The sequence below is a fragment of the Dermacentor silvarum genome, chromosome 3 (assembly GCF_013339745.2).
Source record: "Dermacentor silvarum isolate Dsil-2018 chromosome 3, BIME_Dsil_1.4, whole genome shotgun sequence".
Taxonomy (NCBI): domain Eukaryota; kingdom Metazoa; phylum Arthropoda; class Arachnida; order Ixodida; family Ixodidae; genus Dermacentor; species Dermacentor silvarum.
This window is the reverse complement of record NC_051156.1, coordinates 176,019,542-176,091,630: the sequence shown is the minus strand read 5'-3', so window position 1 is coordinate 176,091,630 and position 72,089 is coordinate 176,019,542. Positions and strand designations below refer to the sequence as shown.

Here is a 72,089-nt window from a genome sequence, read left to right as displayed (position 1 = left end):
GGTTGTTAAGCTCGTGTGACCGGGGAAAAGCGAGATCACGAGCTGTTTTTCTCTTTTTGGGCGATGATGGTATGGCAAAGGAAAGTAAAAACTTCGTCTTCGGGAGCTGAGTACTAATGTTCCTAAAGGCTGTTCTTGTATTTTTAAGAACATAGTAACAAAATGACAGTCAGATGAGGGTTTCCTTTCCGTTCCTAGGGGCATTTGTAATCCCGTTTTTTTTCCCTTTAAATGATGTTACCTACAACATTACGAATCCATAGTTTTGATCCCAGGTAATTATGGTGCCACGATATGCTTGTATAAAATATAGCAAAATCATAGATAGCCCCTTTGGTTCGTTTGCTAATAATAGCGTGAACATGAGGCGAGGTGGAGATATTCAGAGCTTCATGTGAATACTATGCGCGGATTGAAAGGTAACCAACTTGCGCTGCACAAACGTTCAAATTCATTTGGAAGCTGCCGGGCAACAATATTTACCCTATAGATAATCGTGGCTAGCGAACGTAGACACGTGAGCTGAATCAAAAGGCAAATATTTATGCACAGCTAAATGAGACGTGTATCATACAGCGCAAGCGTCTGTAGAGGGAGAAAAGGAGACCACAGACGAAGCTTCGACTGCGGTTGGCGACAAAGCGGCGAAAGAAACGCGCCAAATTTAGCGGCTGGCGTGGAGTAGCACCAAGCGTCTCCGTCTGTTAAACAAGAGGCGACACTGCCCCCTCGCTTAAAAATCGGAGAATCGGTGGCTGTGTCGCGCGATGGGGCACGGCTACACGAGTTGAACGTTAACCTTCGGACCAATATCATGGTTCGTCCGTTTCCACGGAATGTGCACCCTGTGCACAATGTAGGGAGGCGGATGGCAAGAGCTAGGGCTTTATTGCGAGAAGCAAAAGATATAGAGGAGGAGTCTGCGTTCGTTGACGCGGCATGGATTAATGGGAAAGATGGTTATTCGGTGGTGGTGGTAGATGGAAAAGGGAGCGTTCGAAATGCCGCTTCCATTTATACAAAGGATCCGGGGTTTGCTGAGCAGGTGGCGATTGCTTTAGCACTACTTGATTCAGGAAGAGTTTCGGTGTTTAGTGACTCGCGATCTGCGATTAAAGCCTTCTCGAGGGGACTTGTTGCGGAACCGGCTTACAGACTGCTGCAGGGTAGGGATATCACTCCGCATACAGTTACTTGGTTTCCGGCGCACATGGGGTCAGTGGAGAGAGCCCCGCGTAACCTCAACGAGGTGGCGCACAGAGAGGCACGAGGATTAGTGTGCCGTGCCCTCCCTGATGGGGCTGTATCTCCCGCTCCTGAGTTCAGGGACCAGATGTTAACCTACAACGAGATCACCAAGCACTATTACTTAGAGCGCAGGGCATTCCCCCTGCCACATTCTAAATTAAATAGGCCACAGGCGGTTACATTGAGGCTTCTGCAGACACGGACGTACCCTAACCCGCTAGTCATGAATAAAATTAATCCTGACTGTGGGGTTTCAGTCTATTGCAGTAAGTGTGGGGGTTTGGTCGATTTAGAACACATGCTCTGGCGCTGCTCGGCATTGGCCGGTGATGGTTCTCAAGGTGAACGGTGGTGGCAGCGCATGCTGCACAGTGAAGTGCTAGCGGACCAACTCGGGGCTGTCCAGAGGGCCCGTTTGGCGGCAGAGAGGCTCGGCCTCTCTGTCCCGAACGTGGGAGCGGCCCGCATCAGTCCCAGACTGATTCCTCAGGACCCAAATAAAGTTCTTCATACCATACCATACTGCCCCCTCGCCCCATCAACAAAGGAACACTGTTGTCAGATCACTTAGCTCCGCTGTAAATCTTACTACGGGCCTTCGCGCGCGACAAAGATCTCACACGACAGCACGTGTGCGCATTGTCAGGCGGCGCTACCGCCGGCTATTAGGAAGCGCCATCACACGGCCATTTTAGTATTTGCTAGAGCGTTGCTTCCGAGATCGGGCAGCGCGCAATCTTGGAGGGTCCATCTTTTGCCTGCTTTTTTTCCACCAGTACTCTAATCGTCTCTTGCTGATCTCTACGGCTGATCTGTTTAGGTTTCCTTCCACTTTAAACCCAAGCGCTTCTGGGAGTTGCACGTTACCTACGGTTCTCGCTGGGTGGATCCCGTCGCATTCCATTAGGATGTGCTGAGTGGTCTCTGGATCTTTACTGCAGCATACACATGTCTCATCTAGTTCCGAATATTTGTTCCGATATGTTTTCGTCCTTAGGCAACCGGCTCGAGCCTCAAATAGCAAGGCACTGCCCTTTGTGTTATCGTACAGATTTTCCCTTCTAATTTCTTTCTTCTCATTCTTGTAAATCTCCATTCTCCTTTTCGTTTCCATTCTTTGCATCCAATTCACGGTCTCTATTTCTCTCACTTTCTTTCTGATGACCCCTGGTTGTCTATTTACAGTTTCGATTATCCTGTACTTGGTTGCCAACTTCCTTGACCTCTTCCTCCATTCTGTGTCCACGCTTTTCATGTAGAGATACTTGTGCACTTTAGCCGCCCATTTATTTTCATCCATGTTCCTGAGCCTTTCTTCAAAACTAATTTTGCTTTGTGCTTCTCTGACTTCAAAAGAGGCCCAACCCATGTCTCCATGCACTGCCTCATTTGTCGTATTACCGTGTGCTCCCAAAGCCAACCGGCCTACTGATCTTTGGTTAACTTCTAAATCCGCCAATATATCCGATTTTAAGCATATAATGGCATTTGCGAATGTTAGCGCTGGCACCATTACTCCTTTCCAGATTCCACGCACCACCTCATACTTATTGTGGCCCCACAGTACTCTGTGTTTCATTAATGCTGCATTCCGCTTCCCCTTTATTTTCAGATTATCTTGGTGGTTGCTTGAGTAATTCTTTCCTTCGTTTATGTGTACGCCGAGGTACTTATATTGCTTCACTATGGGTATTACTTGCTGTTGAATTGACATCACGAAGTTACTCGTGTGTTCATTAAAGATCATAATCCCTGATTTCTCTGTGCTAAACTTAAGGCCTAGATTTGTCGCTGCGTTCACACAGATATTCGCAAGTATCTGTAAATCTTTTTTATTGTCCGCTAGTAGCACAATGTCGTCTGCGTACATCAATCCAGGGACCTTCTGTTGCACCATTTGTCCATTACGCATGTAGGATAAATCAAAACCTAATTCGCTGTTTTCCAGTCGTCTTTCTATGCCCTTGACGTAAAGCGTGAACAACAATGGTGACAGAGGGCATCCTTGCTTCAATCCTTGGTGAATTCCCACCATTTCATTTCCTTTTCGGCCTTCCCATGCCACTTGCGATGGTTGGGGGAAAGAGCGCCGCGTGGTGTTGGCGCGGTGTTCGTTATGGCAACAAACTGCGCGCGGTGATCATAACGACAGGATTCCTCATACTGAAAGACTTGGACGTGTTATTTCGCGGCGCTAACTTCAAGAAAGGAAAGCTCAATGTTTACAGCAAGCCACGTGTATGAAGTGGAGGAAGCAGCAGTTGCATACCGTTTCAAAATCACAGTAGGTGCGAGCCATAATAAAAGATCATCATCATATGTTGCTCAAACTATATTCAACAAACCGACGAAGCACATGTTTATTACATAACTCACCTGCAGCAGCATGCACAATGGTTCTGTGTTTTCAGGTCAGCAGGTTTTATTTTTTCAGGTTTTTTTTTTTTTTTTTTTGACACCATCCGATCTATTTACTCACATGTGAGCGCCCGACGCCCTCTGTTGCCTTTGTTGGGTTTTTGGGCTGGTCAAGTTGCCTGCGCGCAACCTTTTATCCAGAACCCCACCATGTAATTCTTTTCATGGGAAATAAATTATTATTACACAAAAACCAAATAATTCGAGCAGGCTCTTGCATCAGCCGCACCGGTGTTCCGGGAAGGTGTAAACACACTCCGGTTAAGCTCATGATAAGAATTTCCAGTGAAAGAATCACTAGGAAAGGAAGCAGGTGGACAAAAAGACGCTTTCTCACAGCGTATTTATGTCCACCTTTACTAGTGCGTTTTTTTTTTGTTTCTTTCGCTAGAAATTCTTATAATGGACGTAACGCAGAACCAAATAGCCCAAATTTCAGCTCTATATAAACAGATTACGGCTGTTGCTGTGCACGCTCACGAGGTAATCTCGCGCTTGTGCACAAGCTAGCGACGTGCTGGAAGTGTTTTGTCGAGGAAAGTACATCAGGCTTTGAAATATTATCGAGGCGAAAGCAGATTTTAATTAAGCTAGAACGACTCGGCGGCTTGCCATGCTTTTTAGGAATACCAGTGTTCACCGTGTCTTCAGGTACTTTAGGGTTTGGAGGATACTGTATGCCCTTGCTCGATGAGCTCCTTGCGGAAACGAAAGACGTTTTGAAACCAACTCGCATCACTTGCCGGCGTATAAGTAGGCGCCTACATGTTACCCTGCATAGGGAAGGGCGTCAGGAACATTAGAAATGTCCGAGGAGGAAGAGGGCGAAAAGGGGGAAAAAAAAGAAGATAACAAAAACAAGAATTATCTGTACTTGAATAAGGAGCTTTCTCTCTCTCACACAACACCTAATTTTGTCGACTATGAGAAATGAGTGTTTTTCAAATGGGAAAAAATACGGCAGTACTCATCTCCTGATGACTGTCGATGGCAATGCGATTAGCATTTCAGCAATTTAACGACACAGTTTTTTTTCCGAAGTCGTGTTTATTTAACATCTATGGTGGTCATCATGAGACTTGCGTTGTTTCGACAATGTGCGACATATTCTGGTAGTAGTAAGTGGTTCTTTTGCTAGGGCACTCACTTGGCGAAGTCACATATGAACCTGGCGGCATGACGACGACTGTATGACGCTGACGCTGTGACGACGATGAAAGGACGAAGAAGGAATAACGTCGATGGAACGGCAAAGGCGGTATGACCCTCGGCAGGACGACATTGATATGTTGAATCTTAAATGATGACGATTGTATAACGACGTCACTGTGATGACGACGACAACATACTGATATTGGAACGATGACAAGTGTTACCGTGATGGCATGACTACAATGGTGTGACAACAAATTCATGATAGCTATTGTCCGACGACGACCGAATGAGCCCAATGGCTTGACAATGGCGCATAACCGTGATTGAATGACGATCCCATGATTAAAATGGAATAACGAAGAAGAAATCAGGTCGATAGATCGGCGAAGGTGGAGACAACTGGATGACATTACTGTACTGATGACGATGATCAAACGACAGAGCGACGACGACGGAATCTCGAGTGTCGGATGACGAAGGAAGGACTGCGATGCCATCACGATCACTTTATGACAACGAATGCATGACGACGCAGTGACGACGATGACATGACAACTGTATCACATGACAAGGGTAACACTAGTGTATAACGACAATGACGTGACAAGGACTGTATCGCGAAGCCGATACGACAACATATATACGGTGGCGTAACGACGACGACATGACGAGAGCCGGATGACAAAGTAGGAGTTACGATGATAGCATGGCCACGACGGCATGACGACGACCGTATGAGAAAACATGCATCATAGCCACTGTCTGACAACGACACAATGACGAGGATGACATGACATCGTTAATGAGGACAAGGGGATCACCAAGAGTGTATGCTGACAACGGCGTGACGACGAAGCTATTTCGAAGCCTGTATGATGACACGTGACGACGACGGCATCATGAGAGTCTGATAACGAAGCTGGAGTGACGACAATGAAATGACCACGAAAGCATCACGACGGCGCTGTGACAACGAATTTGCTTGACGGCTGTATGACGACGATGGTGTGATGATGAAGGCATGACGATAGTCGGATGAGAGAAAGCTGGAACGACGACAATAGAACGACCACGAGAACACACCTGGTGGCCCAAGCTATTAGACAACTGCGGCCACTGGGTCGGCGTAGAGAGCATGAAGAAGAAGGCATGACGTAAGTTAGATCACGAAGTTGAAATGATTACAATGGAACAACGTTGAGGGCATCACGAACGCTGACACATGCCTAGTGCTCTAAGAAGGTAGACAACCTGGGTCACTGGTCGGTGTAAAAAGATAGATAGATAGATAGATAGATAGATAGATAGATAGATAGATAGATAGATAGATAGATAGATAGATAGATAGATAGATAGATAGATAGATAGATAGATAGATAGATAGATAGATAGATAGATAGATAGATAGATAGATAGATTCAAAATGACGGAAGTACCAAATAATGCTAATCGCATTAAAAGACATTGGATGGGGCGCTATCGCCTAAATATATTTAGGGGGCTTAAAGTCTGTTGCCTGTGCGGGCTCATACACAAGCCGGGTGCGCGACGAGTTCGCGTCCTCGCCGGACATCCAATAAAGTTATTTCACTCTCTCTCACTCACTCACCCACGTTGTCCACTAGGCCAGACAGCAGCTAGAATGAGGTTGTCTATTCGATCACATACCCACTGGTCCATGTTGTCTGCTTGGCAAGGCAGCAGCCAGCACATATCATAGTGGCACAAACTACTAGTCAACTTTGTAAGTTAACGATTACGCTGTTTACTCGGTAACGCTCACTGTAATTCAATTACTTTTTTGAGTAACCAATTACATGTAACATGTTACTTTAATGACGTAAGAAGGTGTAACAGGTGACGCAAAGTCTAGAACCTTAATATGGCGAAAGGAACAGTAGAATGCCAGAGATCGTGCCAGGCAGCAGCCTCGCAAACGCGCCTGTTCAGGTAGGCAAGCCCGAAGGCTCGTTATTTGTTTCCTCATTCCTGTTGTTGCTGTTATTTATGGTGCTGTTATTTCTCGATAGCGAAGGCTGCTTGGGACGTTAGTGTCATGAAATCACCTACGGTCATTTTTTTAGCCTTTTCTCCTAGTCATAATGAGCAACCATGACGCGCTGCGCTTCATATAGGACCTAGACTTTGAGTAACCACAATCTTGGCCGCTATATTCGTATATGTTACAATGCCACTCATGCCCTTCAGCGCACACATCGAGCGACTGGCTAACCTCTCTTTCCCTCTATTTTTCTTTTCTCTTCGATCGTGTTTTCATTGTTGCTGCTGATGGTTTCTGAGCAACAATGAGGGGCGATGACCGACAATTTTCTTTTTAACCAATTGTTAGTGCAGATAATTAAGCACTGTAAGAAGAGCTGCAGAGGATGCTCTGAATGGGCCAGGCAAGAACATTCTGTGTACTGTGTCTATGCAATGTTAATAAATGTTCGGACGAAAGTAACGTAGAAGTATTGAATAATTCCTTAAATGCAGTCGTAGGGCCATAAATGGTAACTATGATCAATTAAATTTTTATTGAAGTAAATTTAAGTGTAATTAGTGGCATTTTTTCTGTAACGTGTACAAGTCTGGTCATATCTCTACGACATTCGCTCGCCATCTCTAGAGAACGAGAGAGAGAAAGTGATTTATTAAAATACAGACAATTCGGCCAGAGTACGAGTAAGCGCCTACATGCTACTCTGCGTTGGGAATGGGATCGGTGACTTAAATACTCTAGGAGGAGGAGAGAATGAAATAAAAAAAGACAAGCAAATATTTCATCATGGTATTTACAGGTGAGACAAAGGCGATGGTTTTCATATAAACATATATGCTAGACGATGGACGAATGCGTTGCCCGGGGAAGAGGAGTCTGAAGGGGCTTGAATCTCAGGGTTGAATTCTTTACTTATTCATAAATACCCAAGAATGTGGACATGGGAACTGCGGCCGCCACCATAGCACAATTGGTAGCGGAAATCATGCGTAATTCAGAGGTTGTGGGTTCGGCACCCACCTGTAGAAAGTAGTTTTTTTTTTTCGTCCACTTTATTTTCCTACAGGATTATCATTTCTACGCCACAATAAAAATTTACAAACTACTTCCCGTAGGCCTTTGCTTTCCTTGGCTTCATTATCTGTCGGCTTCATTGGTACCGAGATAAGTCGCATAGAGAAGACCCAATAGACACAAACTCAGATGATGATGAATAAACATTTATTAGGCCCAAAATATATTGGTGGTGCCAACAGGTACCAGACGGGGTGGTTCCCTAGTTACGGGACCCATATGTTCCCAGCAGCTCCTGGCCCCTGTCCGTCAGTGCGAGCTGACGGACAGGGGCCAGGAAATCACAAACACAAACACACACAACTCACAAACTCAGAAATTCCTTTGATATTTCTGTTGATTCATTCACTTGGTTTCATCTAGTGTAACACTCATTGCAAGTTACCTTGACGTAAAAATTTCGACGACAGAGACACAATAGACGCGTAGTGTGCTTGGCTGCAAAAACGACGCACCATCGCATTCTGCTCAATCGGTTCACCACGGGTCTGGAGCGTGCGCCTCAATATTGCACACGCCGTATTGCAAACGCCAGACGCGCGCTCCTGACCCGCCTGTGTGTGCACGAACACAAGCATTCCTGCTCTACGGCTGTGCGCATGCAGTTGTCTGAGCGGAACAGACAGTAAAGTTCAAAACGGTTTCTCTTCGATCTCAGGAGCGACGCCTGCAACGCTTCTGGCGGCACTCCTCACCAGGCCAGCGTCGTGATTAGCTGCCAAGCCGCTGTTCGAAGCAGTTGTCTCCTTTCAGTGCGGTTCAGCACAACGCTTTACCTTGCCATCATTTTGAATGCTTCACCCTTCATTCGAGACAACCCGATTTATATCCTTGCGCGCCGTTCATTTGGAAATGGCTCACAATCAAGAACTTATAATTGCTTGTAATCGCGTGAGCTGCAACCTATTAACTTTCTTCTGCAGATTTGAGCAGCATGAAACCGGAGGCAGGTGAAAAAAAAAAAAAGATGCCTGATGTGTACTAGGCAGACAACCTCGTGGCGTCAATGATAGCTCTACACTATTTCTTCAGTGAAAAGCTCAGGAGCGTTGTATTTTGTGAGCACCAACCTACGGAGGTACACAAGTATTAAGTCAACCAAGAATAGCGACGCGCCATTGGCGTGAATCACCTAGATTGTTGTCTTCAACAGAAAGCTCGCGGTTCATATTGCTACAGGCGTGTTATATTTGGTCGTTTGAACGAGGCGCGCGGGCGCCATCACTCGAGCGAAGAACGAACTGGGCTCGCGCTTTGAATCCAACCGGTCAGCGCTGCAACCGCTGCTGTAAATATAATCTGTAAATTGTTTCTCGTTTAATTGACTCGTCCTTCGCGTAACATTGTGGTGAATGTGCTGGGTAGCGAGAGTAGCAGTATGCATCCTCGTGTTGGCGTACCAACTTGTATGTCAATGTGTAGGTATATTCTTGTAGTCGGAGGGCCCAACGACCGAGACAGCCAGTAAGATCCTTGAGCGACGAAAGCCAATAGAGCGCATGATGATCTGTGATTACTGAGAAGGGCTTGCCATATAGAGGCAGAACTTTGAAACAGCCCAGACGAGGGCAAGACATTCGCGCTCGGTAATCGAATAGTTGCGCTCTGCAGTTGTCAGGAGTGGGCTAGCGTAGGCTAGCGTAGGCAATGCCAACCTGGACACGGTCGTGTTCATGTTTGCATTGCGCTAAGACAGCGCCGATTCCATAAGCACTGGCATCGGTTCAGACATCTGTAGGTGCGGACGGGTCAAAGTGTGCCTAGGATTGCTGAGAATCGTGATAATGCGTGAAAACGCGGCAGCCTGCGAGGAACCCCACGTAAAAAAGGCACCTCTTTCTTCGGAAGTTCAGTGAGCGCGCGAGCGATTGCTGCGAAATCTTGCACGAACCGTCTGAAATAAGAACAGAGCCCCACAAAAATTTGGACGGCTTTGAAAAACGTGAGGTACAGGAAAAGCCGTTACTGCTCCAATCTCTCCGGGCGTGGTTGTACGCCGGAAGCATCGACGAGAAGGCCTAGCACTGTAATCTGTCGGCACCCGCAGTGCTACTTCGATGAGTTTAATTGGAGCCCAGCCTTGCGGAAGACGTCAAGAATACCTGCTACGCGCTCAAGGTGCGTCTCAAATGTATGGGAGAAAACACAAGGACGTTGTCGAGGTAACAAATGCAAGTTGACCATTTGAAACCTTGAAGCATCATCATCCATCATCCGTTCGAACGTGGCGGGGGCATTGCATAGACCGAACGGCATAAACTTGAATTGGTAGAGGCCTTCTGGAGTGACGAAAGCGGTCTTTTCTCGGTCTTGCTCATCTACGGAAAACTGCCAATAACCAGATCAAAGTTTTATGGACAATCAGGAGCATTGTCGATTCGTGGTAAAGGGTAAACGTCCTTTTTAGTGATTTGGTTTAGGTCGCGGTAATCAACACAGAAACGCCCCGTGGCATCTTTCTTTTTAACGTGCCATTTTTTTTCGGCTTCCCAGTCCAGTGATATCGTGCACGTTACATGACTGAAGAAGTATCACCCTCCCAGTGATGACTTTTAGACGCTCCGAGACGTCTCTTCTGCCGCCGGTGGATTATGCTACACGCGTGTTGTATTTGATCGTTTGGACGACGAAGCGCGCGGGCGCCATCACTCGAGCGAAGAGGAGGAAGTAAGAACTGGGCTCGCGCTGTGAGTCCAACCGGTCAGCGCTGTAACCGCTGCTATAAATATAATCTGTAAATAGTTTCTCGTTTAATTGACTCGTCCTTCGCGTAACAATATGGAATATTGTGTCGCAAATATGACAACGTCTCCACACACGCAAGAGGGCGAATCGCAGACCTCGAGATTTATGTTTTGAATGTTTTGGAGTGGCACATACCAATGAAAGAAGAACGAGGAGAACACAAAGTGTGTTGTCCTTTCGCTCCTCGTTTGTCCGTCTTTTCTCGGCTAAGCCAGTTTACAAACCATGCACCCTTTCCAGCTGTGTGTGCTTTCTGTCATAGTGCACTACTAGAGTGAAACGAGCCCTCGGCCTCCCTATCACCACTTCCGCGTATAAACTCCTCGAGCTCGGCGTGCACAACACGCTAGAAGAGATCGCCGAGGCTCAGGAGCGAACGCAGATGATCCGACTCACGACCACCAAGGCGGGCCGCCACATTCTGCGCGAGCCTGGCTTTTTCTCCTCGATGACCAGGGATCCCCCAGATTTGACACCGGTCCCCCGCGAAATCCGAGACCTTATCACGATCGCTCCCATTCCGCGAAATATGCATCCCGACCTAAACCGAGGCAGGCGCCTTGCGCGAGCGACCGCCCTTCTCAGGCGCATAGACATGAAAACGGACGATGTCTCGTTCGTGGACGCCGCTGCCTATCGCAACAACCGAGCCTTCGCCTCGGTCCCGGTCTCATCCTCGCAGCGGATCCTCAACTCCGCCACGATCCTCACTCGAGAGCCTGAAATAGCGGAGCAAGTAGCCATAGCCCTAGCTAGGCTCGACAGCAAACGGAATGTCATCTACAGCGACTCCAGACCAGCCATCAAAGCCTTCGAACACGGTGTCGTCTCGGACCAAGCGTTACGCATCCTCCCCAGCGCGGATCAGAGTACCCTCAAGCACCACACCGTCATCTGGTTCCCCGCCCATCTCGGACGGGTGCCGGGTGCCCCGCCAAATCTCAACGAGATCGCCCACGACGCAGCGCGTGCGCTTACTGACCACGCCGTCCCAGGGCAACCCCACCTCGCCGAGATAGAGACAAACGGGATGCACCCATTACGTATATTGAAATCACCAAACACTTCTACCTTGGACGACGCATCTTTCCGCCCCCAGACCCCAAACTTAACAGACCGCAAGCGCTAACCCTACGCTTATTACAAACAGACACGTACCCAAACCACGCCAAACTCCACGTTCTCTATCCTGACGCGTGCCCCAGCGGCATGTGCCCCTCGTGCGTATACATGGCGACACTCGCACACATGCTCTGGGAGTGTAGAAACGCTCATCCCGACTCTACCTCGGACAAGTGGGAGAAGTCCCTCAGAAGCTCCCTTCTCGTCGACCAGCAATGGGCCGTCCAGCAGGCCCACGAAGCGGCTGCCACGTATTCCCTGTCGGTCCCTACGTGGGAGACGCCCACTACGCCCTAAGCGCGTCCTGAAGGACCCAAATAAAGTTTGTCCAGTCCAGTGCACTACTAGAGCTTAGCGGAGTATTTTCTTTTTCGTTTCCTTGAGCTTACGACGGGGAAAGAACCATGTGACGTTGCGGAAGAAACCAAGCATGTGGCTTACGTTCAGAGGGGACTGACCTAGAAGGCCCATTCGTCTTAGTGTAAACACTTTATGATATCTTTACTGCTTGAATTAACTAAAGGTTTTCAAAATTTTACGCATTTGTATAGTGATATGACGCGATTTGTGTGGATGTTTTGCGTGAGAGTGAGTGCGTGTGCGAGTGAGAAAATTGTCATTTACAAGCTCCACCGGCCCCGTTCCGCTTCATACACGCACAAGGAATTTTCAAACTCAGTGCATTAAATGGCACTACCGTGATTACATACATAACATGCGGAATGGCATGGAAGGGTTGGTACTGCAACGGCGAGTCTTCGGCTCGCGGAATGTTGAAGGAACTCATTGCCTATTCTAGATTGCACTTCTTATATTGAATGTGAGTGCGCTAGAATGCGTCAGTGTCTTCAATGCGAACGAAACTGTGTTGGCGATTTTTCATCGACTAATTAATGCTTTCAAACACTGTTAATATGCGGACCCCGCGTGCATTGTGCTATGTTGGATTTTGCTTCATATCACGAAGAAAGAAAGAAAATATCTTGCTCGATAGAATTCAGGTATTAAGGCATTTATAGGAACCTATAGCCCGTTAGCAGGATGTCCGAGGAGTTTGGGCCGTGAACTGTGAAGGTAATGCCAGTAAAAGGTTCGAAGTCTAAAGAATTGCATGTTTCCATTATTTATTTATTTATTTATTTATTTATTTATTTATTTATTTATTTATTTATTTATTTATTTATTTATTTATTTATTTATTTATTTATTTATTTATTTATTTCAATACTCTCAATGCCACGTGGGGCGTTACAGAGAGGAGTGGGGCTCAATACAATGAGTGGAAATCGTAGTTTTGAAGGATGATGGAATGGGGTTGCTGACAATGGAGGCAGGGAGGCGGTTCCAGATGGTCGATGTCCTTGGAATGAAGGAATAAGCGTGCAGGTTTGTACGCGAACCTCGGGACGTGGACCTTGAAGTTGTGATCGGTGCGTGATGAAATGTAGTGGGGCGCAGCAAAAAGTGCATTCTTGAGGTGATGATTGGTATGATATATTTTGTGGAATAGCCCAAGCCGCACCATTTTACTTCGCTTCATAAGGTCAGGGAGTTCCAGGAGAATTTTCAGTGCAGTAACACTTGCGGTGCGGGAGTAGTTAGAAATGATGAAACGGGCGGCTGGGTTATGAATAGCTTCGAGAGAAGAGGTAAGCAAGGCACAGTGAGGATCCCAGATACAGGCGGCTTATTCGAGTCTCGACCTTACAAGTGTTTTATAAGATAACAGTTTTAAAGAGACAGGAGCCAAAGAAAAGTTTCGGCGACGGAAACCTAACAGGCGGTTAGCATTGTTAGCCACGAAATCTATGCGAGTTTGCCATGTCAAGGTATTAGACATATGAACGCAGAGATATTTATATAAGCTAACAGCCTCTAAGATAGCATTATTGAGAAAGTAGGGATAAAGGGCAGCTGGAGCGTTACTGTTACGATGTACTCGCGTTGCTTTGCATTTATTTACGTTCAGTTTGATTAGCCATTGAGTACACCAGGCTTGGACGCAGTTCAGATCAGCTTGAAGCAGCAGTGCGTCGTCTGGTTTAGTTATCTCCCGGTAAACTACACAATCGTGAGCAAAAAGTCTAATTTGTGAGAAAATGTGGTTAGGAAGATTGTTAACATAAATTAGGAAGAGTAACGATCCGATAATTGGTTCCTTGCGGTACACCAGAGGTTACAGTAGAATTAGGAGAGGTATAGCTGTTTGCCGTGACGTACTGCTTTCGATTTATTAAAAAGCACTCAATCCACTGGAGCACGTTGGGGTCGATGTTAAGGGTTTTCAATTTTAGAAGAAGACGGCGGTGAGAGACGCTGCCAAATGCTTTCTGAAAGTCGAGAAAAATGCAACCTACGAAAGAGTCGCGATCGAAGATGTTAAAGAGGTCCTTAGTAAAAAGAAGCAGCTGGGTTTCACAGGAGTAATGTTTCCTGAAGCCGTGTTGGTGCATACAGAAGAAGTTGTTACTTTCAAGGAAAGTTACCAGATTGGAGTATATTGCATGTTCTAGCAGTCCACAAGGAATGCTGGTTAATGTGATGGGTCTATAGTTTTGGGGGCTGAATAAGTTACCTTGCTTGGGATACCACCCTCCCCGCCTTCCAGTCGTGAGGAAGCTGGGAACACTGAGTAAATATTTGGGCTGAGTAAATATTTGGGACAAGATTATTGATGAATATGTCTTAGTGTGCTTCATAAACACCGCTGTGAATTCGTTGGTACCAGGTGGAGAAGATGGCTTCAGTGCCTGTATTAGTTTGGCTATACCAACCCAGTCAACCAAGATTGAATACATCATAGGAAAATAAGTCACTGCAGGCTTGGGGGCAATGCACGATACATCATTCGAGAAAGAGGCAACAAAGTGGTTTTGAAGAACAATACAGCACTGATTGCTTGGTATGATATCACTTTGCTCATTGCATAGCTGAGCTTCCTGTTTTTTTTTTTTTTTTTTTTTTTTGGCCCAGTCACAATACACAAAAATTTCTGTGGATTGGATTGTAACAAAGATGGAAGTGTACAGATAAAAAAATTGTCTTTGGCTACCTTAAGTGCCTGTTTATACTCTAGCACGGGGTTGTGGTACATTGTCCACCTTTCACTACTATCATAAAGTGACGCACTACGATACAACCTCTCTTTCTTCTTGCGAAGGCGGTTCAGCGTCGACGAATACCAAGGGAAACGGAAAGAACAACGAACACTAGGCCGTGGAACATACTTATCTATTAGTAATAAGAATTGGTCTTTCAAAATAGACCAGTTCTGTTCAACTGAACGCTGTGAAAAGCTGCGTAAGAATTCATAGCAAAAATATTCCAATTCAGCGTTAATTGAATCGAAGCTAGCCTTCTTGTATTCGCAAATTGCCTTAGTAGAATTGGCTTTCCGTACAGATTTAATGTCGCACTTTAACGAGAGCATGCAGTGACCGCTAAGACCGTGCAGATGTGTTAAATTGCAAATATAATCTGGCTCAGTGGTTATAACTAAATCTAACAGATTCGAAGAAGAAGAAGTGGTGCGCGTGGGCCGTTTCACAACCTGCGTTAAATTGAAGTCGTTGCACACGTTTATGAAGCGCGTGCCCTCGGAGGTGAGTGATGTGGAAAGGCCACTGTTTTTATCCAAGGAGATAGCGGGGAAATTGAAATCGCCAAAAGGAATGATAGGAGAGGAAGAGTACCTAACAATAGCATTGTGTAAGGCATCGAGTAGGGCGTCGCAAAAGTTATATGAGGAATTTGGCGGATGGTAAGAAGCACATAAAATAACATTTTTCTCGCCTAAGCGAACACATGCGCACACTAGTTCCAAGGGGCACGTGACTGGGATGATATGGGAGGGCAGGCGCACTGAAACTGCGATTAGAATGCCCCCACCTATTCTTGATTCACGTTCAGACCTGTAGAAATTGAATTCACTTGCGCATTCAAGACTATCCCGCACTTTGCTGGAAAGCCATGTTTCACATAGGGCGACAATATCGGCAGCACAGTCGTCGATAACAGAAGACCGTTCCTCACGTTTGCGCATTACGCTTCGATTGTTAGCGAAAAGAAAACGAACGCTTCTTTTAGTACTGTTATTTCTGCCCACAGATTGCTATGTGCTGTTCCCATTATGAATCTGAGCGGCATCGCGGGAAGTGGTGCATGGTTTCGTACATGAGGATGTACTTTCGCTTAATTCACACAATTCACCGACACTATCAGTTAGAGGGTAATAAACAAAACATTTCTTGTTTACGTACAATTTGTTATACCGCAGTGAATATTGATGGCCTGTTTGTTGCTTTACCATATTCGAGAAGTTTCTTGCGTGAGTTGCGAGTCGTCTTTCAGAAATCTTCGTTGATGCTTACACCTGATGTTCTCAAATTTTTCTTGCTTGCAACAATAGAGTCCTTGAATTTATTAGAAGAAAACTTCACGGTTATTAGTCAGCATTTATTGGCGATGTAACTTCCCAATCTGTGAGTTCTAGAGATGCCTTCATCAGGTATGTTCACGCTAAGGAAAGCCGACAGTATGTCGTGAATTTTTACTTCTGACTGCGACCAGGTTTCACTATAGCGGAGTCAGCCACACCGTAAAATATTAGATTTTCCCGCCTAGACCTGCCCTCCAAATCATCGAGGCGGGCATGCAACTGAGCGTTTCATCGCCAACCACATCGGCTACTGCCTTTCGCACGACCGAGTTTTGTAACTGATCGAAGGTGTTAACGCGGGCTTCAACGGTTGCTAGTCGGGTGTCAAGTTCACATACGGTTAGCTCAAGTTTTTCTTGGCTAGATCTGACATCATCGAGAATTCTTCAGAGCCCGTCGTGGCGGGCTTCAACGTGTGCGGTAATAGCTTTTACAACGTTAGCCAGTTCCTTAGGCAGCAGACTTACATCATCATTAGGACCCGGATTTAGTTATACGTTTGCGCACATAAATAGCAGTCTAAAAACATGAAAACATTCATAGATATTCAACCATAACGCAGTTGGGCATGAGAGAAGCAGCAGAAAAACATCATTCGATTTCTTACATTTGTATGATGGAACTGAACAAACCTGTACAAGAAAGCAGGAGGGATTCATTGGCATCTGCATGCCAGCCGCTCTCTCATGCCCACTGAAGGCGCCGTGGTCAATCCATGCGCTTTTACACTGGTGTGATGGTGGTGCTGGCATCGTTGATGATGATTTAGTGATGAAGATAGGGCTCAGCTGCGGCGAGACGTTTAGGAATGGGGCCGCACACTGCTCGAAGAAATCGGTTCGTGCACAAGTGACATGTGTCGATGCTCCCTGGTGTTGCACTCGTTCAGGTGACGCAGAAATACATGCTAGTGTTTCTGCGCATAGCTGGATGACAGGTGCACTTGCGGACAGATGCCACTCGGGAAGATTCCACGATCCAAGGAAGAAAGTCAGGGCGGCAAAAAAAGTTGTGCAAGAAAGCAGAAGGGATTCATTGGCATCTGCACGCCAGCCGCTATGCCATGCCCACTGAACATTTATCGAAATAGAAGCAAACGCCAACTTTCAGCAAATCCGCAATCAGCTTGGGCACTTTTATGGAGGCCTGCGTTTTCTTCATTGGTCACAAAGAAAGCATTTCGCCATATTTTAGCCGAAACTATCAGCCCACTCACTTTCTATCAATCAAGGCACGATTTGCTTGGCGGAAGAGAGAGACTGAAAGGCAGGAAAGTGGACTGGGACTTAACCCAGTTCAGTACCTTAGAATTAGTGAGGATGAAAAGGAAAGAAATATAAAGGGGTAAGAGAACAGCCTTCGGGTGCGTCGAAGACGCCACTAACTTGCATTGTCCATTGTCGCTGCACATGCAGTCACTCAGGTTGGTTGACTTCAATAAAAACCACAGAAGTACTCTTGCGGCGTTCTGCAGCTGCGTTGTGCAATGCCATGGCCCAAGACCTTCATCTCAGTGAAATAACTTGCATTAAGCTGGCTAAGAGAAAGATGTTTATTTGAAGAAAGGTAGCTGGCTAAGGTTGGCAAGGAGGGCAAGTCATTGACCTTTAAAGGAACGACAGTCGCATTGTATAGCTGTTCCACTTTGTGGAACAGGTAACGTAAAGAGTGGCATCTGCAAGTCACCGCTAGACTAAGCTGGCAGCTAGACTAAGGCAGCTAGACTAAGCTGGCAGCTGGCTAAGGTTCGCAAGGAGGGCAAGTCAATGACATTTAAAGGAACGGCTGTCACATTGTATAGCTCTTCCACTTTATGGAACAGCTATACAATGCCTGCATACATACCTGCCAACTTTGTGGAACAGGTATGTAAAAGTGGCGTCTGCAAGTCCCCGCTAGAAGCGAAAACATAAAGCTGCTCTCAGATAAGCTCGCTGAAATACTGTTATCATGTTCGCGTTCGTCAGGGTCAAGTGTCCCTATTTCGCAGACCTCCGACGGTGAATTATCAGGATTATTGAATACTTCCTGTTGTTAACAAATAAGGCAATACATTGTCTTGCTTATCAGAAATGAAAGGACAATCTAAGAAGCAGTGGTTCGAGTTCAGCCAATGGCGTAACCTGCAGTCCCGTCTCCGGAAGGAGAACAAAATTGTGCGAACTAATTCCGGTCACCTGGTTCCTCCGATTGCTCTGAGAGCAACTGAACGTCCGGCTCGTGCAGACGTTTTCTGGTTGCAATATAAAGAGGGCTAAGTATCACTGTAAGCGCAATCGGAGCGCGGTAAGAACCAGGCGAATGTACCGTTGGTTTTGTTGTGCATTCTGCTAAGGACACTTTCAGGAGAAAATGTTTACTAGAACACCCTTGTAACGTTTAACACATTTTGCGAGTTAAGATTTGAAAGCTATAAAGCCAGTCTCGGGATTCTTGCTTGATAAATGTCGATTTTATACTGCAGTGCTTAATTTAAAGAGGCAAATATGTCCTCGAGAGAGGAAAAGGTTCTTTAGTGATTCGGCATTTTGTTTTTATTATGTAATAATTGTCCACCTCTTCAAGGAAACCACCCTAAAAGGCGGAATATAACACGAAGAGATCAGCCAATATTTCAAAGTACTAAAAAACAAGTTCTGTTGAGCAAATACGGCATCTATGGCTCTCTGAGATCAACGAGTATCCACGTGTAGAGTTTCTTAAAGGCTACATCCATGATCCTGTACTTCAAGCTGTTCAAGCCATCCTTCTTGTAGCGCTGTTGCCATTGGTTAATTAGGCGAAACCTTCAATTGAAGAAATAAGAGGTTACAATTAAGGTTAGAATGTGACTTAATTGATGTATGTTTCACTGAACGTATGTGTATATCATCGTGATGAAGCACTAAATTGCAATGTAGAAACTTTCGCAAGCATTCACTCGAGCTCACAATCTTGCGCAGCTATTTAACCGGCCTCACACTTAGCCCGCAAGCCAAAATCACAGAGACGTTGTATAACTTAGCCAATGCGAAAACAAAAGGCGCTCTAGTTAACCCTAAAATTTTCTCGTTTGAATCGCTTACGATAGCACGTACTATGTATGTACGTGCGTGTGTGTGTGTGTATGTATGTATGTATGTATCTATGCATGCATGCATGTATGTATGTATGTATGTATGTATGTATGTATGTATGTATGTATGTATGTATGTATGTATGTATGTATGTATGTATGTATGTCAGTACGTACGTGTGTACGTATGTATGTTGTCGGGATATGGGAAGATGCCAACGGCGCTCTGCCTCGGCACACCGAGCCCCGCGGTTGGCGCATGCCTGCCCATCAACCGCGGTCTGGTAAAAGTTCGAGGAAACAATGGACGACAACCACTTGTGCACTCGGACAGCATTTATTACGACTGCAACTAGCCCTTCTAGCAGGCCAGCTAGTTATAGTTGATATCCCTGAGGGTTCCCTCGAAAACAATAATACACTAGGTAAAGAAGGCCTTCCGACTAAGCAACTGGGGAATACGGGCGGCGGCGGCGATTGCCACGGCAAGAACGCGGTGGACTCACCACGTCCGGGAATACGGGAGCGGCACGGAGCCTTGCGCTATCGCCGCTTGCTGGTGAGTAAAGACACTCGGGCCATGTCAGAGGGATCTCACGTGACACACCCGGTTGCGCTGATAGCGCTTGCGATTCCCGTGCGCTGCCCGCGAAAGGAAAGTTTCCCCTCTCCCCACCCTCCCTGGCGCGCTTGAGCCCGACGCGACGTTCGCCGCGCGTGCGGCGGTCATGGGACCCGAGGATTCCCACAATGTATGTATGTATGTATGTATGTATGTATGTATGTATGTATGTATGTATGTATGTATGTATGTATGTACGTACGTACGTACGTACGTACGTATGTACGTATGTATGTATGTATGTATGTATGTACGTACGTACGTACGTACGTATGTATGTATGTATGTATGTATGTATGTATGTATGTATGTATGTATGTATGTATGTATGTATGTATGTATGTATGTATGTATGTATGTATCAGTGTGGTACACGTTCCTCAAAAACAGGAGCGAAAGCTCGTTCTTCGTTCCTTACCAATCTTGAAAGGAGTTCCGTTGCAGGTTCCTTTAATGCGAAAGGAACGGGTTCGTGTTACACTTCGAACATTGGAAAGTGTTGTTACATTAACGTTACGTTTGATCTTTTAAATTAAAATATAGTGTCTGATAATACTGAGGCGAAATAAAGTGAGCAATTCAAAACTCACATTGAAGTACGTATATCATACGAATCTGAACATTGCCGACAGCAGATTATCTGGAGATAAAAGAATCCAAGGAAGCGCTCCTAGACGAATTTGTTCAGGGAGCACCGGATGCATACTCCAGGCATGTCCAACTGCAACTTTGGTGCTCGTCTATTACAAGTGCAACACATATGGCACCTTCCACTTCGGTTTTCAAGTGCGCTGTCAGGATACTGCGCTTCAGATGTGCAAATAGAAAGTTACTGACATGCATCAAGATAATTAAATTTCTAGCACAGGAAACGCATCGAAAGGAACAATACATAGGCGTTCAATGATTGCTGATTCAATATTGCAGTATGAGCGGAACAAAAAGGTCCACTATACATATTCGCAACTTAGTAAAGTCCCTTGTTTGAACTCAGCAAGAGTTGCATATCGATGTTGGTGTCCGACAGACGAACCCGTTTGTTTGTCAGCACTTAGTTGGAAATGTTGAAGAGCCGTTCCACCGAAGCGCTTGAGGGTACTGCCGTGCTGTAGTTGAGGAAAAGTTGGTTTAGTCACTCGAAGTTCTTCATCTGTGACAACGGGTAGTCAACTGGTACCAGAAGGCACCTCGACAACTCATCCTGTTCCTCGGCTGGAAGGTTTTGGTGCCCGAACGAGAAGAAATCTTCGGGCGTGGACGAGGTGGCAACATCTGCGCTGGCTGGTTTCGTGACCACAGCCAACTCTGTTTTTATGTTGATGGTCTACAGGAGGGGGCTTCACGTCACAATCTTGAGCCTAGGCATAAAAAATATAACGGAGAACTCATGAAAAAATGCGCCAGAGTCACGTGACAGGCAAGCGGTAGTTCCTTGCGCCTCACGCGGTCGCCCATCCACCCTGCATGATGTGCGTCTGTTCAATGTCGTGGAACGTTTACAGAAGGAACGTCGTTCCCTCTGCCGTTCCTTCGTAAACCTAACGCGTTACCGTTACAGTTCCACCGACCCTTAATGGAACGTTGGCGTTCCTCCGTTCCTCCCAAAGGGAACTAGTTCCAGGAACGCCGTTCTGTACAACACTGGTATGTATGTATGTATGTATGTATGTATGTATGTATGTATGTATGTATGTATGTATGTATGTATGTATGTATGTATGTATGTATGTATGTATGTATGTATGTATGTATGTATGTATTGTGTATGTATGTATGTATGTATGTATGTATGTATGTATGTATCTATGTATGTGAGATGTTTTTGTTGAGTGTAAAAACATAAAAGCCCCATCGCGAACAGGAAGCAAAGCTGTGGTACCAGATGGCGCAGGAACAGAAATCGGGAGGAACACTTGGTATTGAGTTGCTTACCTGACTGGATTTGCTTTACTTTTCCCGTGGCTCAGAGACTTGTACCTCGCAATGTGCTCAGGACGTCTGAGAATAGTCTGGTTGATGTGTTTCAGCCTGCGACAAAAGAGCAGAAAGACGTACACCGACCAAATAAAACTTTAAAAGGCAAGATATTTCGGCTTCCACACGGCCAGATGGGCTTCAAGACGGACTTCTGACGAACTCTCGATTACGTCTCAGGCTGTGTTTGATAATTTTTTTGAAAGGCAATGCGGTATTACGCTACAAAAGTATTAAAGGAGCATTAGGCGCTGACATCTGACGGCAGCTTATAAGGAGCTTTAGCGCAACAGAAAACGAACACAAACAGTAGGGGAGAAGAAGGAGAACGCTTGTCTTCGTCTACCTTTATATTTCTGTGTCGCTTTTGTTGTGTCAATTCCCCTCCTCAGCTATGCAATGTCAACAAACCAAACAGTTCGCCCTTCTTAAGTAACTACAGAATTCTAATAATACAAGGTTCTATGATAACAGTTCCTGATCTAATATAGTTCAGCATATTTACTCAATTATAGTTTAAAGGTGCCGGAATAGTAATTCGACGCCGCAGGAACTGAAAATACAGTGATATACCAGTGTCTCGACAACACTGAAATGCTTGAAAAAATAAGAATTTCGCTGGAGATATTATACCACGTTTAACTCCTTTTATTAGCGCCAAAAGCAGCGAATATGCTATTGTTTGAAAAATGACACTGCGGTATTGTTTCTGACACTGAGGCATTGTTCTCTGACAGCCTTCCCAAAGAAGAATTACACTTTCAGTATTTCTCTTTGGACGCTCTTTACTCTCTGCTCTCGGCATAATTCTGTTCAATTTTGTACTGCGTGAAGGTGTATCTCCCATGGCGAAACTGTTAGAACAGCTTCAATTTCCCGCTTTATTTACTGTAATTAGCCTTATTAATCTGCTCACTCCATTTTGGTGGGTCGCTATCTAACCGCTAACGCACGACATTTTTTAAACAAAATTCGCACACGACCGCCGCTTGCTTTCGATCCCAGTTCCCTCAGCACATCAGCCCGATTCTCTACAATTTATAGTATTGACTATTTTTCTTCTTATTGCAGGTTTTCACAAAACAAAACAAAGTACAATTGTTAAAAAACCAGTAAGCTTAACTTTGGCTGACACGACACGAATAAAATTTCATCCAAGTCATCAAGCTCTGTGATCCCAGTAGGAGATTCAGGTAGTTCCCCATACACTTGCTCGCGGTGCACCACACTTTATATGACATTTTTACCAATTGAGCGTACAGTGACATCAGTACGTGCAACCTGCATACGCGTTTTCCACAAGCTGTGGAGTCCAGGAAGCATAATTTCGTCTTAAGGCCTATTTGCGAAAAAAAAAATGGTGGAAAACTAGCCGACGGGGTAGTAGTTCTGTATTATAAGTTCTCCGTAAGATGTCCCATTGAAAAGACTAGGTCTCAGCATTCTAGAAAAGCGTCCCCAATGGTATCAAGGTTTTTGCAGAATAGACAGTTTTTGTTCAGGGTTCGAACAGACCTTTTTGGAGTGTTTTTGCAGTGTGTTAGTATGTAATTTGAAGAATAAAGTTGATTATTGGTTTAACTGGCATTTGTATTATCCTCCTTAAATCGTTTTTTTTTCTTGTCCTTCCCGCTGTGTCAATCGATATAGTATAGGCTCTGGCATGAGTATATCAACAAGGTCTTTGTTAGTTTTTTTTTTCTAAGAAATGCGCTGCAAGTATGCCAGAAAATCTGACAGTCGACATGTTGACAAAGAGCTCTACTTTGCGCATGTGTAATATCAGAGCATGAGACACGTTTTCGCCAGACGATACAAAATATTCGGTAAGTAATGTCGGCAGTCACGTTTGAAGAAGTGTCTGCAGAAAGGCGTTATTTTGGTTTCGAACAAAAATAGAGCGCGAAAGAAATGCAAGATGACTTGTTCTTGTTTGAGCGAAAAAAAAAATCGAAAACGAAGCACCAGAAAACGGAAAGAGAAGACCGAGAGACAGAGGGTACAATTGCAGCTGCTTATTTCGAAGAAAGCCATGCTACGTATATCATTCTAAGACGCCTTGTAGAATACATTGAACATTGCCTTCAACAATGTTTCGAAATTCACTCGGAAGTGAATACGCAAATTATTCATTTCAGGTACTTTTTGTACTTCTTTTTTGTACGTTCATGTGTAACTGTAAAGAAGTGGTTTACTGATGTTCTTGTCATCCGCTTCAGAAGAATTTGACACTCAATTGATCTAGACCTCGGTGTCGTCCCAGACGGCCGAAAGTAACCTTGAGGTGTGTTTAGACATCACTGAGATTGCGTGAAAATACCAGACGCGGCAGCAACACGGCAATGTACTACACGTAGTTCCATCATCTCTGCGTTTAAGCAATGAAGTGAAGTTTATACCACAGCAAACAGGACGAGATGATAGAGATAGTTCTTTTTTGACGGACAGATTTTGGCATCTAACCGTGGTATTCAAATTTTAGAAATTGTTTTTCAAGTTCATACCATAAAAGTAAACCATAAAAAATAGCGGCGTCCGGGTTTCAGGAGGTTATACTGTGCGAACGCTCGATAAAATGGGGCAACGAAGATCAGGAGACGTACATCACTACCGGCAAGAACATAACAATCTCATTTCGGCGTCATATAAAGAGACTTGGGTTTGGCTGGCACAATACGGACCATTCATTGGAATGTGAAAGGCTCCTAGCAGATCCCAAGCAGTTTATTTTACTTTTTTGTACTTCTGCCCAGGAACCTGACATCAGGAAAACGCGGATCACCGTGTCAAGATCTATGATGCGCAGATAGATGCTCACTCGAGTACTGCTTTAAACTGCTAGCAAGCTACGCTTTCCTTTCGCTGCATTTTCTTTTTCTGAAATTTTGCGCTACAAAAAAAGATGTCACACGCAATACAACTTGCCGCAAAACCAAATGAACGAGTCCAAATCCAATGTGTGGACGAAATGGAACAAATGGGTTCTCGTTCGCTCCCTGCTCGATACTCAAGTACATGTGGTTATAGCTGAAGACGCGTTTATTTAGAATCTGTCGTGGTGATACTGAGACTTCCGTTGCTTCGTCTACATGGGACGTATGCTGTCTCCGGCATCCGCCCATTTTGAAATGGCACTCGCTTGCCAAAGTGGGCCATGAGTATGATGACATGACGACGGCTGTATCACGACGACGTAGTGACGACGATGTAACGACGAAGAAAGAATGACGTCGATAGACTGATGAAGGCCGTACGGCGACGACCGCATGGCGACATTGAGCTGATGATTCTGAAATGATGTTGATGATATAACGACGACAGCGTGACGATAACGGTATGAGGACAATGGAATGATGACGAATGTTTGACCACGATGGCGTGACCCCGACAGTGTCGCGAAGACGGTATGACGACGATGGGGTGACCTCGACGAAACTAATTTTTCTATATGACTCCGGTAAAATAACTTAGTGGTCATTGCTGTAATTCAAACCACGTTTGCGGTTACGTATTTTTGCTGCATGCTGACAGAGAACTGACAATTACCTCAATGATATGTCGTCGTCCTCTCCTCCCCAACCCCAGTAGAGGTTGGAGTAGCCGTTGGCCCGTAACATTAGCTCCTTGCTCAACGCACTAACTCCTCCAAACATCAAAGGATAGGGAACACTGTAAAAAAAAGACTCAGGTTTGGTTATCGTTCGTACTGTCACATTTCACATTACACTAAAGGTTTTTCAAACATCCTCACAGGTTACGACGAAAATAAAAAGCTGGTTCTCGCCTAAGGCGCGATAATCCATGACATTGGTAATTGAACCTGACGCTTTGTGTTGTCGCAGATCTCAGCGTTCAAGGGGACCCAAAAAATAAAATTCCCGCATGTGCAAACTAGTTTTACATTTTGTCAAAACATAAAAGCACGACATTCTTATCGCGTGAAGGGTGCCAGTAAGCCAGAAAAAGCGAAACGCTCAAAAAAAAAAAAAAAAGGCGGTGACACCGCTTTGAAGTTTCCCCAACAGCAAGTCGTGACGTCATGCATTTTCACGGCGTATTTTCAGGCCTACTTACGTTATTGTCGGTAAAGAAGGACGCCATTGAATTCTAAGAGTCAAATACTGAACTTAGCAAGCTTCAATAGCTTTTACTGATCTACCGCGGTCTAAATACCAGACAATGCGAAAAGAAAAATGCTTGGAAATCTGTGACGTCAGAATGACGCACGAGCACGGGATTTAATGCGCGCAATTAGGAATTTAATTTAGACCTTTATTTCGCCTACTACTAATCGACCAAGTGCCGCGAAATCTGCAAAGAGTGTTGAATGAAGGTTTTATCAGACTAAACTGATTTAGCGTTTCTGTTTGATGCCCCTGCAAAATGGCGTTTAGCCTAAAGCATACGTAGTGGCCACATTCTCCATGGCTAACGCGTGCGTCCTGTTCTCTAACCCAAACTAACGAACTGTATGATTAAAGAGGAAGAAGACGACGAAGCTGCTGCTAGCCTGTCTGAGTAGCTCTGCGTACATTTATCGTTATTATCGTTCTTTTCTGGTAACTTTACTGGTCAGAACTGTTCATCACGTCGGTCGACTCGAAAAGGTACCTTTCGTATCGGAGACCGACGGGTGCTGCGCCACCCGCCGCCTCACAAGGTGCTAGGACCCAAGCTGGCACCGACGAGCACTCCGCCATGACCTCCCAAGGGGTGACACCGGGTCAGAAACGCCAGCTGGTTTGTACAAGCCAGCCTGACCGCAAGCGACAAGACACTGGTGACTCTGAAGACGAGTCAACAATCATCAAGGACGACAACGTGGAGAACCTTTCAGACCTCGACATGGACGAGGGTGGTTTCCGTGTTGTGCGCCATCGTAAAGACAGGGCGGAGGGAATTGCAGTGTTAATCACTGCAGCATCCGAAAGAGCTGATTTAAGGCAAGTGAACCCTATTCTCCTGTATTCTGAGCTTGAAGCGATTCTCGGTGGAGCACCAGTGAAGAGCCGCTTCACAGCACAGGGAGCACTGCTGTTAGATGTAGAGACTGAAGGACAAGCCAACATCCTTCTAGAGACCAATAATATCGGCGGCATAGCCATATCTGGCCGTGTCCCGCACAGTTATATGAAAAACACGTGCATTGTTAGAGGAGTCCCAAAATGGTACTCGGATGAGGAGCTGCTCACCTTCCTGAGACCTCAGGGAGTATTTCATGCAAAAAGAATCATCCGTCGGGTCCAAACCTCGTCATCTGAATGGGAGTCAAGGCGCACTAACTCTGTGGTTCTCACATTTGCTCCAAATTCTGAACGCCCGGAGAAGATCAACCTTGGTTTCACCAGACACGAGCTTGTCGACTACGTGGAGACACCACCACGCTGTTTTAAGTGTCAGCGCTTCCGACATATCGCCAAGTACTGTCGTGGGGAACAGAGGTGCAAGCGCTGTGGGGGACCTCATGATTTTAAGACGTGTGCAAGCAAAGAAAACTCTGTGTGTGCAAACTTCGGCGGTGACCATCCTGCTAGCTACGGTCGATGTCCTGCGCGGACAGCTGCTCAACGAAGGAATAAGATGTTTGTTTTGGGTCCAAAGAATGCAAGCGCACCATCGAACACGAACAAGACACTCAGCGCGCCACAACTAACTGGTTTGGAAAGAGACTACGCTTCTTATTTCCCGCGTCTCACACCGATAAACGAAGTTATTGAGCCAACGCAAACGGTCACCGCCGCTGAGAAACCTGTTCCTAAAGAGTCCGAAAAGCGCACCTATGCGGCCGCAGTGAACCGACCTCAAGCACCACTTGGAAGCAGTCAGCTGGAAAACTGCCAGCATGTGATACGCGCTCTGTTCACGGCACTACGTTCCCACGTCGCGAAGATGCCTACGAGTTCAACGAAGGATATGCTGGAAGCAGTGCTGGCTCTTGAGTCAGTAATACTCTGCTCTACTTCCACATACCCTCAGTAGCATATTGGCAATTTCTCGCCCACTTGGTCCATTCCGTCGCCCAATAGTGCCCTTAATAATGCAATGGAACTGCGCCGATATTCAACTGCGTCTGTGTGAACTCAGCCTTTTCCTTCGAGACATACCTATACCAATTCTAGCCCTCTCGGAGGCTGGTCTCCCTAATGGAAGGGCGATCCCAGGGTACATCAGACATGGAAATCCGAGTATACCGTCATTTGCTAATGGAAGTGCGATGATATACATCAGGCGAGAAATACCTCACGTCGTCTTACCAGTACAGGAGCTTTGTTCTACCTACTTGGAAGTCACCGCTGTACAAGTGTGCCTAGGAAACCGAATACTCAGTGTGGTGTCGGTGTATATAAGTCCACGCAGGAAGGTCTCCATGAAGGCGTTTATAAAGGACCTTTGCATTCGTTTCCCCTCTCCTAGAATAATCTGTGGCGATTTTAACGCGCATCATTCGCTTTGGGGAGATAAGCTTGCAGATTTCCGAGGCAAGGAACTTGTCGCAGCCGCGGATGCTGCTGACTTATGTATCGCGAACGATGGTAAACCGACTTTCTTCAGACCACCAGATTCATGGAGTGCCATAGACCTCGTGATCCATTCTACAGACATTTGCGTTTCGTCGACAACGGCCCCAGACAGGATGGGCAGCGACCATTTTCCGATCTTCACCAACATCACCGGATTTCACACTGCTGGTCGACAATTCTGTGCTGCACGCTGGGACACATACAGAGAAGCGTTGGATGAATCCCCTGGTGAGCTGTTCGCAGATATGCTGCGGAGCAAGAGAGTGGCTACCTCAATGTTGAAACTGCCAGATCATTTCCCTACTCCTGATTTGAAAGTAAAGAACCTCTGCGCAGCGCGTAGGAGAGCGGAGCGGAAACTAATGAGAAAAACGGGAAATCCCTCTGCAAAAACTGAATACAACAGGATAAACGCTGTCATCCGTCGTCACACAAAAAGGTTAAGACGAGTTCAGTGGGCTGCTTTCTGTGAGAGCTTATCGGCGTTTACTCCCATGACAAGAATATGGGGAGTAATGAATAGCCTATCCGGAAAGATTCGCCCGCACAGGCCATTTGAAGCACTTGCTTTAAAGCAAGGAAAAGATTTGCAAACCCTTGCAGAAGATTTTGCAGATGAATTCACATCTGGCAGATCAGCAGGAGTATCGAACCCTCTGTTGTCTCAAGCATTCCATACCATGGAGACGCCATTCACTTTCCGTGAGTTGGATATGGCGCTTAGCAAATTAAGACGCTGTGCTGTGGGTCCCGATTTGATCAGCAATCAGATGCTGACAAATCTGCCGTACGAACGAAGACGAGCCCTTCTGGACATATTTAATCACGTCTGGAGCACGGGAGAGATCCCAGAAACGTGGAAGATAGCATGGGTGGTGCCAGTACTCAAGTCCGGAAAGGATCCTGCGAACCTCGCCTCATATCGGCCAGTATCGCTAACATCATGCGTATCAAAGTTGATGGAAAGACTAGTATGTACGAGGTTAACATGGTATCTTGAGCAAGGAAATAGACTGTCATCGTGCATGACCGGCTTTCGTCCACGGTTGAGTGCCCAGGACAGTGTCTTGGATTTAATAAGCCATATCGAGCACCATCGCGCGGACGGCCTTTCCACACTCGCCATCTTTATGGACGTTGCCAAGGCATAAGACTGTGTGCTTCATACAGGCATCATCAACTGACTCCAAAACATGGGCGTCTCGGGAAATGCTCTTCGATTCATCCATGAATTTCTCAGAGATTGGTATGCCCAAGTTAAGCTCGGAAGTATAATGAGTGATAAGCGACGAATTTCCCTCGGTGTCCCACAAGGAAGCGTCCTATCTCCCTTGCTTTTTAACGTTGCCATGGCCAGCCTTCCAGATGCACTGAAAGTAGGTCGGAGGGCAGTTAAAATGTCCATCTACGCAGATGACATCTGCATTTGGATCTCGGGGTACCAACACAAACGGTTGGCCCGGATCGCCCAGGGCGCAATCTCCGCCATCGAACGCCACTTATCGGTGCTTGGCCTATCTTTATCAGCGGAAAAATATGCCTTCATGCTTTTCCCGGGAGTGAGACGCAAGTCAACACGCCTGATGCTGAATATTGGAGGGCATTCAATTCTTCGTGCAACTCATGTTCGATTCCTGGGCGTCACCATCGACAGCAAGCTACTAAGGCATCGTGCGGTCGAAATTGTTGTAGCTGCATCAGTGCAAAGAGTCAACGCACTTCGTCGATTGGCAGGTGTACGTTGGGGAAACAATCCTATGTCCATGCTTAAACTGAATGCGACACTGATAACAAGCCGCATTCTCTATCAGCTCCCTTTGATATCCCCGTCATCGAGTCAATACGAGCGCTTGGAGGCTGTGCACAGAAAGGGACTTCGCTTGGCGATGGGAGTTCCACAGACGGCTTCACACAAGAAAGTCACTAATGAGGCAGAGTCTCTTCCACTCCGTCTCTTGGCATCTCAGGCGTTGCTGACGCAGCTATTAAGGCTGGGCGAGTCCCGCGCAGGCACGGCGCTTCTCCGGCGGCTAAGAGCAAGAACTCGCTCACATTTCCATGCGGCGCTGAACACTTTCCAATGTTTAGGATTGGAATGGCCTAAACGCAGTCGCCTTGACCCGCCATGGTCTTTTTAGGACGTTACCTGCAGCCTCAGTGTACCCCACCTACCGGCGAAACGCACCATTTCAACTGCAGAAGCAAAGTTTATTGTGCTGGAACACTTGAGCACAGCATTTCAACGCCACTTACAAGTTTACACAGATGGCTCGGTGTGCGCACAAACAGATAGCTGTGCAGCGGCATTCTGCATACCATCCATTGATGTGTCATGGTCTGGCCGACTGGATCGCGTAGTTTCCTCTACAATAGTAGAAAGCGCCGCAATCACCGCGGCTTTGCGGAAACTACGGGCCTTCTCTGCACGAGATGTCGTAGTGCTGACGGATTCCAAGTCAGCGTTACAGAGATTGCATCGTGGCCTACCTCTAGAGAAATTTACAAGGCAATCTCTGGCACTGAATAACGATCTAACAAGCAAAGGATTTAATATAAGATTCCAGTGGATACCATCACACGTAGGAATTGATGGAAACGAGAAAGCTGACGCCCTTGCACGCCTAGCGCTAACATGTGTCCCAAAAGTGAAAGCTCCAAAAGCTTTTCAGAACCCTAAGGGTGCAATCCGCCTTCACTTTAGGGAGATCCACAAGAATCCCCACGAAGCCTGTGTGACTCATGGATTTACCCGCGAAGAAGCGACGCTTTTATACCGCATCAGGACCGACTCCGCGTACACCACAGCTTGGTTATTCAAGACTGGGCTTCGCGCTTCCCCATTCTGTGCTTTCTGTGGTGACATTGGTGACATCGAACATTACATTTGGATATGCCCGCAGTTTGACAAAGAAAGAAAAACGGTGATCGACAGCCTACAAAAGAGAGGTCTTACGCACAGGACCTTTGAAGACGTCGTTTTCCCCGGAGGACCTGCGACAACCAAGAAGAGAGCGCAACGACTGCTGCTGGCCTTCCTGCGAGACACGGGGCTCATAGACACTTGGTGACACACCCCTGATCTCAACTCGAAGGAGGATCAGGCGGAACAATTGCCGGCTATGTATTCCAGGCTAACCCCGCCTGCTTCAACATCACCACCACCACCACCACCTGTATGATTAAAATCAATTACGTACCAAATCATTACTAAGAGTATTCATTTACCATAGCTGTGAGAATTCGCCTATTTATTTCGCGGCTCTTTAAACTTAAAAAAGGGGCCTAAATCCCGTAATGCTTTGAAGTTTATTCAGCAGTTGAGTCAGCAATTTCGAGCGGGCTTCATTCCTCCAGTAATAAAGGTTCTTTGTTTATGCAAGGATTAAGGTAACGCAAGGTTCTCTATAGCATAATTTCTTTTAAAGGGGCCCTCAACCACCCCTCGGGCTTGGTGAAATAACATAGCCCGCGGGCAGCATACGCTGCTGTGAACGTCTCAGCCAAGGTTTGTTGTCGTACGCGGTGCATGGCGCTCGCAAGCGGAGCGCGAAGTCAGCTTCCTCTCAAACGCTCTTGTTTAAATACAAGCCCTGATCTTCACACCTTTCTGGGTACTTTATTTCGTACTAAAGCGCATTCCCATACGCGGCTGCTATTGGCCTCTGCGGTCGGCTACACCGCGGCCGCCGCGGGGTGCCGCGGGGTGCCGCCACGAGTCCACTGGCTCGCTGAGGACAACCGCGTTTGGCTTACGTTTATCGCGTCGTAAGCACCATAATCGGAAGTGATAGCGTCTACGTTAACATCCTAAATGAAATTTGAACTGCGTGCCACGGTGACGTTTCGAAGGCGGCCTGTTGTGACCCCACCCTATTACGCCATAGCCTTCACAGTGCAAGGCACTGAAGAAGGAACAGGAGCACCGCGGAGGCCGTGTTTTATCGCCAATAACTCCACTTCACGTGAACGCATTGAAGTATTTTTTGCGCCAAAGTATTTCCGAAATAGCCTATTTTACTTCAAATGCCTTTCGATCTCAACTTCCATGAAAAGTGGTTCAGGACCCTTTTAAGCAACATGTTGTATGATGTTCCTCCATGAGAGCATATTAATATTTAACGCGACCAGCAATAGTTTTACCTTTTGGGTTTTTTGCGGAGCTCCAATTAGGCTAGCAAGATTCCAGCTAAACATTTGCATGGGATGGATTAAGATAAACATAAAATAGTTATATAACTTTTTAATTTCAAACATTATAACATGTAGGGCATCATTCTGTAGAGTTAAAGCAGTCTCACCCTGATCGGGAGTCTATCCTTACAGACATGTGCCGAGGCCGCTGAGGACAAGTGTAGACATTGCGATCGTCGACTGGCACCAGGTCGATGTCATGGAACACGAAGCACTCATAGTCGTACAGTGCTGTAGACTCCATGAATCCAACGTTTAGGAGCTTAGCACGATTAAAATTCTGACTATCGCCCTAGAAAAAAAAAACGTAGGCAAACAATGTGGAAGCGGCATTTCTTTCACTGAATGAAGCACGTAGTTGAAGTAATTACGAGTAAATGGTCCTTGTTCTATGGGCGAGTGGTGGGAACCATACAAAGTATACTCAATTATTTCGTTTCTAGCTTATTTTTGCAAGAAAAAAAGGCCTGTGGTGAAGTATTCATGCGGTACTCCAGTACTTGTTATCGCGGAAACAAAGATGCCGGTAAATGCCAATGTACACCGATGCCCCACAAAAAAATCTAAACTCAAATCACATGCAACATATTGACATAATAATACTTTAGTGGTATTGTACCTGCAGAGTCAAAGCTGCAAGAACTTCTCCCCACATGGATATGACTAATTTTGAAATTGCATTTGAGCCCCAAGAATCAAATAAACATAAGTTTTATTGCACATATCTTTTAGAAGTGGTAGCCGCAGTAAACATGGGTATACGACTGAAGTACTTTGTTGCAACTGAGGAACACAAGGATGTGCAGACAAAGAAGTCACGTAGTTGTTCGATCACACTACTGACGTGAATAAAAGATGCTGCTGTTATAAAACATGTGGCTGCAACGTGTGCAATGTGCAAACGTTTGACTATCTTGAGAATACAGTCTACGTCCATGACTACAATAGCGAAAATATCCCTTTTTATTGCAATTTTCTTCTCAGCTAAAAAGTTGAAAAGGTCGTTTTTGTTTTGTTCCAGTAACAATCATAGGGACAATCGCGGCGTGTTCGCGCCGTCGCTACCACCATGGTGCCCCGGTATCAACGGTGGACCGTTAGGAGAATGTCAGAGACGGGAGAGACGCGCAGTGCTACAAGGACGACGAAACCATTTCCTATGTATACTAGATTGTGGCGCGAATTCGTGAAAAGGGGACAGAACAAAGAAGATAGTGAAGCGCCAAACTACCAGCTGTTGAATGACAGCCTCATGGAACATACATCGAACCACCCACTTGCCCAAGAAGAAGTTGTTTTGGACGATTAAGCCATTGCCCACGCACCCTCGCGCTCCGCTGAATCGGCTCTGCAGCGGATCCGGCGCAGCGTTCTATCTCCCACTGCTGGCATGAATATTGTACGCACAAGCACTGGCGTTCCTGTTGTATGCTATAGCCTTTTGCGTACAGTACTGCACAGTACTACTACAGTACAGCACTGCAAGCTAGAAATGCTCAGTTTTACTTCCCTCGGATCTCGGGATCCATTGAGGTGCGTCGCCTGCAGTTCGTCGGTGGTGGTGCTCGTCGTTACGGCAGCGTTGTGAGGCTACTAAAGGCTGCCAATGCGCTGTTAATAATGCGCAGCAGAAGTTGCCTTGCGTGATTTAAAATATGAATTCGGGGGTTCTGCACGCCAAAACCACGACATGAATGGAGGCGCGCGGTAGCGGGGGACTCGAGAATAATTTTGACCACCTGGGTTTCTTCATCGTCGTCATCATCATCATCATCAGCCTATATTTATGTCCACTGCAGGGCGAACGTCCCTCCCCGAGATCTCCAATTACCGCTGTATTGCGCTAGCTGATTCCAACTTGCGCCTGCAAATTTCCGAACTTCATCACCTCACCTAGATTTCTGCCGTCCTCGACTGCGCTTCCCATCTCTAGGTATCCATTCCGTAACTCTATTGGTCTGCCGGTTATCCGTCCTACGCATTACATGGCCTGCCCAGCTCCATTTTTTTCTCCTAATGTCAATTAGAATATCAGCAATCCCCATTTGCTATCTGATCCGGACCGCACTCTTCCTGTCTCTTAACGTTAGGCCTAGCATTTTTCGTTCCATTGCGCTTTGTGCGTTCCATAACTAGTTCTCGAGTTTCTTTGTTAACCTCCAACTTTCTGCCCCATATGTTAGCACCGGTAGAATGCAATGATTGTACACTTCTCTTTTCAACGACGGTGGTAATTTCCAAGTCAGGATTGGGCAATGTGTGCCATATGCACTCCATCTCAATTTTATTCTTCTGTGAATTTCTTTCTCATGAGATAAACGTACTCCTTTACAGACTCTAGAGGCTGACTAACGATCCTGAATTCTTGATCCCTTGCCAGGCTATATTGAACATTAGCTTTGTTTTCTGCCTATTAATCTTCAGACCCAATGTTACACTTTATCGGTTAAGGTCCTGAATCATTTGTTGTAATTCTTCCTCATTGTTGCTGAATAGGACAATGTCATCTGCAAACCGAAAGTTGCTGAGGTATTCGCCGTTGATCCTCACTCCTAAGCCTTCCGAGTCTAAGAGCTTGAATACTTCTTCGAAGCATGCAGTGGAGATATTGTGTCTCCTTGCCTGAATTCTTTCTTGATAGGCAACTTTCTGCTTTTCTTGTGAAGAACCAAGGTAGCTGTGGAATATTTGTAGATATTTGCTGAGATATTCAGGTATGCCTCCTGTACTCCTTGATTACGCAATGTATCTATGACTGCTCGTATCTCAACCAAATCAAATGCATTTGCATAATCTATGAAAGCCACATAGAGAGGTTGATTGTACTCCCCAGTTTAGTCGATTACTTGATTGATTACATAGAATACATAGAATAACATAGATTGATTACATCGTAGAATATCCCTTCCTGAAGCCAGCCTGTTCTCTTGGTTGACTGAAGGGAAGTGTTGCCCTGATTCTATTGGAAATTATCTTGGTGAATATTTTTTACAGTACTGAAAGCAAGCTAAAGGGTCTATCATTTTCCATTTTTTAACGTCTACATTCTTATGGATTAGTATAATGCTAGCGTTCTTCTAGCTTTCTGTAACACTTGAAGTCGTGAGGCATTGCGTATAAAAAACCGCAAGTCTTTCAAGCATGATATCTCCCCCATCTTTCATTAAGTCGACTGTCATTCCATCTTCTCCAGCAGCTTTTCCTCGGGTCATGTCTTGCAAGTCCCTTCTAACTTCATCGCTAGTTATAGAAGGATCTTCTGTATCCTGTTCATCACTATTTCGAATGAAAGTAGCTTGGCTGCTCTGGGCACTGTACAGGTCAGTATCGAATTCTTCCGCTGTTTTTACTATATCATCGAAATTGCTGATGGCATTATCCTGCTTATCTTCCTATGCATACATCTTGCCATGGCCTATGCGATGTTTTCTTCGCACTAATTTCATTCTGCGTCCATATTTGACAGCTTCCTTAATTTTTCCCCCGTTGTAATTTCGAATGTCCCTCACTTTCCTTTTGTTGATTATCCTAATTTTTGAGTGGCATGCTGCGAGAACTCACCCTGACACAAAACGAAATTCTGCAATGAATACTTCGCGCAAGATCAAACTAAATGCGGAGGACGCTATGATTCTTTATTTGTGTTCCCCGCAAACATTTTTTTCCCGTGTTGTGCAAGCGGATTACGCTTGCGACATTGGCCGGGATTGGGAAGCTAAACTTACCTGCTCAATGACAAAGACACCATAGTCAATCTGCTGTCTCGCCAGCACCCGATGAATGTTGTATACAAATATTTTGAGGTGTTCTGCCCGGTTTCGATATGGTATGAGGATAGCCAACTTGTGCCGGGATGTGCATTCCTTGGGTCGGAAGTGGCCGCCAACCATTACGTCAGGGAATTCGCCTTCTACAGCTTCTAAGGATGGCACATCCATCTTCGTGGGTATGTAACCAACTGAAATATTCAATAGAAAATAAACATGATGCGATGTCGACGTGAACGTATAATATTAAAGAAAAGGAGAAGTTTATTACATCGCCATATCACGCGAGCGCAGAAGTATAGGGGCTGCTTGCCGGAAGCATCTTAATTCGTGATAAATTTTATGCAGGTACAAATAGAATTCAGTCCCCCAAGATGACGCTTTGTGGACTTACATAAAGCTTCCCCTATTGCAAAAACCAGCGTCTTCCAGTGCCTTCCAGTGTGAAACCAGCGCTTTTTTTTACACTGGATCGCACTGGGGACGCTAGCGCACGCTGGGAGTCACTGGGACACTGGTGAGATTGCTGCATAAGAGCTGGCTCACGCTGGACGAGACGCTGGTTTCACAGCTATGACGCTGGGTGTGCGCTGTACACTGGTGTGCGCTGTACACGCGCTGGTTGTCGCTGGAGTTCACTGGCTCGTACTGGAAACGGCGCTGGTTTCGTTTGTGCCGCGCCGGAATATAGGCGCTGTCGAATATTAAATGCTTGATACAATTTTATGGGAAGGTCCTGACTATAAAACAGTCTCCTGTCCTAAATTGCACAATAATTTGGGGTCGTAAATGACTGTTTTGTGTCGGTGGAGTTGCAGCTTGGAATAAAGGTGCGTGAGCTGCCCATGCATATATATGCGGCCAAGATTATCACTTTTGTTTTGTGCATTTCCCTTTTGACTGTGTGGATAGCTGCATTGGTGAACGAACTTACGCAAACGAAAATAACGCTTCGTTTTCTAGCAGTTTGTACGCAACCGAAGACTGCGAGTTGTCGCAGTGTTGTGCAGTTGACGCGAACCCAGCAGCCGTTCAGACGCGTTCGAACGGACCTCATGAAGCCTGCCGCTGATTGATATCATCGCACCAGCACAAAGCTGAGGTTATTGGTGCACTTCCACTTTCCCTAGTGTACTAAAAATAATAGTTAAAAGGTCCTGAGGCTCAAATACAAACATTTTCACATTCATAAGATACCCGCGCCGAAATCGTTCACTTCCACCGAAGGTTAGGCCTACCGTACCCTCTGAGTCCGTCTAGACTCTATCGGCCCGTCTGGGCTCAGGAATCAACATGTCTAACGAGGATAAATGACTCTGTATTTCAGATTTCCCATCGGTGTTCTTAAACAGACCATTCTTTCGTGTCTACAGTGTCAGCACAAGCGATGAGCGCCGACTATGACGCGTTGTAAACATGCGTATGTGCTATCGCCGAAGGCTGCGAACCGCACTAACCGACCGCTCCTCTGACGGATATATGTGACTACACAGACGTGTCGATTGAAGTGCATTGTCAAACTAAGGAAATGTTGCATTTCCCTTGCGCGAAGAACACGAAACGGCTGTCAAACTCGGTAACTGCCCGTACAGCGTTCCGGGTCGGCCATTCATTTAAGACTTTTTTTTCCGAGTTAATATACCAAAAGCAAAAGCAAATTAGTGTTTCAGCACTTCCAGGCATACTATTGAATATGGACAACAACTTTTACTTTCTGATAGAGGCGCAAGGTTTAGTTGCGGGGCAATAGCGCATCTACCATGTCTGTGCGAGACGTTTGTGCAAAATTGAAACTGCGTATGCGTATTGACATGGCAAATTACGCGTCGTACCTAAAGAATGTTTACGATGGACTTGATGTTCAACCGGACTGGTACCCCATTTTGGTGAGGTGCTTAGCCTTACTACCCTTTTAAAGCGGAACAGCGCTTCTTCTGTTTTTCTGTGTGTGACTCATTGTACCCACCTTTCTATGACTATGCAAAATTAGTGAATGTTTTATTGGATGACATGTTAATGTATTAAATACCATGAAAAAAAAAATGCCGTGGCGTAGTTGTACGGTACAGGATTCAGGATCTGTAGGTCACAGGATCGAATCCTAGAGGGTTTATTTTTGTTTTTATTACATTACAACGCTCTCTTTTCCTTTTTGTATTTGAAAAAATATATACGGTAGCCAATCTCCACGTATTTCTCGCTGTAGAGCTGCATTTCACAACAGTACCCCGCGCCCAGCGCGTCCCAGTATGCCGCGCCTCATCAGCGTCCCAGCATCCAGCTAGCGACAGTGGGCCCATAATCAGGCATCGCACTGGGCACTGGATACTTGGTTTTGTAATAGGGTCACTATTTATTTTTATTTATTTTTATTTATATAGAGGGTCATGACAGAGAGGACAATACAGTTACGTAAATCTAATATGGACAATGTCAATGTACATAAAGTTGCTTAACACTTGTCAATTCACAGTGAAATAAGATATTCACTTAAAGGCTGTTCAGCACACTTCTGACATTTATCAAAATACGTACAGTGAACCTCAAGTCATACGTTTCACTTGGCACTTCAAAACTAAATTGATAACTCCCGTAAATACGCCTCAGCAGCATTTTAAATGTCGGCGACATCTTTTAGGATACCACTAGCGTTTGGCAATTGGTTCTACATTTCTATGGCATCCGGGAAAATGAGTATCGAAATGTATCACTGTTAGTTTGGTACGGTTTTATGACGTAGTCGTGGTTAGTTCGCCAGTTTATTTTGCCTGGAGCGTGTAGATATTTGAGCTTATCAATCCTAAGTTGATCCAGCATTATTTGATAAAGTACCTTCAGCCTATATTTCTTTCTATGTACCTCAAGAAGATCCAAGTTGCAACACTGTAACATCATCGTGACCGATTCCTTCCTTCGGTACGTCGAACAAATAAAACGCGCCGCCAGTCTCATGTATCCGTTCCAACTTCCTCTTTAGCGTCACTTGATAGGGACTCCAAACTACGGCTGAATATTTTAGTATCGTCCTAATGAAGGTGGTGTATGCAATAAGTTTTACATTACGCGATGCATGTTGCAGTTTTTTTCTCAAAAATATAACTTTTGATAGGCAGTCATGCGGACGTTATCTATATGTTGGTTCCATGTCAAATTTCGTGTTATTGTTACCCCCAGTTACTTGAACTGGTGCGCATTCTCCAACAAGGGTCCTCCAATGCTATAAGAAAACGAATATATAGTTTTGTTTTTGCTGATGTGTCTATATGTAGATTTGGGATAATTTATTTCCATTTTCCATTTCCTACATCAATCATCTAAATTTCGGAAACATTTCTTAATTTTAAGCTGGTCATCTACTTGTCAGCAATTGTGGTGTAAATTAAGCAGTCGTCTGCAAAGAGCTTAACCTGAACACCCTCTTCTACCACGCTACTCATGTGATTGATATTGTTATGAGCCAGTTGTCCGGCAGACAAAAAATGTGATGAAGCGTAGAGCCGACAAGAGGAGGAAGAAGTGAAACTGTGGTCCACCATCTTTCTTGTTGCTGTCCAACTGTTGGTCTCCTTGTACATAGTGTACATAAACCCCCTTTTCTGTAAATCTCCCCGTAACATCTTGGTGGAGTGGCGGGGTACATCACGACTACATCACGGAACTTCGCAGCGGAAATCTCGTGGGCCCTTCGACCATGTCGCCGGAGAGGCCCACTGCTTCGGCTACTACAGCACCGATTGTCTTGACCCAACTCCGGGAGCCTGGCACCTTCTCGGGCTCTGACAACATGGACGTCGAAGACTGGCTAATAGAATATGAACGCGCCAGCAAGAACAACCAGTGGGACCCAACTATAATGCTGGCTAACATCATTTATTACCTAAAGGGAACGGCCCGTGTTTCGTACGGAACACACGAGGAGGAATTGACCAGTGGGGACACCTGCAAGCAAAAACTGCAGGAACTCTTTGGGAAGCCAGTTGGCCGCCAGCGAGCCGCCAAGAAGAACTTTCGTGCCGGGCCCAAACATCGACTGAACCGTACGTTGTGTACATTCAAGATGTATTGGTACTCTGCCGGCGGGTCGTCGGGCATTCTGTCGGCGGGCATTAAAAAAAACTGTGAACTCAACTTTGAACACTTTGTATGTCTAGCTAAAGTAATACAGTATGCAGATAAGCTCCCTAAGATCTCAGGGTTTGACTCTTGCAAGGAGATTGATTAGTTGATGGGCTAATCGCACGTACATCTAGCATACCACTGCCTGGAAGTCTTATGGACCAGGTAATCGAAGCAGAACGGCTACGTCGACGCACTAAGGCTATTTGGCCTGTCTCATCAATATTGCAGGTTGTGTTCCGGCGTTTGCTAGGACGTTCATAGAATTACATGGCATGGAGAGTGCCCGCGCCTCCCTGCTTCCATCTGAGTTGTTTTAACAGGTCGCATACGCAAGTTCTGTAGGAAAACCCGATAAAAATGGCCACACCACGTGTTTTTTCCTGTCTAAGTGCATTACAGTTTCTACGACATTTAAATGTTTTTTTAAATTTATTTTTCATGGCAAATAAGGCTAACTTATTGAATCGGTAATATTTATATGTTTTCCCGAAGTGCTAACAGCCCTATTGTCTCGTGTTTTACATCGCTTTTGTTTTAGTCTTTCTTTGCTAAATCTTTTCTTATCCCCAATACTTCAATATCTCAGTTCTTTAACAACGCCTGCGCAGTACTTTCTTTGTTTACAGTTTTTTTCCCTTTATCACCCATTTTGGCTTCAGACGCTTCGTAATGGCATTGCTCGGTTACAGATGAGCTTTCAAAAAAGTCTCGCCCTTTTCGTAGCTTTGGGAATGCTCCCCAGGGGCCACATTCACGTAGCTTTTCTTTCGTAAGCTCGCTTTGCCATTGGCTGGCCGCCGTCGCTAATGATATGTCTGGCATCCGGATTGACTAAAATTCTTTCTTACGAAAAATCCTAGCGTAAGACGTTTTTGTGAATTCGGGCCCAGAAGACTACAAAAGTGTCCTGATAGTAAAGTCTGAAAACTTCGCTGAGTGTCACAGCTCGTAAAGAGTTTCTTGAAATGTTACCGTCATGGCTCACACAATAACAACTAATAGTAGAAAGAACACAAGAATGAGTAAAGTTAATGTCGAGATTTCAATATGAACTTTTTAAACCAGTCAAATGTGTGTTGCACTGATGGAAAAATGATGCGAGGAAAGATCCGTATGCCCTAATAGTGACCGTGTATTCCTGACGTATACAAGTCTACAAGTCTACCTGAGTGAATCAAAACTTCATAATCAAACTGGGAGAAAAGCACGGCAGAAAACATGCAGGCCACCAACTACCAAGTTTAGCAAATGAGGTACTTGCAAGTCGTTATCGAATACATTCAAGCTCACCCAGATTTGGGGGTATAGGGGGGCATAACTTCCACGCTGAAAGATTACCCATAGTGCTGTCGCTCAGTACGTCTGCTGGAACTCCGGTAATTCCATGGTTTTGATTCGGTGTCAGGGTGCTAGTTTGCCGTTTTGCAGCGGCCTCGGGTATTTTGTCGACAACGGGGAAACTTCGAAGCATAGTCTGCAGCAAAGACGTTTATAGGTATAAGGATTATAGGGTAGAATTCTTCCTACTGTACGCTTGCTGTAAGGAGTACTTACTTTTAAACCTGCTTCTGTGAGTCCCTTCACGTCGAAGCAGACATCCATGAGTATGTATAGCAGCACACAGCCTGTGGCTACCTTAAAGAAAATGCTGCGGACCATCGCTCCTAACGCGGCTAAAATCCCGGCACCTTGAAAACTGTGGTTTTGTGCAGCCACAACCGGAACCTTCACTGGTATTTGAAGTCGTGGCCACCTAACAGAGGGCAGTCGTCGCAGTTTCCCAAAGTGAATCAGGGAATTATAGCATACGGTAATTTGGTCATTTCTCTCCTTACGTCTGCAAAAAAAAGGAAGGCGTGAGAAAGCCATTTTTTTTTGTTTAGGCATCCTAATGTAGCGTAAATTCGTTTTAATAAATTTTAGCTTGAGAATATTTACCAAAACAATATCTTTCACAAGTTCAAAAGTACATCGAATTGATTAAAAGTGCCGAGAAACACTTTTTGAACATAATAAAACGTTGCCTATCTGCGTACGAGGCTCCTGTGAATATTTGAGCCAAATATTATTGCCCTGCACGCAGCACAAAATTTATAGTCTTGTGTCAGGAACACCGAAAAATCGCTTGCGCGTTCCTTCGCAATTGTCGTCAGCAGCAACGTCTCGAGTAGGAACAAGCCGGCCCTACAAGTACTGGTGCGAGGGACATATTGTGATCCACCCGACTGTAGAATGAAAGTATGCAAAGAAAACAACAAAGAAAACCTGTATGAGTTTCCTTTGTAGTGTCGTGTTACAATTGTTGATGTCGGACGAGGCGGCACACCCGTACTCCAGACGTCCCTCGCTTTTTAGCCCTCACACCTACCTTTCGGTGGTTGTGCAGCTTCCTGATACTGGATTTATGAACATGCTAACCTCCCTGGCATTAGCGTCCAATCCCTCATATCGCGCTGCATCGAACTTCTGCCGATGTGCACGGCCTCAAATTGGCTTGATTATACAGGGCCGAAACACCGCAGCGTCAGCGTCTAGGACAGTGTCTCTTCTAACCTAGGTACACGGCTCATGCAAACACCGTGATGTCCCGTGGGAAAGAGTCCCGAGATGTGTAATCATTTACCCATGTCCGTTAAATGCAAAGTTTCTTTATTTTCATTCAAGAATTCATTAAAAGATTATTTATTGAATTTTGATGTTGCTGCTTGTTAAATTGGACTAGATTTGTGTGCTTATATACAGTAGTTATTTCTGAATTTCTTCGTTTTTTGCGTTCGTGCATTTGGATGTTTTCTATTCCTTTATTCTTACTGTTATTTCTTACTTGATATATTTTTCCATTGGTTCGCACTGCTGCAAATCCTTGTATTATTTATTTGTAATCTTCACCGAGGGTCCCGTTGCAGTCTTGCACATTGGGAGCCTGGTCTGTATATTTTATATGCTGGTAACTAACATACGGTGTAATAGTAATAATAATAATAATAATAATAATAATAATAATAATAATAATAATAATAATAATAATAATAATAATAATAATAATAAACTGATTTGAAACCTGTAACAACGTCAAGTCCAAGCGTCAAGCATGATGCTTGAAGCTTGCCGCCCGAGGGCCGATTATTTACGTACCCGAAGCTCTTCAACATGGAACATCGACTCTTCACGAATACAGGTGCGCCTCATCGGTTTACAAAACATTCATTTGATGAAGCAACCGCATCCATGATGCAGTAACGGGATTCTTGTGCAGCGTCACTGTACGTTTTGTGTCGGCAAACACGTAGCATCTCGTTTAGAAGCTTCCGAGTGGGTTGACGCGACAGCATAGGAGCCTAGAATTCACAATTGATGCTATCATGATACCTGTGGTGTCAAGCATGGCAAGTTTGATACTTTTGTTCAATAATAAATCGAAGGATCACCTCAATTTCAGAGAATATTTATCACAAATTGCAAGAGTAAAAGCCAGGTCATCGGCGGTGTTTTCATGAGGAGGAAGGAGACGTTGACTACAGTACACGTACACACGCATGTAAGCTTCAGGGACCCGACACTGTCCTTTGAAGCTTCAATTTCCTCCGCGTTAGGGCGCTGTCATTGTGTTCATTTTATGATACTCCACAGACGCATTTCATGTTGCGAAATTGCGGTGTAAATTACCGCTTTACAGAGGTATGCTTTTCAGTAAAGTCACGAGATCGATGGCATTGACAATTGATGAATGCTCGCGTCTAAAACCTGCAAGTAGATCAAGGTAAATACTATACTATTGAGAATACCATTCGTAAAGTATGACGACCGTTGCTCCTAATAGCTTTCTCACGTAGTTTGCCAAAGTGTATGGTTGACATTCTCTCATTTCTAGCGAAAGCTTCGATGTCTTTAACACTGTTGCCAGCCGGCTAAGTTTATAATGTTCAAGGACAGTGCCGTCGTGCTACGGACTATTAAAATAATTTATCAGGTTCTCCTCGTGCTTCGGTATCAAGGTTGCGTGAAGCATCATATTTTGAACCGTTGGATCCCAGTGAAAACAAAAGTCTGCAATGCGCGCAGAAGCTTCGCGTTAGTGTGACGGCATTCTAGGAGCGCTTGTGTCAGCGGAACTAAAGTGGCGAATCTCCCGGTAGATTTAAAACTAGCATGCCCGAAAGTCCCTGCTCCTTCTCACCGAAGATTGCCCAAATAAATGCGTCGTGGCGTCTCAGAACGCGGTGTTGTCAGCCCTGTTCTTTTCAAACTTGCACTTCTAGGGATTTTTGAACGATACCGCGATCGACAGCATTGGCGCCTAGGATCGAAGTGCTACGCACTCGGAATCAGACGCAAGACTAAAAAAAGGCAGCAACACAAGCACATTTGGCTATTTTCTATGCGTCGGCACCTGGCGCCGACTCCAAACACACTCCTTTCCCAGCCCACAAATATACGCACACTTTTACCCTGACTTGACAGACCCACACTGCTCATTATGTGGTTCCATAGCCTCCCTAAATCATATTCTCTGGGACTGCAGAGAAGATCCCCCCCCCCCTCCCCCTACAAGATCTCCTGGCCGCTCCCTTGCCTGAAGCGTGGGAAGCGATACTTATGAACCCGAACCTGGAGGTTCAACTTCAGGCCATCAAAGGAGCCGAGGAGGTGGCTGTGAGGCATCACCTAGTAGCCACCCATCACTAAGCCAAATTAGCAAAATAAAGTTGTTTCCTCCTTCTCCTCCTATGCGTCGGCATATTAATTTTGAGAGGAAAATGGGCCTTAGTCGCTGTCCTGCGAAAAACAACTACTTGGTATCGCGTGTGCATCAAGTGCCAGTTGACTTCTTAAATTATAGTCTCATTGATTTCTTGCCGTTACTTTCAATATATATCTTTTCCTGACCTTTCGCGATGCTTGTCTTAGGAATAAGCTCATCTGTATTGTATTCCGTTCGATATTCATCGCCGAAAAAAGCGGATTATTGGTGCTTTGGCCTCAACAATTTTACGGAGCGTTTGCATTTAAAAAGCACTGGAGTACGGTAGCCTATCAGTCGCAAACAAGTGGCTTACGAACACTTCATCATGACCTTGGCAGACTTGTCCACGTAGAGCTGAAAAACTGGTACGAAATTTTTTATTCTGTAACATTTGCATATGACACGGCACTGCAGGAAACAACGAGAACGACACCATTCGGTCACATCCACGCAGCGCGAAGTGACGACAATGCTTGATGCCATGCTAAGGTATATGTAAACTGGCGGCAAAGCTTCCATAGATGCTAACATGTCAAGAAAATTGCGGCTCGTTGCAACCGTCAGCATCAGCGTAGCGGGGGGACAACTAACAGCCAGCAAAAAAATAAAAAATAATAAAAAAGTGACGTCACAACCGGAGATAGTAGCGACGTCAAGATCTTGTGCTGCTTGGCGCGAATCTTTGAATTTCTTTAGCATCCGGTATTTCCACCCCTACGCCAGCAGCTGTTTTTCTTTTGAGGCTGAAGCGAGCTTGGGACTCGCCTCAGCAGAAGCGCCAGCGTGTGATTAAACTATAGGACTGGCGTGTGTCGTAATGTGACCATAATTAGGCTGTCATTGGTGGCAATTGCTCCAGTAGGTTCCTTAGGAAGGGGAGCGAATAGGGTGGAAATAAATGACAGTGCCACAGAGGTTTCAAAAGCAACTTCACTTTTATTTGTCTACAATAATGCAGCCAATATAACTGACCAAACAAAACATGTTTCAGTGGACGAAAAGTACTACGGTCAGCACATAGTCGTAATGTATAGCAACATATGCGAAATCTTTCCACAGAATCGTTCGCAATTCCGTGCGACACCATGTATTCCTATCCAACAGTTATCAGACTAGACAACATTTCCCCACATCATCATTTAGAAAACATTTGACTTACTAATTTTGCTGCCCATCAGGCTCTCGAATGCCTATTTTACGGAGAATGAACGAGCACAGCACGACCTTTCTTTGTGGAGCGTTCGACATTTATCATCCCGACGAGACACAGTGCATCGGATGCCGCAGCGAGAACTTGCAAGATTACAAAAAACCTGCACTCACACCTTTCGCCAATGAATGTCGTGCACTAGGTCACGCAAAATTTGAAGTGAAGCGCACGCCACACTTTGAACAAACACGCAAGGTAATAAAAAGAAACGCTTGAAACAGCGAAGCTGGGCGATCGTAGCCTAGCATTTTCCGGGAGTGCGCGCGAACTTTTCATCTTATTACTCATGATGATGATAATTTATTTTCGCGCGTCTCGGACTTACGGCCGTCACTGCGCCTTGCATAGCGCAGCTTGCGACACCGATACTGCGTTGCAATGCCGACACCGCGTTCCACCGCGTTGCAATGCCGACAACGCGTTCCAGCAGACCCGCTCCGTGAATGCGTCTCTCTCGCTCTCACAGCACGCAAAACCTCTTCTTCACCTCTCAGAGCACGAGCGTGGGAACGAGCCAGCTGTGGACGAAGACGACGACGCTCGAACGCAGTGAGATGGTTCGCATAAATGCACGTTCTGCAAGCGTGGCTGCATAGCCTACAATAAAGAAAGCAAAAAAGGCTGCATAGCCTAGTGGTTACGACGCTCGCCTTGAGACCGTGGGTACGGGGGTTGGAATCCCGCCTCCGCAAGAAAGTTTGTAATTTTACTTCTTTGATAGTTTCTTGATACGAACCACAAATTATGGCTTGCTTAAACAGCTCCGCTGTTAAAAAACTGATGCAACCTTCGCTTTCAAGTGAGCAACGCCATTCTGTGCTGCTTTAATTGCACAGTCTTGCGAAGTCTTGCGCCAGAATCACTGGTTGGTAGGGGTCACCAAGAACGAGCAAAGTTTTGAAATAGACAAAATTATAGGTTTTGGCACGCTTTTCGTTCCAAGCTTCGCGACCTATTTAGATTGACCTTGGCCATGCTACGCCAACATTACAGCGATTAATGGCCGAGTGCTCCCAGGAAGCAAGACAGCTCTTGCCGGTCATATTAGGTTGACCGCAATACCGTGACGCCATCAATGTCACTTATATTACAGTGTACTAGTATTCTAGTACACTGTACTTATATGTAGCAGCCATAGAGTTTCACACTATAAAACCTAGAGGGAAATGTGGCGCTGCTGCGCTGTGGTATGCAAGGGAATGCCGGTATATTGTGGATTCGGATTGGCATCGTTCTTGGAGAGCCCGAACGCCTTGAAGACGCGCCTGGCTAGCACCGGTCCGTCTGTCACAATGATTCATTTCCTGCTAAAACAAGACGTAAAAAACTGCTTTAGCTTTATTATTACACAAAAACATGTTTCGTTTAAGTTTGAGGACTTACTATTGGGTGCACAATTATATGAAACGTAAAAAGTATCAGCTTGCCGCTAAAGTTGGAGGGCAGACGACAAGATTCTCGCTCGCTTTGGAACAACTTGTCTTCTGTTCTTACTTTTCTTCGCTTGATGCTGCATTGTAGGTGAGTAAACTTTACTGAGAGATGTAATATGGATGCATGAAAGCCTTTTATGTAGATTTTTATTTTAAGAACACGTTATTTGTGTAGCCATATCCACGTTTTAGACGAGGCCTCGTACAACACCAGCCAACACAAGCCTCGCAGACACATATCCCGTCATTCCCATGAGGGCACGGCAGCCCTTTAAGAAACTCGCATAGACGGTGACGCCAGTTTACCCTCTAGGTGTTATAGTGAGAAACTCTATGGTAGCAGCAGCAGCATCGGCGTCGCATCAGAATAACGTAGGCATTAGCGTCTACACGAGGCAGGTGCAGCTTGCACGCGCCATCACGGGCTAGCGTTCCGAGACAGATAAAAAAATGCTACACGAAGAGCTCCGTGTCGGTTTGTTCTTTCCTTCGGAAGGCCGAGACTTTACCGGTCTACGTGGTCGATCGTCACCACAGTTTGGTGACCCGCATGTGATACTGCCTACAGTACTGGGACCAACATCCCTCGGCAGAGGCCGAATCGCAATTTCAAGTCTCTGGTATCCGCTCTCAAGCCTCAAACTTTCATTACGCCGTTTCAGCGCTCTCACCCGCCCCCATTGACGAAGTAGCATATTTGTTGAACGCCCCACTGTCTACCGCCACCTATGACGATCTCAAGGCAGCCCTGCTACAGCGCACAGCAGCTTCACAGTGTTCTCGCATCCAGCAGCTTCTGTCCGCTGAAGAACTCGGTGACCGACGCCCTAGTCAACTTCCCCACCGAATATGGCAGCTTCTCGCAGACAACGCAATATCCATCGACGACACGCTTTTGCGCGAATTGTTTTTGCAACGACTTGCGGCTAACGTGCAGATGGTCCTAGTAATAGCTTCTACCATTGAACTTACCGGAATTACCACGTTGGCCGACAAAGTCATGGAAGTAGCCACCCCAACCATCGCAGCCATGACATCGTCTCCGGGTGACAATACCCACCCTGCAAACCCCACCCAGCTTTTCGGCACCGCAATCTCCGCTCGAATCCTTGTGTGAGCGCCTGGAATGCATCATCTGTGCAGCGGAACATCGCCGCACATCATTTCGTCACCCACGCAGCCGTGGTTCCCGCAAATCAGGACGCATAGGCACCCGCCATGAAACAGCACCTACAGCGTCTGGCGTTTGCTCCTACCACTGCCGTTTTGGAAACGACGCTCGTCACTGTCGGCGTCCCTGCACTTGGCAGGGAAACAGGCCGGCTGACATCTAACGGCGACGAGTGGTCCGGCGCAACCCACAAGTCGCTTTTTCTACGTGATGGACAGAGTTACTGGACAACGTTAGAATTCTCCCCGCCCACCACTCATATATTAGCGCGGCCAGGTAGTCAGTGTTTGGACTCTTGTACGACGCCAAGGTCTTTACGAACCATTTCGACGTTGGTACTTCGATCGTGCATGGTTTTACGACGCCTTAGCTACATCAGTTATGACGTTGTTGCTGACCGTTTATTCTTCTAGCCGCGTCGTCAACACCTGCCTGATATTCTACACGTCGTTAGCACAAAGCCCCACCTTTCTGAGCTACGTTCACCTATTTTTCCATTGTTTAGCAACCGTTATTTCTTGAACCTCGGGGCGATGCTCTTTTTGGAGGGAGGCAAATGCAGCGTCCCTATGTGTGCAAAAATAGGCTGGTGACGTTGAAAACAGCAATTTCGAGAGTACGAGCATAATGAAATGGCAACTAGTTTTAGGTTCAAACTACTTTTTCAGAGCGAGTGCCATAATAATGGGACAAGGCTGTTCCCCCTGTGTTTAGCAAACCATGACAGTGCATGTCGGAAGCTTCTTAAGGTAGGAACAACACGGTTTGCCTATGCCAAGGAGTTCCGTGCAGTGCAACTGAGTATTTTTGAAGAATGTAAAGACGTCTAGTAACCAAAGTTCGGTTCGCGGCCAAATGTATTGGTGGAAATAAATTTAACATCATCATCATCAGCCTATTTTTATGTCCACTGCAGACGAAAGCCTCTCCCTGCGACCTCGAATTTCCCCTGTGCTGCGCTAGCTGATTCTAACTTGCGCCTGCAAATTTCGTAACTTCATCACCCCACCTAGTTTTCTGCCAACCTCGACTGCGCTTCCCTTCTCTTGATACCCATTTTGTAGCTCTAATGGTCCACCGGTTATCCATTCTACGCATTGAATGGCATAACATGACATAAATTTACCATAATTACTCACTATTTGTTGAGAGTTCCGCTGCCGCTGAATGTGATGCTCTCTATCAATCTGCATCTACTTTCAATTGCTTGCTTCACTTTCGCGATATGTGAGAAGTTTCAATGCTTCCGATACTTACGTTATCTCCACCACTTAAAGCGCTGATGCCTGGTTTACCAAACATAAAAAACTGCAGTAAATTTAGAATGTCGCTGCAAAACTTATATTATGGTGTTTTCCATAGACATATTGTCTTCCAGCGGTTGCTCAATTATTTCCGCGAAGGAGCCCACAGGAAAGTTGTGCTCCTTTTTGTATGAACTTCTGGATCCGACGCATGGCCTAGCGCTTTTTGCGTCTCACTTGAAAAAAAAATGGGGGGGGGGGGGGGGGGGGGGCAAGGGTTAGAAGTGCGGTGCATCAATTTCGCAGATATGAGCTCACCATTTCTGAGGCGACCGACTTTAGGAAGAAATAATAAAGGGTGGTGTTAAAACAATTTATTTTCGTTTTTTTTTCAGGATTCCTGAAGCTTTCCTGCATTTTTTGCAGTGTTAGCCTTTACTTGCAGAAAATTTATTTTCTTGCAGTAAGTGAAAAAGTATTTTATTTCCTTGTCAGAAGTGTTACGAAGTGTTACGAACCAAAACCACTTGTAAAAAATTATACCAGCCCTTGTTTAGTTCAACTGTGCCCAAACAAACCTCATTTTTCTAAATAAACGTATGGCTGGATTATTATGAACGAATCTTGTAGCGTATCATATGAGATAAACCATGCACTTCCACGTATATTTTATGACAATAAAGACAACTCATGGAGGAAAGAAACAAAACAGGAGAGGCCCTGACATCACGTTTTTGAAGCCGGAAGTGCCGCCATGTTGGTTTCTCATCTGCCTTTGCGCCTCCAATCAGGGGTTCTACAGCTCGCGGGAGCCGATGGGCGCGAACTTTGAACTTGCATTGTAACGAGCCGCCGGAAGTGTGTGTTGCCGACGCGCGTCAAAACAAAGCCTACGAAACTTCTGTAGCGGTTTTAGTGGAGCACCGGCGTAAAAATCTTATCTCACTTTTCAGAGATCGAGAGCAGCAGCGAAAGCTTCAGGGGCGCGGTTGCTATGGCAACGTTGACATTTGCCATACCCGTCCCAGTATTCCTTTGCGAAAAATAGCACGTGATTTCCGCCAGGTTTTCTCCAATACGTCCGTTCAGGCCGGGGCCTCTCTTGGGTTTCCTTTCTCCATGAGACAGCTGAATAGTAGTAAAACCAGCCAAAACTAACGGAACCAATTAAAAAATACAGCTGACTTCAGCGGTTTCTTCTGCTCTGAACTAATTTATTGCTACAGCAGTATTCTACTCCCGTGAAGACTATCATCTGATTGGTTGGTTTGTTTTAGTTTCCTGCTTCTTCCTCGAATAATTGCGTCCGCTAACTAGAAGGAATTGGACAAGAACCTAGCGGTTATAGGTCGGTTATAGGGGGGAGGGGGGCCATCGTATAAAAACTTTCAATTTAATGCATGAATTAAAGACAAGATAAACTTTTCTGAGAATATTTGAAAGATAGTTATAATTGTGTGGTAGTAGAGAAATACCAGTGTGAATAAAATAGATCTGCCTTTTTCTTCGTAATTTCTGCAACTTACTTTCCGTATGAGAAAGTCATGCATGTTGTGGAATTTGGATTAAGTGTTCTTTGAACTGCCACTGATCTCGCCACGGCTGGAGTAACTTGGCCGTTGTCCCCAGAGCTTCCTTGGGAGTGCGACAATCAGATGCGAGTGTTAAGGTGCTCCATGAGTCTCGGCTGCCACCGCTTCGTCTTCTCGCTTCTAGACTACTTACGCAGTTAAGTCGACTAAGTGAAACGAGCGCGCTATGTCGAGCACTCCTAATGGGATTACGTTATAAACATAGGATATGGTGGGGTTAAAAAGAACAAAGTAAACAAAAAAATCAGCCCTACGTGCCACTAGGTACAACGGGCTTACGTTGTAAACAGTACGGAATCGCTTGCTTTCATGGCATTCAATACTATACGCCTTCGTGGCCGTGTTTTTCCCAAGCGAATGCAGTGACCTGGCCCGCCATGGTCACACAAAAATGTGGACTGCCAGCGGAGAATGCTCGGGTTACACAGCAAGCTCTCTCTAGTGTATCGGAGGCACATTCATAAATAGTTGAACACTTAAAAAGAACGTTGAACCAGCACCTGTAAATATTCACCGACAGTTCGTTTGTTCAGAAGCGCGGAGCAAGCGCCGCAGCACTGCTTGTGATTCCGTCCCTCAGGATGTCCAGTTCTGCCCAAATTGACTGCGTCGTTCCGCCAATAGTAGCGTGGCCATTGAAGCAGCCTTACGGAAACTGAAGTTTTGTCAAACAAAGTAAATTATAATGCTGCAAGACAGCAACCACCTCTGCGGTTGTTGTAGCAATGCTTTGTGTTGGAGAAGTGCACGGCAAAGTTACTTACGCCTTCCTAAAGCATTGCGCAGCCTCGTATCTACAAAAAAGTTTCAGTTGCTTCCATTGGGGTTGCCTTTTATTACATGTACATTTTTTTATTTAATAAACATCTTCCTCTCTCTATCTCTCTTCATTGCATGAAGGTGTCGCGGGGAAGGAGGTGGGTGATAGACTTTTTTCGAAGCGCCTTAGATCTCGGGCCAACTAAGAAGTAATTAGATCCCCAACGTGTTCTAAAACAAACAGTGGCCACTCGTTCTCACTCTTTATGGTTGTCATCACTTTACCAGCCCTCTGGGACAAAGAGGCCAAGCAGGCCCGCCAATGGGTAGGTGGATGCTATGAGCGTCACCTTTGAAATGCCAGAAAGCTCTTGTTCTTATTTAGCCTTATGTCCTACCTATTTTTTGTTTAGCAAAGAAAAATTTCCAGGATCGAACTTTCTGAACCACTATCGGAAACGTTTCTTTTTTTTTTTGTATGCCTGCGTTGTTTGTGGTCTCCGGCCTTTTCTGCCACCAAACCTCCAATCGCCTTTTACTGTACTCTACTGCGGACATGGTTTCTTTCCCCCTGCTGTTCCTGAACCAAAGGGCTTCAAGGAGGCCTGTGCAGCCTAAACCGCAGCTGGGTAGAGATCTTCACGTTCTAATTAAATATGTTCCATCGTCTCCCTAGCTTTACCTCAGCAAGCACATGCTTCTTCTCCCTTGGTGTGGTCTGGATCTCCCCGCTGCATCGCCTCCGCACGGGGTCAGCACGTACTACGGCATGGCTACATAAAATCGGACTCGCCACGTCTCCGTTATGTTCGACGTGTTAGACTATAAGTGATATTCGAAAACATTAGTCGGATTTCCTGAATTGGCTACCGAGCGCAACCTTTTGTTTGACGATTTCCAGCGTATAAGGTCTCTATATGCTGAAGACAATGATACGGTGTTTCCTCGTGGGTACCAGACATTCAGGAGAGAGCTGTCCCGACTCCTCAAGTTTTTACGTACCAAATATTGAGCCAATAATTGGTAACGCTTCGTAGATTCATTTCAGAGAATGTTGGCGGTCGAGGGCGGCCCCACGCGGCACCGTGCGCTGGTTAGATCACAGCTTGTGGACCTGTGTCTTGTTCCGGCTCGTCGTGTCCGCTGTGTTGTTCATTCGTCCAGTCCTGCGCTTCTGAACATTGACCAACTTTTCTGGATGAAGCCGCACGGGCGCGGCAATTTACGACATGTCTTGCAAAGCTATATCCGCTTTCACCCTACAATATCCTTCTCATTTTTTGCTTACATACATAGACATGCTTTAGCAATCTAACACTCCCCGTGTCAACAAGGGGTGATACATTTAGTTAAAATTGATAGTTTTCATTATCAACATCATCATCAGCCCGAATTATTGTCACTGCTAGACGAGAGCCTCTCCCTGCGATCTCCAATTACCCCTGTGTTGCGCTAGCTGATTCCAACTTGCGCCTGCAAATTTCCTAACTTCATCACCCCACCTAGTGTTCCGCCGTCCTCGACTGCGCTTTTCATCTCTTGGTATTCATCCTGTAACTCTAATGGCCCGACGGTTATTCTTCCTACGCATTACTTGACCTGCCCAGCTCCTATTTTTTTCTCTTAATGTCAATTAGAATATTGGCAATCCCCGTTTGCTCTGTGATCCACACCGCTCTCTTCCTGTGTCTGAACGTTAGGCCTAGCATTTTTCGTTCTTTTGCTCTTTGTGTGGTCCTTTTGTTAACCTCCAAGTTTCCGCCCCTTATGTTAGCACCGGTAGAAGAGAATAATTTTTCACTTTTCTTTTCAACGACACTGGTAAGCTCTCAGTCAGGAATTGGCAATGTCTGCTGTATGCACTCCAACCTAATTTTATTCTTCTGTAAATTTCGTACTCATAATCAGGGTCCCCTGTGAGTAATTGACCTAGATAAACGTAATCCTCTAAAGATTCTAAATGTTGACTGGCGATCCTGAATTCCAGTTCCCTTGCCAGGCTATTGAACACAATGTTTGTCTTCTGCATATTAATCTTCAACCCCCCTCTTACACTTTCTCGGTTAAGGTCCCGAATCATTTGTTGTAATTCGCCCCCATTGTTGCTCAATAGGACAATGTCACCTGCAAACTGAAGGTTGCTGACATATACGCTGTTGATCCTCACTTCTAAGCCTTCCCAGTCTAAGAGCTTGAATACTTCTTCTATGCATGCAGTGAATAGCATTGGAGAGATTGTGTCTCCTTGCCTGAACACTTTCTTGAAAAGTAACTTTCGACTTTTCTTGTGGAGAACCAAGGTAGCTGTGGAATCTTTGTAGATATTTCCCGAGATATTCACGTATGCCTCCAGAACTCCTTGAGTAGGCAATACCTCTATGACTGCTGGTATCACTACTGAATCAAATGCATTTTCATAATCACTGAAAGCCATATAGAGAGGCTATTTGTACTCCGCAGATTCCTCGATTACCTGATTGACGACATGAATATGATCCATCGTAGAATATCCCTTCCTGAAGCCAGCCTGTTCTCTTGGTTGACTGAAGTCAAGTGTTATCTTGGTGAATTTTTTATACAATACTGAAAGCAAGCTAATGGGTCTGTAATTCAATTCTTTAATGTCTCCCTTCTTATGGATAAGTATAATGTTGGCGTTCTTCCATCTCTCTGGTACACCTGAAGTTGTGAGGAATTGCGTGTAAAGGGCTGCAAGCTTTTCAAGCATGATATCTCCTCCATCTTTGATTAAATTTACTGTTAATCCATCTTCTCCAGCAGCTTTCCCCCTGGTCATGTCTTTCAAGGCCCTTCTAATTTCATCGCTGGTTACAGAAGGAGTCTCTGTATCCGGTTCATCACTATTTCGAATGAAAGTAGTTTGGCTGTTTTGGGCACTGTACAGGTCGGTATAGAATTCTTCCGCTGCTTTTACTATGTCATCGAAATTGCTGATGATATTGTTACGCTAAAGCTACGGCAATGACGGAAGAAGAGGAGAACGAAGTGCACTTTTCTTGGTAGCCGCTCGTTGTCGGCGCGGCCCCTTTTCATCAATTCATGTTAAATAAACGCACCCCATCGTAACAATATTACCATGCTTGTCTTTGAGTGCATACATCGTGCCTTGTCCTATGCCAAGCTTTCTTCTTACTGATTTCATGCTGCGTCCATATTTTACGGCTTCCTCAATCTTTCCCAAGTTATAATTGTGAATATCCCTTACTTTCTTCTTGTTGATCAGTTTTGAAAGTTCAGCGATTTCTGGTCTCTTGAGTTTGACGCTTTCATGCTTTTTCGCTAATTTATTAGGTCCTTTGTTAGTTGGGAGAGCTTACTTATACTGGTTGCCTTGGTGGCTTAGCTTCCACTTCAATTGCTACTTCTGAAATTAGCCTAGTTACTGTTTCATTCATTACCTCTCTGTTATCTGCATCTTCATGTTCTAAAGCTGCATATTTGTTTACGAGCACCAGCCTGAATTTGTCTGCTTTTATACTTATTGAGTCTAAGTTGGCCTGTTTCTTCTTGACTAATTTTACTCTATCTCTCTTCAAATTCAGAGAAATCCTAGACCTCATTAACCTATGGTCACTTCACTTTACCTTGCCTAACACTTCTACATCCTGCACTATTCTGGGATCGGCAGAAAGTATAAAATCTATTTCATTTCTTGTTTCTCCATTAGGGCTTTTCCAGGTCCACTTCCTGTTGTTACGCTTCTTGAAGAAGGTATTCATTATTCGGAGCCTATTCTTTTCCGCGAATTCTGCTAACATCTCTCCTCTAGTGTTCCTAAAATCGATAGCGTAGTTGCCAATTGCTTGCACACCAGGCTGCTTTTCCCCCACTTTTTCCTTGAAGTCGCCCATGACAGCAGTATACTGAGTTTGCACCTTTCTCATCGTTAATTAAACACATTCATAAAACTGTTAAATTTCACCGTTCTATATCTCCTATTCATTTTTGATTACGACGACTGCTCCCCTCTCATTAATGCTGTAGAAATCATAAATGCTTTCCGTATTCTGTCTTATCTGGAAGGCCTCTGTTGCAGAGGACGTGGTTGTTAGTCAGCACTGTGTAAGCCTTACCTGTTCTTACCTCGCTAAGGCGAATAATATCCCAAGCAATGCCTGATAATTCCTCAAACAGCCCTACTAAGCTAGCCTCACTCGAGACGGCGCCCGTGTTGAACGTTGCTAGGTTACATTTCCAGTGATGGCCTGTCCGGACCAAGAGATTCTTAGCACACTCTGCCGCATCGCAGGTCTGACCGCCGCCTTGGTCTGACACTCCGCAGCCGCAGGGGACTGAAGGCCATGGGTCAATTGCAGGAGTAAGGAGGGAGGTAGCGGCCGAATACTGCACCGGGGAGGTCAATTCCTATTCCGATGAAGTGACCTTGTTGAAGCTTAGTGGATCTTCCTACTTTGGTTGCACCTGGACTAGTATCGCCCCACTAGCTCTTGACATTTTTTTTACTGGTGTCAGGCGCAACTCCATGCCTGAAAATGTAGTGGACTGGAGGGGGATTCGAACCTACGACCTTCAGATTAGAAGCCCAGTGTTCTACCTCTACTCCACGCCACCAAAATTGATAGTTTTATGGGAACTTTATCAGAAATTGATTGGCCAAGGAATTAGGCTAATCTTGTATTTGTTCGTGGTGGTTCAACATATTATTATTATGAATATTATTATTCATATAATCTTGGTTAATTATGTATATGGTTCTCCATTTTACTGTGATATAGTAGTCATATTTCTTTATTTTCATCGTTTAGTAAGACAACGTGCAAGCACCTACTTGCCAGACGTGACTGCAGCATGTGTATTTTACAGGACCTTCAAATTAGAAGTCTCCTTTCACCCTTTCATTCAGTTATTGTGTAAATCGATATTGAGGCCGTAGGTGAGGAGATAGTTGCTGTATTAAAGACTTCGTGACTTGAAGGCTCAATTACTGTCTTTGAAAGTCTCACCTGGGACCTTCAAATAGACTGTGCGGACAAACAATCTTCTGTAAATGATGTTACGAGCGAAATGATGCACTGCCATAGGCGAGATTTTGACGATTTCATTTTCTCTGTACAATTGCAGTACTACTATATAAGGCACTTAGCGCCGGTGAGTCCTTGTGCTGTTTTCGTGCATGTTTGTATAGCCCAGCACCTTTCTTAACAAATACTGTGAGCTCCTGTGTGAACTACGGGGCGTTGGCGCTGCGACGTCACTGTTGGCATTTACATTGTCGATGCATTCGACGTTCCTTTCCACCCACAACTTTATTCTCAGCGCATATTTAGTGCGCGTGCAACGTTTGAGGCTTATCAACGTCACGGTCATCTAAGCCATCCTTGTGCTGCTGACGTTGTTTTTACTAGCACGACAACGAAGAAGTGAATGCAAACACATAATCATCTTGTCAAGCCCTATTTCTATGTAATGCCAGTTAGGGTAATCCTCTGTCCACTACAAAAGCTTTGTTCGTCGGGGACACCGAAATACACGCACAGATGCATCTGCTCACAAAGTCTATGGCCAGCGCACAACTTTGTACTAGTTGCGCAGTGCAGCTGTAGCGCGATAGCTGAGTGGTTAGCGTGCTAGACTTCCAAATGCACATAGCTTCACTGGCATGGGTTCGGGTCCTATTGGAGATGGTTGTAAAGAGAAGCTTTATTTGAGCTCACACTGGGGCAATTATCAAGCTACAGGGAGGAAAATGTGGCCTGAAGACACAAAAAAAGGCGTCGCAGTATGCTCTCGATGATGCCAACGGTCGTCATCAGCGTAACAGAATGGGCGGACGGATGGGACTAGGCAAACCCAATTTTAAGCACTTAACTGCTGCCACAGTAAAAAATGCTAACTTTTCTGTAAGAGTGGTATTACTCGGCGCGTCAGTTAATACAAGTTTCAGAAAAAACTTATGACGTCATCCTTAATTAAGTGACTGATAGTTTATTGTGTATGCGGGTTCCTTTATAGTGCTGTCTTTCCCGATAAGTTTTCCGTTAAATTGATTTTAGAATCACGTTGATAATCAATAGAAATGCTTTCTTTTTCCTGCGAGAGTTATTTGTTGCAGATGTTATTAGCTCCTGCAACATGGGAGCCGCCCCCAAAGTTCAGTTGCTATGGCGTTATGATGCGGAGCGTGAGGTCGTGGGTTCGTTCACGACCATGATGACTGCATTCCATGGGGCCGGAATGCGAAAACGTTCGTGTACCGTGCACTTCAAAAGCCCCAGGTTATCAAAGTTAATCCGGAGTGCCCCACTATGTCATGCCTCGCATTTATATTGTGATAAGGGATTTATTACCTGTAACGCGACAGGCGAAAAACCATCGCAGTCCCAAGGAAACAATGGTCTCGGCGCCAACAGCTCGTGATCTGCGCTCGCTTCCTACATCGATGATAGCGTCCCTCAACTCCTTGCTTCCTGATCTTCATTACAATCGTAGTTTTGGCATGTATAAAGAATTTAGTTTTAATGATATATCTATCATAAACAATGCTTCTATTTCTTTTCGGGCATATTTAATGCAATAATAGCATTAAGAAACAGTATAGCTCGTACAGAGATTATATTTTGCTGCCGAAAATGGTCCTGTCGTGGAGAGACATACTTTTCTCCACAAAAGAACCCATAAATACATCATAAATGCCACATTACCGAAATTATTGCTTGCCTTACAGAACCACCTAAATGTTAAAAATGACAGAGTAGGCTTATAAACAGCATAGAAAAAGGATGTGTCATTTTTGTGCACTGAATTCCAGTGCATAAATTGTGCATACAATCTGGGGCAGAATTCCTAAAGCCTTTCATTCGTAAGGGCTCCTAACCATTGGCTTTCTCTAAGCGTATGTCCACTATCAGCCTTAGCTAGAATTTTTATTTGCGAATAATTCTAGCATAAATTTGTGAATACGGGCGCTGTTTATTTGTTAACCTTTTGCATGTTATTTGACGAGCTACCCCTACATAGTTGAAGAAAGAAATAACTCGATGAGTATTTAAACACTTACAGCAGCTATGCATTTCAGTGTTGCACAGCATACATATACCGAGTAAATATGCACACACTTTTGCTTTGACTGTCTTTCAAGAAGTTGTTGAATATGTATCATATATAATACACCATGTGGAAAGTGCTTATGTCTGCATCTGTTCTTCAGAGGAAGCAATTGAGTATCCTAACGTAATGGTGTTAAGGCACTGGTATGCCCATTTCTATTCTTCATTCACATTACAGCAAAATGGCCGTCCACGTAGGATCATGTACACAATTGCCAAAGTGATTCGCCTTTATTGAATCAGTGAAAATGCAAATGTTCTGACATGTTCGTTCCCGAAATGACTTCAGTTTAGAGAAACTGGTCTACACTATGCCGAAGAAGGTGATGAAGCACTGCGATGAGTATGTACAAATGAGAACGATGATGCCAACCTAAGCGCTTGCAATATCTACACGCCAGAAATTATTTATGCAGATGAAAGGCCTCAGAACAAGTTGAAAATGAAAAAAGCATCCCTCACAGATCTATGACAAGCTCAAACTGATACATCAAGGACAGCGAAGCTGTATGAGCGAGTTTTCCGGCCTTCGGAAGTAGTGGGAGTCCTGTTTGCTGGCTCATTGCTTGTATTGGAGTGTACCGCAGTAGCATAGTGCCGTTTGAGCGTAACTTCTAGCTGACCTCCAATGAGGAGCCGCTATAACGTGACGTGAGAAGTAAACGCTACAATTTACTGCTTAAAAATGCGTATGTAGGTTGTCTATTCGAATTATATATACGCAAGATAGCTTTCATAATTGTTGAATATAACCTTTTAAGCCAAATTCGGTGTTCCGACACGCGTCACGTTGCACATAATTGGATATCGATCACGCTTCCTTTGGGACTGGAAAACCGTTTTGAAACTTCACTTAACAGCCTTGCTGTAAAAAGTATGTAGAAACCTACCGGAGTTGTCTAAGTATGCATAAACATATTCCCGAGTTTCAGTTGGCCCACCACCAACCTAAAGTTTACATACACCCAAATTTCAAGTTGACCTACCCCCAAATTTCAAGTTGGCACTACAACAAATTTCAATTGGCCCACCCCCAAAGTTCAAGTTGGCCGTTCCCCAAATTTCAATTTGCCCGCCCTTAAATATAAAGTTGACCCATCCCCAAATTTCAAGCTGGGCCAGCCCCAAATTGCAAAATTGGCCCACCTCCAAATTTAATTTGGTCCATGGGCAAATTCTCAGTTGGCCAATACCCAAATTTAAGTTGGCCCAGCTCCCAATTTCATGTTGGCCCACCCCAATATTTCAAGTGGAACCACCCCTAAATTTCAGTTGGCCCCGCCCCAAATTTCAAGTTGGCCCACCCCTACTATAGGCTTCCCCATGAATTTTCTATGGAGCCCTATGTGTCGCTATCGGTATTCTCACTGATCAATTTTATTGCATTTTTTTAGTTTTCCATTGTTCCTTTTCACTTACAAAGCTAACAATCATCTACATTTACACTATTATAACGATTAAACGTCTTTGCAGAATATGCATTCTTGTGCAGATACAAGGCATTACACTTTTCGCGTGATGGGCAGTTTTTCCTGGTGTTCTTGCCAAAGAATGCTTATGCATTAAATGTTGAGACGTTTTGGAGCCCCTACAACTTCCTTGATAACACTAAGGAAGACAAGAGCCGTTTATCCCCGTTAGCCAAAAATAAGAGAGTGAGTCCCATAAATAGCAGGTTAATACTTACCTGGTCCTGCTATATAGAGTTAGCTTGGATTTCGGTGAATAAAGATTCCCGAAAAACAGAAGTCATTGGACTCTTTTCCTTGAATATGGCTGTGGTGTTATAATGGATGGGACTTTGGGACTTATGGCACTTAGGTTATCGGCGCACTCTGCAAGACTCTGCAAGACTCTGCAAGACTCTGGCAATTCTTTGTTTCCTTTGTCCTTCCTTCTGTTAGATTGCTTTTTCTCCTACAGTAGGCCCACATGGTACCTCATACATAACTCATTCCAATATGGCTCTTGTTTTTGAGCGCTGCAAAGGAGAGCTCTGTGCCAGTTCGGTGCATAACAGCACATCATATTCAGTGATATAGAGATATTACCCTCAACCTTCATTGAAATGGGAAAGAGGGATATTCTGTGTAATCTCAATGGCAATATACATTCACTGCCACACTTAAGCACGCAGTGCTTGTGTTATGGGTGAGCAAGCAGATCAAGCAAAAAGGCTGAACAACACTATAGAAATATCCCTGCATCCTAAGCTTAAATGTATAAAAAGAAAGGAAACTTGAGTTAACCTGGCTTGAAACAATAAATATCACCGTCTTCTATCACATTACTGATGCTTGCTGCAAGAACCACTGTGCAAGGAAAGGGCTCTTTGCTGGTGGTGCTGCCCATACAGCACAAAGCCCAAAAATAGCTTCACATGAAGGAAATTATAACAGCATGTTTACCTTCCACTTTAGATGTGAGAAGTACATTGGTAGAAAAAGAAGCTCTGAAATGTTTCTTGAATAAAAACTTCCTAAGTATACTTCTTGGTTAATTATTAATTCGTTGTCCTAAACTATTCACAACTGAAACTTTCCAGCTTACCAAAAACGCTACTGTAGTCTATGCACTAACTTTCCCTCACTTAAATAAAAGTTTGAGGAACCCTGCATAGCAGAAATGATACGTTGGGCATTTCAGGCCAGAATAGCAACAGTAAATTCATTCAGGTGCGAACATTGATGCAGAAAAGCTATGTATTTATTCATTTGACAGAAAAGGGCTGATTACTACAGAAAAGAAAAAAAAGGGCAGGAGACAAACACCCTTCTTTTTTTCTTGAATTTAGCGCCGAAACTAAGGCACCAATCCCATCAATTGGCACCGAGGTTGGTGCTGAGAATTACATTGTGTTCGATGCAGTATAGTCTTTCCTGGCTAATAAATGATTAACTATGTTCCGCTTCATACTTGAGATGCAAGGCTGTGAAAGCTATGCAAAGAGTTCGGTCATCAAAAAGCATCACTGCACATTTCTTGGTCTAGTGCTGTAGAGATGTAGCTCTGAATAACAAGGACATGAGTTTGATGCCTCGCCTGGATCATTGTTTTTAAATGAACAGTCGAAAATGTTCGTCAAATTTTCCGCAGTGTCAGTCAACCACCATACCAGATTTGTGACATTATATACAAAACCGCGTATAGTGCGTGGGGCAGAGGTAGCACACCAGGCTCCTAATTTGAAGGTCGTAAGCTCGAATCCTCATCCAGTCCACTACATGAAGACTACATAGAGGTATGAATGAAACCATCAGTAGGCTGATTTCTGAAACAGAAATTGAAGCGGGAGGTAAGATGCAAATGGCAACGAGTAGGTAAGCTCTCCCAAGTAACAAGAGAGAGAGAGAGAGAGCAAGGAGAGGAAAGGCAGGGAGGTCAACCAGAAGAGCGTCCAGTTTGCTATCCTGGACTAGGGGTAAGGGAAAGCGCGGATAGAAAGAGTAAAATAGGGAGAGAATGAGTACTGAGTACACGTGGGACGATGTACAGGGACACTATAGACGGTCTCTTAAACCAGTGCACTTCAAATACTATACTAACGCACGCATCGCTTTTTGTGCCAGTGACGGGTGTAGCCACGCCCCAAGTAACAAAGGTCCTAATAAAGAAACGGCAATGCATGACAGTGACAAACTCAACAGTTCAGACAGAATTCGCTGAACTGTCAAAACTGATAAAGAAGAAGAAAGTAAGGGATATTCGAAATTATAACGTGGAATAGGTTGAGGAAGTAGTCAAAATATGGACGCAGCATGAAATCAGAGAGAAGAAAACTTGGCATAGGACAAGGAAGATGTATGCACTGAAAGATAAGCAGAGCAATATCATCAGCAATTTCGATGATAATTAAAGGCAGCGGAAGAATTCTATACTGACATGTACAGTGCCCAGAGCAGCCAAGCTACTTTCATTCGAAGTAGTGATGAACAGTATCCATAGGCTCCTTCTATAACTAGCGAGGAAGTTATGAGGGCCTTGCAAGACATGACGCGGGGAAAAGCGGCGGGAGAAGACGGAATAACAGTTGACGTAATAAAAGACAGGGTAGATATCATGCTTGTAAAGCTTGCGGCTATTTATACGCATTGCCTCACGACTTCAAGTGGGCCAGATATCTGGATGAATGCCAGCATTATACTAACCCATAAGAAGGCAGACGTTAAAGAATTGAAAAATTATAGACCCGTTAGCTTGCTTTCAGTATCGTATAAAATATTCACTAAGATAATTTCCAATAGAATCAGGGAAACACTTGACTTCAGTCAACCAAGAGAACAGGCTGGCTTCAGGAAGGGATATTCTACGATGGATCATATCCATGTCATCAGTCAGGTAATCGAGGAATTTGGGGAGTACAATCAACCTCTCTATGTGCCTTTCATAGGTTATGCAAAGGCATTTGATTTAGTTGAGATAGCAACAGTCATAGAGACATTGCGTAATCAAGGAGTGCAGGAGGCATACGTGAATATCTTGGCAGATATCTACAAAGATTCTAGCTACCTTGGTTCTCCACAAGAAAAGTATAAAGTTATCTATCAAGAAAGGGGTCAGGCAAGGAGACATAATCTCTCCAATGCTATTCACTGCATGCTTAGAAAATGTATTCGAGCCCTTAGACTGGAAAGGCTCAGGAGTGAGGACCAACGGCAAATATCTCAGCAACCTTCGGTTTGCAGATGACATCGTCCTATTCAGCAACAATGGGGACGAATTACAACAAATGATTGAGGACCTTAACCGAGAAAGTGTAAGAGTGGCGTTGAACATTAATATGCAGAAGGAAAAGATAATGCTCAATAGCCTCGCAAGGGAACAAGAGTTCAGGATCAACAGTCAGCCTCTAGAGTATGTAAATGAGTGCGTTTAACTAGGTCAGTTACTCACCGGGAAGCCCGATCACGAGGAGGAAACTTACAGAAGAATAAAACTGGGTTGGAGTGCATATGTCAGGCATTGTCAAATCCTGACGGGGAGCTTACCCCTGTCGTTGAAAAGAAAAGGGTACAATCATTGCATTCTACCGGCGCTAACACATGGAGCAGAACCTTGGAGGTCAACAAAGAAGCTCGAGAACAAGTTAAGGACCGCACAAAGAGCGATGGAACGAAAACTGTTAGGCCTACGGTTTAAGAGTCAGGAAGAGAGCGGTGTGGATCAGAGAGCTAACGGGGACTGCCGATATTCTGATTGACATTGGGATAAAAAAATAGAGCTGGGTAAGCCATGTAATGCGTAGGATGGATAACCGGTGGACCATTAGAGTTACAGAATGGATACCAAGAGAAGGGAAGCGCAATCGAGGGTGGCAGAAAGCTAGGTGGGGTGATGAACTTAAGAAGTTTGCAGGCGCAAGTTGGAATCAGCTAGCGCAAGACAGGGGTAATTGGAGATCCCATGGAGAGGCCTTCGTCTGGCAGTGGACATAGATATAGGCTGACGATGATGACCCTAAACGAATACTACAGAATGGGACCTTTCGATGTCAACATACTTTAAAGTCACTTCTGTTCCAGTCGATGTCGCCTTGGCTACTTGTATAAATGTTCTGATCGAGGCCGACACGCTCCCTGATAGCACGCCTTTTGACTAGTCCATAACTTTACTAACTCCCGACATTTTTTAGAAGCATTCATATCACCTATGGCCAAGAGTTTAACAGGCTGCCCTCTGTAGAAACAATGTGATCCTTTATCTTAGTCAGTATAGCCAACCTTACCATAAAATCTATTCAAAAAGAGGTCCTTGCTGACTTCCCCACTGTACAATGCTTCTTGTCATCTACGTGGGCGATTCCTTCTCTTTAATATGAAAGAAAGATTGCGCACGTCTTCTGCTTCTCCGGAAATTAGTAAAGCAGGTGATTCAGTTCTCGAATAACAACACGCTTCCCTTACTCAGCGTGCATTTGCGGGGAACATGCCCACGGCTCTCCATTGCTGCGTGCGGGAGTTTTTACAGCACACTGACATCTATGATAGTAACCCAAGTACCAATAACTTCATCGCTATGTTAATTTTGGTTCGTGCCACTCTGCTTACCATAAGCAGTCTCTTCTACATTCTTTCATGACTTGGGTGACACGCATCAACTCGAACCAAGAAAACAGAATGAAGATTTACCCTGAAATAGACCCGGCCGCCTCCCCTTTCCGTGAACGGGAATCCTAAAAGTTTACTACGAGATTCGAAAGTCGATGTTGCCTATTCTATGGCATCTTAGAAGTCGTTACAAAAGTGCGTTGACGTTGCTTACGTTCCTGGTGTGAGCGAAGCTTTGCATCCTATATTTATAAGGTAATATCTACATATTAGGCTTACATCATCCAGCAACCTAAGAAACCAAGTTACGAATAATAGCGCGAATAATCAAGGGAACAGAAAGAAACACGACACGACCACAGAAAAAACCAACTGCTACATATGAATTTAAACCAAGAAGGAATAGTTACCACGGAGTGGCGTACCATATACCACGTGCTGACAGCAGTTCAATTACATTGGCAAAACCAGCCTATTAACAAGAATAAGAGAGCACCAAAGGAACGTGTCCAAGAAAAAAAGTTCGGCAGAGACATTTAAGACTGCTTACGTGTGGGATAGCGTAAGCCATAGAGTTTCTCAGTATAGAGTGAAACTCCATGGCGTAAGCATTATATTCACTTTTATTAAATGCTTTTTTTGCGCGTTCTTTCTTTGCGCAAGCTCTCGCATGCGTTCTACCTGTGCTTCAGTAAGGTGAAATCAAAACACACCACGCGTCGCAACACTAAGTGGCCTGTGCAATGACGCACGCACTAGGCACACCTTTACCAAACCAGAACCATGGAGCCGACGTGGCTTCGGGGAAGCGTGCTTGTCTCGCGCCCCGGAGACACGAGTTCGTTTCCCACCAAGACCGAAATTGATCAAATTTTATTTTCGAAGCCATTTATTGACTTCGCTTGTATAAGGGACATCCTTGAGTAATTTGACGTCAATCCGAGCATTTTTTACCTGTTCTTACTCTTTGTGCCGTCGGCAATTTCGGTACCATCACTCAATGACGACGACGCCGGATTTTCGCGTAATGGGGCATACAATGCTTTCGCATTAAACTATTGCCACAGTCATTGCCGAGCGATTAGGATAATGGCAAACTTTCATAAAGACGTGTAAGCAACATCAACAACAAGGAAAATAATCCAGCCACGCGTCATTTGCTAGGCCATTATTTTTCATATGACGGCCGGCGTAAGCAAAGAAGAATATCGGAACTTACCTGCTATTTTCTCATATGATGGCATAGAAGTGACAAGCGGCTTTTCTCGCCTTCATATAACCAGGGAATTCGTGCGGGCTCTGGAGCTTTTAATGTTTTCATCTTTCCCTTGCCCAGTGACCGCAACATAACGTGTGTATGTATGTATGTATGTATGTATGTATGTATGTATGTATGTATGTATGTATGTATGTATGTATGTATGTATGTATGTATGTATGTATGTATGTATGTATGTATGTATGTATGTATGTATGTATGTATGTATGTATTACTTTTGACCTTTAGGGGATCTTTCACGTGCCCCCAATGCACGGGACACGGGCATCCTTGCATTTCACCCGCATCGAAATGCGGCCGGCATGGCTGGGATTTGACCCCACAACCTTGTGCTTAGTAGCGCAACACCGTAGCCGCTAAGCCACCGCGGAGGCTTCGGTGTAGCTTGGTCCTGGAAAGTTTACTCGAATAATCCGCGCGTTAGGGAGCGCATCATGGCTTACTTTCTTTTTGTCGGAACCCTTGTCCTCTGTCGTAATCCAGCATATCCCTTTACACTAGTAGTCCTTCAGTGTTCGTACAGGTGCCGTGCTATCTAAGAACTCATTTACTTCGATTCTATTTGATACTTGTCACCCGTTATAGCTAGCGGTCGATACTGGCAATAACAAAGGCCTGGCAGCAACGAAATTTTTTTTTAATTTTGAGATAATATAGTCTTTCTGTAATACGGCTCCATGATAGTGCTGATAAAGTTTTTCAAGAGAGGTGTAGCGCTTGTTTTGCGCACAAGAGATTAGTGATAGTATTCCATGCACGACCACTAGGGCATGGATTCAGTGCCGTATAAAAAACTACTTGAAGACCCTCGGAATAACTGGTAGGTGTTCGCCCTTTCCGACTCTTACCTGATGAACAGTGGCGGGGCGCCTTCGGTTGAACTTGTAAGCTTGCGTGAGATCACTCAGACAACGCGGGAATCCGGCAGTGGCGTCGCGGTGCACCGAAGTTTGTGAAAGCTTCTTTACGTTATGGGTGCATTCGCGCACAGTTTGAGCAACTAGATCAGGAATATTTCCGTTGAAAGGGCGACTTATATGAAACAGGTGAATTCACGCCGGGGACTGGTGCCGCTGTTGACGCGGTAAACATGTACATAAATCGCCTACGTCCATCTGTAAAGACATTTGCCCTTTCGAACAATGATAGGCAGGTATTGTTGTTTGAGCGTCGAGTGGTATTCGTCGCCTATGAAATAGAAAGTCACTGTAGTTAACTACGGCTGTGAATGTCAACGCTATGGGTCGAGAACAAGCTGCTGTGATGAAGGCGTTTTAATGCGAAAACATTATTATATGCCCCACTGCATTTTTTGCCATCGATGCAGCTATTGCTCCTCAGAAAAACATGCTGGGTTCTCACAGACGTCCGTGAAGCATAAAAAGAAGCATATCCATCAGACGCTGATGCATAAATGATGCATCAAGGAGTCATTAATTATATCTAAAACCAATCTGACGCGTCCGAGCATTGGTGCACAAGCGAGGGGAGGATAGATACATGCTGGTGGATGCTGCCGGAGGCAACGCCATTCCAAGGTAATGGCAATTGTGCGTGTCTTCTACGGCGAAACGGCTCAAAATATGCCGATTTCCTAGCAATGGGATGCGGTGCCATCTCTCACACCGCGCTGTGTTTCACCGGGCTTTGGCATAGAGGTAACGCCAGCATTTCGTTGCAGTTTGGTGCCTTTATTCACTCTTTTACCGCTCAGTTCAGGGTGGCGATAACCGCGTTGTCTGCTACGGCACACGCCATGTTCTAGCCTACTCCGTAGTATCGTGGGCCTAGCACGGTGACGTGAGAACATTTTATTAATGCGAAATTACCAGAAAATGCGGCGTAGTCGCCATTGCCGCTACCACGTTTGTCCAAAAAAGTCGAGTGAAACCGAGTGAGCCAATCGAGGCAGTTGACGTCATTTAAGGCAAAGTTAATTGAAGCAGATTGAACTAAGGCAGAGTGAATTCAGTCGAAGGTAAGGCAGGTTTAATTAAGATAGAGTTCATTACGACACTCGAACCCATGACCATTGGTGGGAGTGAAACCCAGGACCATTGGTGTTAATTAGGGCGAATTTAGTTAAGGCACAGTGAATTAAGGTAGAGTTATTTAAGGTACTCGAACCCAAAACCGTTGGTGGGATTTGAACCCACGCCCTTTGGTGTTAATTAAGGTGAAGTTATTTAGGCACAAATAAATAAGGTAGAGTTTATTAAGGCACAGATTTATTTAAGATAGAGTTCACTTCGGCACTCTAACCCGCGGCCATTGGTGGGAGTCGAACCCATGGCATTTGTTGGTAATTAAGGCAATGTTAATTAAGTGACACCTAATTGAGATACAGTTTATTAAGGCACTCGAACACAAGACCTTTGGTAGGAGTGGAACCCTCGACCTTTGGTGGCCCCAATGCTATCCCGTTCATCCACGTAGCAATGACTAAGTGCTCCTTCAATTTTTATTTATTTATTTATTTATTTATTTATTTATTTATTTATTTATTTATTTATTTATTTATTTATTTATTTATTTATTTATTCAGATACCTACAGCGCCCTAACAGGGTAGCATAGGTAACAGGTTAGTACAGATAGCATAACACAACAGAAAAAAAAAAAAAAACGTCACGCTATAGTAAAAAGGTCTCTTCTCTTGCTGCGAGAAGATGATGATGATGCGTGGTTCTCATCCCCACCTCGGCGTCCGGGACGCACCGTGAGAGACGGTCTGCACAGGTGGCTCAACGGGTGAGTTTGGCTCGAAGGACGCAGACGCTGACGTATAAACGAAAACAAATTATATTTATAACAATATAATTTTTATCGTTTATACATCAGCGTCTGCGTCGAACGGAACGAGGTCAACATCTACAAAGGTCCATTATGTACCTTCTACGAAATTGTTTCCCATTATCGTCTCGGCAGGAGGACATTTCCACCCCCCCCCCCCCCACCCTAAATTGGACAAACCTCAGGCTAACACACGCAGACTTCTGCAAACCCGTTCGTATCCCACTCCCCGGTCCCTTAACAGGATAGACCCTGACCATTCACAGTCGTGCTCCAAATGTGGTCATGACTCATGCTCTTTTGATCACATGCTCTGGTTGTGCCCAGCCCTTAACGCCTCTCCACCCATCACGAAAGAGCAATGGGAGGAATCCCTCAAGAGCAGCAATCTTCAAATCCAACACCAGGCTGTCCAGAGGGCCCACGACATCGCGACGGGACTTGGTCTCCCGGTCCCATCGTGGGCGGAGCCGCCGACTTAATCTGGGGGAGCCTTCGGCTCGCCTAGATCTCAGTTCCTCAGGACTCAAATAAAGTTCTTGTCATGTCATTTATAACAATCTTACAAAGCTTGGTTTCAATGATACATCAGTTACAGAGAGTTACACTGGTTTGGACCACATAGGGCGACTATATCTCGCCCGAGCCAATGGTGCATAGCACCCGAAGTCAGGTCCACAACCACTCTACCACAGAACACCCATGACTCTAGCCGATCGGAGCGCTGCAGCCGCATTTTCTAGCCCCAACGCTCCACCCAAAATGCTTGCTGACGAATCATTGTTGGTTTGTTTTGTGACTGGACAATCATTCACCAATCCTTGAGTTCGTTAGAACATTCATGCGTGATTGGCCAGTCGATCAACCAACCATCTTAGAACACTTTTTTAGCACAGTTCACAGTGTAGAATCCTCACCCGCCGTGGTTGTTCAGTGGCTATGGTGTTGGGCTGCTGAGCACGAGGTCGCGGGATCAAATCCCGGCCACGGCGGCCGCACTTCGATGGGGGCGAAATGCGAAAACACCCGTGTATTTAGATTTAGGTGCACGTTAAAGAGGCCCCAGGTGGTCCAAATTTCCGGAGTCCCCCACTACGGCGTGCCTCATAATCAGAACTGGTTTTGGCACGTAAAACCCCACAATTAATTTAGTGTAGAATCCTCACCCAAAGTACACAATATACAACAACAAAGGGGAGAGGGTCACGCTTTCCATATTTGTCTACAGTTCGAAGAAACGGCATGCCAGTGCAGCTGGTGCAACAAAGTAATAACAAGCAAAACACATGTACAAAACCTATACGCGAGGAAGCGTCGGAATCATGACGCCAGTCCTCGAACACGTGCGCGAAGTGACCAGATTCCCAGAAGTCGAGGGCCATATGGCGTCATAAACAACCACTTGCTTTCGAGTAAAGCTGTCAGTGAGGTGCACGGGATAACTGTTTTCCAGCCAAATTCCGACCCCGTGTTTCGACCGTAAGACGAAGTAAACATCCTCTCGATGCCTATGGTCCGAGACAAAACCGATATGCTCTCATGCGGCGCAGAAACCACACGCCGGTGCGCGCGGTAGCGCGCCCATAAAAAGTAACGGTGGCCGCGCATCTGGTCGGCGTCGCACGATTCAAATTGCCCGTGTCGAGACCCGAACCGCGCCTCTTCCAAGGCTGCGATGCCAGAACACCGGTGCGGAAGTCGGACGCGAGACGGGGTTGTTTGTCGCCCTTTAGGGGAGGCCGCCCGTTTAACTAATCGATGCAACCTCAAGCTGTGAATCCGTTCACACCCACGCGATTGCCGCGCGCGAGGAGGACGCCTACGGCGGTTCTGAGAAAGCGTACCGCAAAAATGGGGGTTCGAGGCCCCTCGTCACTGTCACGCACGACCGCTAATGTGGCGCCGGTGGTCTTGTCCGCTCCCCGAGTTTTGCGGAAGTTAGGAGCCAAACATGCGTGTTTCTTTCACTTGCGTACAAGATAACCCTCCGTGTCAGCCCTCGACGCCCGTTAGTCTAGTGGCGTTGGTGCGCAACGAGCTCGTCGAGACGAAAGCCAACTGCCTAGATGGCGCGCGCTGCGCTTTTCAATTTGTTTTACTATACCGTTCATGGCTGTGTACCTACAGCTATGTTAAAGAAAACACACAAAATCCAGAACGCATTCACAGTATACAAAGGGGGGAAATGAATACAATACGACGTATTCCAAAAAAGGTGGATACAGAAGCTGCTGTTAGGCAGATCTGACAAAGGTCAATGTCACTAATGTTACACGACA

General features: G+C 45.2%; 2 protein-coding genes across 2 annotated transcripts in view; both read right to left on the bottom strand.

Annotated features, from left to right (window-relative positions):
* LOC119445044 (loricrin-like) overlaps positions 1-5,103 on the bottom strand; it is a 432,039-nt gene extending 426,936 nt beyond the window's left edge. The window contains exon 1 of the mRNA XM_049664850.1: positions 5,099-5,103. The gene's annotated coding sequence lies outside the window, so the exon portion shown is untranslated. The remainder of the gene's footprint in view (positions 1-5,098) is intronic.
* A 13,699-nt stretch (positions 5,104-18,802) lies between these two features.
* On the bottom strand, positions 18,803-68,094 carry LOC119446134 (beta-1,4-N-acetylgalactosaminyltransferase bre-4). The gene is made up of 8 exons (XM_037710487.2): positions 67,867-68,094; positions 42,006-42,288; positions 41,742-41,925; positions 36,291-36,523; positions 32,673-32,857; positions 25,400-25,522; positions 21,812-21,907; positions 18,803-18,988 (listed from the first exon to the last, which is right to left on the bottom strand). The coding sequence occupies exons 2-8, from the start codon at positions 42,108-42,110 to the stop codon at positions 18,859-18,861; spliced, it is 1,056 nt and encodes a 351-aa protein (XP_037566415.1). The 5' UTR covers positions 42,111-42,288; positions 67,867-68,094; the 3' UTR covers positions 18,803-18,858.
* Positions 68,095-72,089: the final 3,995 nt, after the last annotated feature.

What these genes read in the sequence shown, in the direction of transcription:
- LOC119446134 (XM_037710487.2), bottom strand. Translation starts at nt 42,110, where the DNA reads ATGGTCCGCAGCATTTTCTTTAAGGTAGCCACAGGCTGTGTGCTGCTA. An exon ending in AGGATAGACTCCCGATCAGG is followed by an intron (nt 25,523 to 32,672) that starts GTGAGACTGCTT and finishes TTTTTTTTACAG; the next exon opens with TGTTCCCTATCCTTTGATGT. An exon ending in GACGACGACATATCATTGAG is followed by an intron (nt 21,908 to 25,399) that starts GTAATTGTCAGT and finishes CTTTTGTCGCAG; the next exon opens with GCTGAAACACATCAACCAGA.